Raw genomic sequence first — 58,528 nt, 5'->3', positions numbered from 1 at the left:
GTGGTTGCTGCCCTGAATGAAATTAACCCAGAGAGGAACTCAGACATTCCCCTCAATTTACTGAAAAGCTACCTTCACAAGGTATTTAAATATGAAACAAACTTTACAGAAAGAAGCTTGGCAATGTTAGAGTATGCAACTGGCCAGCAACGGATAAACATGAAAACTTCCAGTTGAACTTAAGACATCCTTTTAAAAGTATACCCTCCCTCCTATCTCCTCACCTCCAGATTCCTGCTTTTTTTTTTTTTTTTTTTTTTTTTTTTTTTTTTTTTTTTTTTTACAATGCAGAGAAATTTAGCCATCCTACCTTTGACTCTGACTCTTCATCCCTCAGGTCTCCTTTCCTAACTCAAGTCATTTATCAATAATAGCATCCTCCTTAAGAAGATTTCTGGCGCCAGCTCTTTTTTTTTTTTTTTGAGACAGAATCTTACTCTGTCGCCCAGGCCGGAGTGCAGTGGCCCAATCTCAGCTCACTGCAACCTCTGCCTCCCAGGTTCAAGCGATTCTCCTGCCTCAGCCTCCAGGGTAGCTGGGACTACAGGCGCCCGCGACCACGCCCAGCTAAATTTTTTTGTATTTTTAGTAGAGACGGGGTTTTGCCATATTGGCCAGGCTGGTTTTGAACTCCTGACCTTGTGATCCACCCACCTCAGCCTCCCAAAGTGCTGGGATTACAGGTGTGAGCCACGACACCCCATCAAGAAGATTCCTGTTGTTGGATCTTGAAGTAATCATTTAATTACCATTACAGACATCATCATTTTATTTTATTTTATTTGTTTATTTATTTTTGAGGCAGAGTTTCACTCTTGTTGCCCAGGCTAGAGTGCAATGGCGCGATCTCGGCTCACTGCAACCTCCACCTACTGGGTTTAAGTGATTCTCCTGCCTCAGCCTCCAGAGTAGCTGGGATTACAGGCATGCATCACACCCGGCTCACTTTGTATTTTTAGTAGAGACGGAGTTTCTCCATGTTGGTCAGGCTGGTCTCGAACTCCTTACCTCAGGTGATCTGCCTGCCTCGGCCTCCCAGAGTGCTGGGATTACAGGAGTGAGCCACTGCGCCTGGCCGTCATTTTATTATAAACAAGAAACAGAAGAGAAATAGAGAGAGAATGAATAGGAAGAAGAGAGATGAAGGAGAAGCTTGGAGCATCCAGAGTTAACTTACAGCAGAACCTGTCTTTGGGTGAGGGGCTGGGTGATGAGGGCTAATTTCATTTCAGTGCAAGGGGAGATTCCTGAGTTTTGATGACATGCTGTGGTCCTTGGGAATCTAGCTCTTCTCTAGACTCCCATGATGGTTTTTTCTGCACACCCCTCCACGAAGCTCTGCAAGCCTTACTCAGCAGCATCCAATGCATTTATTTAATCTGTGCCACTGACCCCAGAGCTTCTGGAGGGCATCGTGTCATCCTTGCCTTTTCCCTGCATACAAAAGGCTTCAATGAACGATGGTTTAACTAAACCTTTTGCTTCTGTACCTCTTTTATAATTACCCAGGATACTTGCAAATCCAGGAACCCCTTAGGTCACCAACTCCATGAAGTCAGCAAGTTCTTCCTATTTTGACACATGGAGAAATTGAGGCCCAGAACGAGAGTGTAGTAAAATAGGACCCTGCTACAAAGTTAGAGGGCAGAGCCTTCATACAAGACCACCCTCGCTTCTGACACCAGCTGCAAATTTGCAGAATCTCCAGAACACCCTCCGGCTGGATCATTTGCTAAAAAGAGTCACAGAGAGAGAACTGAGCAGAGGATTTGAACACGGAAGAAGTGAGAGATGATGAAGCCCCAGATTGCAAAGGGTAGGGAGAAGCTACCAGATAATGTTCCAGTTCCTCTAAGGTCTAGACACACTGTCTGCAGTTGGCTTCCTTTAAATTCCCTTGTGTTCTTCCAGAAAGCAAGTTTAACTTAAGCCAGCTTGACTGAGTTTCCACAACTCACAACTCAACCATCCATTCCTAAGCTACCTATAATAATCGTCAGAATGAATCAACCACAGGGTGGTTCCTGTGACTGAGGCTGAGCAAGAGAATGGGGAGAGACTTGGCTTGCGGGGGATGGGTATTGCCCTTCCGGCCACTTACTGGGGGAGCTCCTGGTCTTGCATGAACCAGCAAACAGAGAAGAGGCAATGGCCTATGATGTGGTCAAAGAACGAGAATAAATGATAGCCCCTGTCAGCTCCCAAATCCTAACAATATCCAGCTCACCCTGAATGGTGCCTCTATGGGGAAAAAAAATCCCTCTTGTAGAATTTAGACGTTAAGAATACAGACCATCCTAACAAGTTGACTGGATTGGAATCTGGACCTCATCTCTTATAAACTCTGTGATCTGGGGAAAATCAATTATTTTTTCTCTTTTTTTTTTTTTTTTTGAGATAGAGTTTCACTCTTGTTGCCCAGGCTGGAGTGTAATGGCACAATCCTGGCTCACTGTAACCTCCACCTCCCAGGTTCAAACAATTCTCCTGCCCCAGCCTCCCGAGTAGCTGGGATTACAGGCGCGCATCAACGCGCCCGGCTAATTTTTGTATTTTTAATAGAGACGGGGTTTCTCCATGTTGACTAGGCTGGTCTCGAACTCCTGACCTCTGGAGTGGGTGATCTGCCACTCTCCCAAAGTGCTGGGATTACAGGCATGAGCCACTGCGCCCAGGCTCAATTACTTTTTCTGTATCAGTAATGGTCCCCTCAAGAAAAAGGCAGCACACTAAAATGATTTCGTTGAAGAGAGCTGGAGACCCAGGAATGCTGGTGGTGCAGTCCCAGTCCTAGTCTGAAGGGCTGAGAACCAGGAGACACAATTGTGTAGTTCCAGTCCAAAGGCTAGCAGGCTTGAGACCCAGAAAGAGCTAATGTTTTTATTTTATGTCCAAAAGCAAGAAAAAAACTCATGTCTCAGCTTAAAGGTTGACAGGCAAGGAGCTCCTTTTATTCATAGGAGGGCCAGCCTTTTTGTTTTGTTCAGGCCTTCAACAGATTGGATGCAGCCCGCCCACAATAGAGAGGGTACCCTGTGTTACTAAGTCTACCGTTTTAAATGTTAATCTTGGGTCGGGCGTGGTGGCTCACATCGGTAACCCCAGCACTTTGGGAGGCTGAGGTGAGCAGATAACCTGAAGTCAGGAGTTCGAGAACAGCCTGGCGAACATGGCAAAACTCTGTCTCTACTGGAAATACAAAAAGTAGCCGGGTGTGGTGGTAGGCACCTGTAGTCCCAGCTACTCGGGAGGCTGAGGCAGGAGAATCACTTGAACCGGGGAGGTGGAGGTTGCAGTGAGCTGAGATTGGGTGACACAGAGACTTTGTCTCAAAAATAATAATAATAATAAAATTAAATAAATAAATGTTAATCTTATTAAGTTTAGCCTAAAGCTGTATTCTTACTTTTTTTTTTTTTTTTTTTTTTGAGACAAGGTCGCGCTCTGTCACCTAGGCTGGAGTGCAGTGGTATGATCATAGCTCACTGCAGCTTCAAACTCCCACCTCATCCTCCCAGGTAGTTAGGACTACAAGTGCATGCCACTATGCCCAACTAATTTATTTATTTATTATTATTTTTTTTTTTTTGCAAAGATGGGATCTCACGATGTTGCCCAGCGTGGATGACAGAGTGAGACCCTGCCTCAAAACAAACAAAAACAAAAAACAAAATTATTGCAATGGTTTGGATACAGAAGATAAGAGAGTTCATCTGTCCTTTATTAAACTAGACATTTTAAAAATTTGCAAACAGGCTGGGCACGGTGGCTCATGCTTCTAATCCCAGCACTTTGGGAGGTTGAGGCAGGTAGGCTACCTGAGGTCAGGAGTTTGAGACCAGCCCGGCCAACATGGTGAAACCTCATCTCTACTAAAAATACAAAAATTAGCTGGGTGTGGTGGTGCATACCTGTAATCCCAGCTACTCAGGAGGCTGAGGCAGGAGAATCACTTAAATTTGGGAGGCAGAGGTTGCAGTGAGCCAAGACTGCACCATTGCACTCCAGCCTGGGCGACAGAGCGAGACTCTAGCTCAAAAAAAAAAAATAAATAAAAACAAAAAATAAAATAAAAACTAGTACTGGATTTTGCAAGAAATAGCAAGTCACCCTGAAGTTACAATTGTATGGCATTTACAATAAAGAGAATTTTAGATTATATTATTATTCTTGGTAAAGTGTGTGGTACATATCCTTTATAATCAGTAAAACTACAAAATTTGTTATAAACGTATGTGTTTATACACAGACATACGTTTTTCCCCTTGGAGAGCCAGTTGTTAAACATTTACCAGCACATCACAGTGTAGAAAGCACATGTATTTTGGATCCCGTGACAGTCATGTTCACATCCCGGCTGTCACTGCTCGTGTGACCTCAGACAAGTCATTTCCCTCTTTGAATGTCAATTTTCTCTTCTTTAACATGGGAGCAGTAGTAGCTACCTGAGGGAATCTTTTGTTGGAGCTCATGAAGATGAGACGAGAAGCACAGAGCTGAGCATCCGTATCACAGCTGGCCAGGCACAGTGGCTCACACCTGTAACCCCAACACTTCAGGCCAAAGCAGGCGGATCATTTGAGCCCAGGAGTTCCAGACCAGCCTGGGCAACATGGCGAAGCCGTGTCTCTACAAAAATAAAAAAATAAAAAAATCAGCCAGGATTGGTGGTGCAAACCTCTAGTCCCAGCTACTCAAGAGGCTAAGGCAGGAGGTTCAAGGCTGGGCCTGGGAGTCGAGGCTGCAGTGAGTCATGATCATGCCAATGAACTCTAGCCTGGGCAGTAAGAGCAAGACCCTGTCTCAAAATAAAATAAAATAAAAACATATATATCATGGCCACCATCAACATTATGACCATTTCCACCTGCTGGAGACAGGGTTGTTTTCTCTGTCCTCTGCAACCAGAGTGACGTGACACTTCCTGTATGACCCGCCCTCTTCCATTCTCATAGTCTTTTTCCCCCTTGCACCTCCCTTTGTCAAGCAACAGAGGTAGGGGTCATTCAGTAGGCATTACTCTGAAGTCCCTGCACCTGGGGTTAGGGGACAGGAAACGCTCCCCTAGTGATCTGCTTTGATCACGTGCACCTTAGAAGAGCATGCATGGTCCCTGTGAGCCTCCCCAGGGCACAGAGAGGAGCTTGTTCATCATACGCTCCACATGTGCCCTGCACTGGGCTGGCATGTTAGTTTGCTAGGGTGCTGTAACTCATTACCACAAACCAAGTGGCTTCAAACCACAGAAATGGATTATCTCACAGTCCTGGAGGCCAGAAGTCTGAAATTAAAGTGTCTGCAGGGTTGGCTCCTTTTGGAGGCTCTGGGGGAAAATCCCTTCCACGCCTCTCTCCTAGCTCCTGGTGGCGGCTGCCATCCTTAGCGTTCCTTGGTGTTAGGGATGTAATTTTGTCCTTTCCACACCCTCCATTCCTACATTGAAGTCCTAACCCCCAGCCCCTCAGAACGTGTCCTTATTTGGATACTGGATCATGGCAGATGTAATTATTTAAGTTAAGGTGAGGTCATACTGGACTAGGGTGGACCCATAATCCAACATGACTGGTGTCCTTACGAAAAAGGGAAATTTGGATGTAGACGCACACACAGGAAGAACACCATGTTGATGAGGAAGGCAGAGGTTACAGTGATGCTTCCACAAGCCAAGGAACACCACAGACTGTCAGCAAATCACCAAAGATTGTCAGTGTCGGGCACCAGAAGCAGCCAAGTGCAGTGGCTCATGCCTGTAATCTCAGCACTTTGGGAGGCTGAAGTAGGAGGATTGCTTGAGCCCAGGAGTTTGAGGCCAACCTGGGCAACATAGAAAGACCCTGTCCTTACAAAATATTAAAAAGTGAGCAGGGTGTGGTGATGCATACCTATGGTCCTAGCTACTTGGGAGGCTGAGGCAGGAGGATCACTTGAGCCCAGAAGTTCCAAGTTGTGGTGAGCTACGATCACACCACTGTACTCCAGCCCAGGTGACAGACCAAGACCCTGTCTAAAAAATAAAAATAGGCAGGGCACTGCGGCTCATGCCTGTAATCCCAGCACTTTGGGACACCGAGACAGGCGGATCAACAGAGGTCAGGAGTTCGAGAACAGACTGGTCAACATGGCGAAATCCCGTCTCTACTAAAAATACAAAAATTAGCCGGGAGTGGTGGTGTGCGCCTGTAATCTCAGCTATTCAGGAGGCTGAGGCAGGAGAACTGCTTGAATCCGGGAGGCGGAGGTTGCAGTGAGCCGAGATCGTGCCACTGTACTCCAGCCTGGGCAACAGAGGGAGACTTCCTCTCAAAAATAAATAAATAAATAAAAATAAAAAACAAGCTAACCAGGTGAGGTGTCTCCCACCTATAGTCCCAGCTACTTGGGAGGCTGATGGGGGAGGATTGCTTGAGCCCAGAAGTTCAAGGCTAGCCTGGCAATGTAATGAGAACTCATCGCTGCAAAAAAATTTTTTTAATTAGCTGAGCATGGTGGTCTGCGCCTGTAGCCCCAGCTATTTGGAAGGCTGAGATGGAAGGTCGGCTAAAGCCTGAGAGGCAGAAGTTGTAAAGAGCTGATTGTGGCTGGGTCAGCTCACTGGCTCAGAGGCTAGTGGGCAGTGAGCTGACTGTACTCCATCTTGGGCAGCAGAGAAAGAGCCTGTCTCAAAGAAAGAAAAAAAAAATCACCAGAATCTAGGCAAGGGGCATAGAATAGATTCTGCCTCACAACCCTCAGAAGAAACCAAGCCTGCTGGAACATCCTGATCCTGGACTTCTAGCTGGCAAAACTTTGAGACAGTAAATTTCTGTTGTTTAATCCCCTGAGTTTGTGTCACAGCTGGCCCTTCATATCTGTGGTTTCTACATGTAAGGATTCAACCAATCACGAATAGAAAATATTTGCAAAAAGTAATTAAAAAATACAAATTTTAAAAATACAGTAGAAAAACTGTCTATCATTTACATTGTATTAGGTATCATAAGTAAGCTAGAGATGGTTTAAAGTATATGGGAGCAATTTGAGGGCCGAGGCAGTCAGATCACTTGAGGTCGGGAGTTCGAGACCAGCCTGGCCAACATGGCAAAACCCCATCTCTATTAAAAATACAAAAAATAGCCAGGCATGTTGGAGGGTGCCTGTAATCCCAGCTTCTCAGGAGACTGAGGCAGGAGAATCGCTTGAACCCAGGGGGCAGAGCTGAGATTGCACCACTGCACTCCAGCCTGGGTGACAGAGCAAGACTCCATCTCAAACAAATAATAATAAATAAATAAATAAAAATAAAGTATACGGGAGGATGTGCATAGGTTATGTGCAAATACTACACCATTTTATGTAAGTGTCTTGAACTCATCTGTGCATTTTAGTATCCACAGGGTCTTGGAAGCAATCTTCAGAGAATACTGAGGGACAGCTGTACTTTTTTATTAAAGAAGTCTTAGAAAACTAGTACACTTGGTTTGTGAAACATCACTCCAATCTCCGCCTATGTCTCTGCATCACTTTCTTTTTCTTTTTGATACAGGGTGTCCCTCTGTCGCCCAGGCTGGAGTGCAGTGGTACAATCATAGCTCACTGCAGCCTCGACCTCCTGGGCTCAAGAGATCCTCCCACCTCAGCCCCTCAAGTAATTGGAACTATAAGCGTATGCCACCACATCCAGCTAATTTTTAAATTTTTTTCAGTGACAAGGTCTCACTGTGTTGCCAGGCTGCTCTTGAACCCCCCCTGGGGCTCCCACCTCAGCTTCCCAAAGTGCTGGGATTACAGGCATTCAGTCTTATTATTTCACTTTGGGAGGCATTTTTTTTTTTTTCCTAATCAGATGGTTCTCAAACTGTATGTAAGAATTACCTGGGGCATTTGTTTAAATCATTTCCATAACCCTGAGCTCACAAAATCTGAATAAATGACAGTGAAGACCAGTAGTCGTCATGTTTAGCAAGTGCACACAGATGATGTGGATGCTTTGGGCTCCACGGACCGGTTTTGCAGAACACTTGAACATACGGTGACAAGAGCTGAGAGCAGAGGCTGTGTCTCATGTGCTTTGGGGCAGCTTCCTTCATCTCTGTTATCTCTTAACATTTGGAAAATGGAAATTACCACAAGGACCAGAAGGGTGTTGGCCAGGATGGTATCAGGGTTGAAAAGCCAGATCTCATCTCAAAATCCTTAACTTCATGACACCTGCAAAAGCTCTTAAAACCCTTTATCCAAATAAGGTCACATCCATAGGTTCTGCGGGTTAGGACTTAGATGGATCTTTTGGGGGCCACCCGTCCCACTACATGTGGAACCAAGGATACCGAGGGCCAGATGTACTTTGTTATTATAGAAGCCTTAGAAAACCAATACACTTGGCTTGTGGGTGCATCACTGCAATCTCTGCCCCCATCTTTACATCACCTTCTTCTCTCTGTTTAGTGTCTACCTCCTGTTGCCTCATTCTTATAAGGACACCTGCCATGGCGTTTGGGGCCAACCTTAAATCTAGATATGCTCATCTTGAAATTCTTAATGTTATGACATTTGCAAAACCCCTCTTTCCAAATAAGGTTGCAGTCAGAGCTTCTGGGGGTTAGGACATCCTCTTAAGTAATCCCCTCATGGGAAACCACGGCAGCGTTACTTCCTCTTCATCTTACAGCATTCACCGGGAATGACAGCATTGTGGTTTTGAGCCTCTGGACTGTGGGTGCCTGCAGCCCAGGTCACAGAAAGGGGCCGCCGGACTTCTGCAGCTCTGTGTCCTCTATCTGGAGCCCACAGGCGTGCCCCTTTGATGCCCTTTGATGACACACTCCTTGTGCTGCACAGTTTGGCTGTTCACCAAACTGTTTGGAGCTTTCTGCTAGGTCCTGGGTAAGAGGGTCTACTCACCCCATGCTTGAGAGACTAGGAACCAAACAGAGTTCCACTCACCTGCGTCGACATGGGGAAGGGTTCTCCTTGTCTGCAGGTGGCTAAGGTGGAGGGGGAGGCTTAGAGCCAGGAGTTGGCTTGCACAAGGCTGCCTGCCTTGGAACCCAGGGATGTCTGATGACAGAGTGTGGGCTCCTCCCAGCTCCAACCTGGCTTACTCCTCAGAGGAGAGGTGGGGTATCCAGGGAGGGTGAAGGGGTGGGGTATCCAGGGAAGCATCCCCCTGTTGCCACCTGAGTTAGTCTTGGAGACCTTCAGCCTCTGCTCTTTCAAGAATGGCTAAATTCACCTCATATTCCAATGTGCCAGACAGACTCTCTCTCTTAATCTTAAGGGCTATCCTAGGAAGGACAAATTGAGACAGTCCCATTTTACAGACGAAAAAAGAGAGGCTCAGAGGAATGAAATGGCTCCATGCCAAGAACAGGCAACTAACGGTGAGGGAATAAGTGTTCGGGTCCCCCTAAACTTCATTGTTGAAATCCTAATCCCCAAGGAGATGATATTAGAAGTGGGCATGTTTAGGAGGGGATGAGATTATGAGGGTGGGGCCCTTATGCATGCAATTGGTGCTTTTGCAAAAGAAGCCCGAGAGAGAAGACCCTGCCCCCACCACCATGTGAGGACACAGCAAGAAGACCCCATTTATGAATCAGAAAATCCACTCTCACCAGACACCAAATCTGTCAGTACCCAGGTCCCGGACTTGCCAGCCTCAGAACTGTGACAAATAAAATTTCTGTTGTTTATAAGCCACCCAGCTTAGGGTATTTTGATAGAGCAGCCAGAAGGGACTAAGACAATAAGAAATACATATCTGGGGCCAGGCGCAGTGGCTCATGCCTTTAATCCCAGCACTTTGGGAGGCTAAGGTGGGCGGATCACTTGAGGCCAGGAGTTCGAGACCAGCCTGGCCAACACGGTGAAACCCCTTCTCTACTAAAAATACAAAAATTAGCTGGGTGTGGTGACACACGCCTGTAGTCCTGTCTACTCAGGAGGCTGAGGCAGGAGAATTGCTTGAACCTGGGAGGTGGAGGTTGCAGTGAGCCGAGATTGAGCCACTGCACTCCAGCCAGGATGATACAGCAAGACTCTGTCTCAAAAAAAAACAAATAAATAAATAAATAAATATATATTTGGGCCAGGTGAGGTGGCTTACACCTGTAATCCCAGTACTTTGGGAGGTCAAGGTGGGAGAATCACTTGGGGCTAGGAGTTTGAGACCAGCCTGGGCAATATAGTGAGCTCCTGTCTCTACAAAAAATAATAAAACTAGCTGGGCACAATGGCACAGCCTTTATTTTCAGCTACTCAGGAGGCTAAGGTGGGAGGATCGCTTGAGCCTGGGAGGTTGAGGCTGCAGTGAACAGTGACTGCACCACTGCATTCTAGCCTGGGCCACAGAGTGAAAACTTGTCTAAAAATAAATAAATATATATTTGTTTTCTGCCCCTAATTTCTAGCACAGAGCTCCTAAAATTCTTGTAACTTCCTGAGTGAGATGAGAAGAGCATATTTTGTTATTCGTAATTAGCCCCTATCAGCCATACCTGAGTTGATGAGTTTATGAGCTAATGAGGAGGATCTGGGCAGATCGGGGATGGTTGCCAGAGAGATGAACCCTGTGATCCCAGTGGAATTTTTAGCCTCATGCCCCAAATTCCAAGAGGGGAGAGGGGCTGGAGATTGACTAATCACCAGTGGCTGATGATTTAATCAATCATGCTGTAAAATAAAAATAAAATCCTAAGGCCCTCCCTCCACCCCGCTCACCACCACCACCACCACCACTGACTCAAAAAGACCCTTTCTTAGCCAAAGGGATCCCAGAGAAACCTAAAAACTGAGTTCCTGGCTGTGACTTCAAGGGAGGTGGGACACGCCTTCTTATGCCCCTTCCCTTTTGGAGTTTAGGAACACAGAAGACAAGCATTATAGTTAAAATAGACGTCATAAGATTGACAAAACAGACTCTTTGTGATGATAAGATACCAAATTACATGCAAGACCTAAGGCAAGTGTTAAGTCACTTCTAAGGGCCATCAATCTTGCTACACCACATCCTTATCTTAAAACATTCTTTTTTGCAGACTCCAGGTTTTGCAGACTCCAGGTTTTAAGCAGACCTTATTCCTTTAACTAACTGCAAATTAAAGAATCCCTGAATCCATCTGTAACCTGTAAGCCCGCCCCTCTTCAAGATATTCTGCCTTTTCAGGCCAAACCAATGTATGTCTTCCATGTATTGATTTACGACTTTGCCTGTAACTCCTTTCTCCCTAAAATGCATCAAATCAATTTTTACTTTAAGTTCTGGGATACATGGGCAGAATGTGCAGGTTTGTTACATAGGTATACGTGTGCCATGGTGGTTTGCTGCACCATCATCTAGGTTTTAAGCCCTGCATGCATTAGGTATTTGTCCTAACGCTCTCCCTCCCTTATCTCCCACCCCACCTCCCTCGACAGGCTCCGGTGGGCGATGTTCCCCTCCCTGTGTCCATGTGTTCTCGTTGTTCAACTCATGATCGCATGAGTGAGAACATGCGGTCTTTGATTTTCTGTTCCTGTGTTACTTTGCTGAAAATGATAGCTTCCAGCTTCATCCATGTCCCTGCAAAGGACATGAACTCATTCTTTTTTACGGCTGCAACATCAAACCAAACTTAATCTGGCCAACCTTGGGCACACCACAGTCACTGAAATTGTCCCAGCATAAACTTCTTTAAAATATTTTACAGAGTCCAGGTGTGGTGGCTCACGCCAAAAATCCCAGCACTTTGGGAAGCTGAGGCGGGAGGATCACTTAAAAATTTAAAAAGTAGCTGGGTGTGGTGGCACACGCCTGTAGCCCCAACTACGCAAGAAACTGAGGTGGGAGGAGCACCTAAGCCCAGAAGGTCGAGGCTGCAGTGAGCCATGATTGTGCCACTGTACTCCAGAGTGAGATCTTGACTCCAAAAATTAATAAATAAATAAAAATAAATAAAATAAGATACTTTATAGAGTTTGGTTTTTCTGTTAACAATGCCCAGGTAAAGGAACATCCACAAAAACCCTAAACAATGGGGTTCGGAGTGGTTCCAGGTTGATGAAGACGTCCACATGGCGCCATTGCAGACAGAAGCTCTCGCACTTAGAACCCTTCTGGACCTCACCTTATGTTCCCCCTCATCTGGCCACTCACCTCTAACCTTTATAATACTCCTTATAATAAACTGGTACATGGAAGTAAAGCACCCCCCTGAGTTCTGTGAGCTGTGATAGCAAATTATGGAATGTCAGGAAGGGGTTGTGGGACCCCTGATTTGTAGCCAAGTCAGAAGTGTGGGTACTCTGCGGTCCCAGTGCCTGTGACTGGTATGTGAAGTAGGGGGCACTCCCGTGGGACTGAGCCCTCAACCTGTGGGGGCTGTGCTAACTCCAGGGAGTTAGTGTTAGAACTGAAGTGAATTGTTACACATGCATTTGCTGTCCAGAGAGCTGGAGAACTGATTGTTGGTGGGAATGCAGCCCCGCCTCTTTGGTTTCAGAAGTGTGGAGTGGAGAAACAGGGCCTTCTTTCATTTATTCATGTTTTTCGAGACACAGTTTCACTCTGTCCCCCAGGCTGGAGTGCAGTGGCGTGATCTTGGCTTGCTCCCACCTCCAGCTCCCGGGTTCAAGCGATTCTCCTGCCTCAGCCTCCCTAGTAGCTGGGATTACAGGCGCCCACCACCACACCCAGCTAATTTTTGTATTTTTGGTAGAGGCGGGATTTCATCATGTTGGCCAGGCTGGCCTCCAACTCCTGACCTCACATGATCCGCCTGCTTCAGCTTCTCAAAGTGCTGAGATTACAGGCATGAGCCACCACACCCAGCCCAGGGTTTTCTTTCAAACCCACTCCTCCCTGGCGGCCCCAGAGGTCCAGGCCACCAGCCCTGGGCCCTGGATCCCCATCTTTGGATCTATTTTCTGAATCTGATTGCTGTGTTTGTCCTACAGAGACTCTTCTGCCCTGACTGTGGTGGAGGCCAATGCAGGAGGCAAGGTGGACAATGGGAACTTGCAGCGAGGAGGGGGTAACCCGCAGAGCTAAACCACATGTGCAAGAGGAACCTGGACTTGGGAAGTTTTCTGTCAGGGCTCAGTGTTGCAGGAAGTCAGGGACCCCAAATGGAGGGACCGGCTGAAGCCATGGCAGAAGAACGTAGATTGTGAAGATTTCATGGACATTTATTAGTTCCCCAAATTAATACTTTGGTAATTTCTTATGCCTGTCTTTACTGCAATCTCTAAACATAAATTGTAAAGATTTCATGGACACTTATCACTTCCCCAATCAATACCCTTGTGATTTCCTATGCCTGTCTTTACTTTAATCTCTTAATCCTGTCAGCTGAGGAGGATGTATATCGCCTCAGGACCATGTGATAATTGCATTAACTGCACAAATTGTAGAGCATGTGTGTTTGAGCAATATGAAATGTGGGCACCTTGAAAAAAGAACAGGATAACAGCAATTGTTCAGGGAATAAGAGAGATAACCTTAAATTCTGACCGCTGGTGAGCTGGGCAGAACAGAGCCATATTTCTCTTCTTTCAAAAGGAAATGGGAGAAATATTGCTGAATTATTTTTCTCAGCATGGAACACCCCTGGGAAAGAGAATACACGCCTGGAGGTGTAGGCTTATAAACAGCCCCCTCAGGTGCGCCTGTCTCTTATGGTCGAGACTGCAGGGGTGAAATAGACTCCAGTCTCCCATAGCACCCCCAGGCTTATTAGGAAGAGGAAATTCCCTCCTAATAAATTTTGGTCAGACCGGTTGATCTCAAAACCCTGTCTCCTGATAAGATGTTATCAATGACAATGGTGCCTGAAACTTCATTAGCAATTTTAATTTCGCCTTGGTCCTGTGGTCCTGTGATCTCCCCCTGCCTCCACTTGCCTTGTGATACTCTATTACCTTGTAAAGTACTTGATGTCTGTGACCCACACCTATTTGCACACTCCCTCCCCTTTTGAAAATCCCTAATAAAAACTTGCTGGTTTTTGTGGCTTGTGGGGCATCACGGAACCTACCAACATGTGATGTCTCCCCCGGATGCCCAGCTTTAACATTTCTCTCTTTTGTACTCTGTCCCTTTATTTCTCAAGCTGGTCGATGCTTAAGGAAAATAGAAAAGAACCTATGTGAATATCGGGGCAGATTCCCCCAAAGCTCAGAACACAGTAGAGCTGAGAATCTAGGGGTCCAGGCCTCATCTTGAACCCACTGGATGCCAGCCCCCCACCCCCTCCTCCCTCAGACCCAGGAGTCCAGGTCCAGCCCCTTCTCCCTCAGACCCCAGAGTCTAGGCCCCCAGCCCCTCCTCCCTCAGACCCAGAAGTCCAGGTCCCAGCCTCTCCTCCCTCAGACCCAGGAGTCCAGGTCCAGCCCCTTCTCCCTCAGACCCCAGAGTCTAGGCCCCCAGCCCCTCCTCCCTCAGACCCAGAAGTCCAGGTCCCAGGCCCTCCTCCCTCAGATCCAGGAGTCCAGGTCCAGCCCCTCCTTCCTCAGACCAGGGAGTTCAGATCCCAGCCGCTCCTCCCTCAGACCCAGGAATCCAGGCTCTCAGATCTTAGTCTAAGCCCCCAGCTCCTCCTTCCTCTGTGACTGGCAGGGTATAGTCTAGTGACTTAATGCCTACCACCTGACTTCTGTTACCCAGCCATGCTACCTGTGTGCTGTATCACTTGTCCCAGGAAACTACTCTTCTTGTGCCTCAGTTTCCCTATCTGGAAAATGGGTCTTCTCCTCTCTTGCTTCCCTGGAAAGGATAAACAGCTTTTGCAAAAGGAAGCCCCTCCCTCCCTCTCCCTCTGTCTGGCTCTTACTGTCTCTGTTTCTCTCCAGGGAAAGCGGCAGGAGAGATGGTGGGTGCTGGGGTAGAAAGTGCCTTCAACTGGATACAGGCAGGGCTCTCCCCCTCCAGGCCTTTCTCTCCCTCCTCCCAGCTCTGGAAGTCCTACAGTTTCTCCCAGAGGCACTGGCTGGAGGCAGAAGGTGGATGTACAGTCATAATTGCTGGCTAGGCTCCCTCCCTCCCTCCCTGGATTTCAGCAGAATCATAGAAGCCTAGGGGTTTCCCAGAATATGTGTGTGGGGGAGAAAAGGTCCCGTCTAACTCCAGCCCATCCAAGGCTCTGAGTTCCTGGAAGTCCAGAGGCAGTCTCTTTACAGACGTAGGGTCTTTGCTGATCCTGGAGTCTTTTTTGTCTAAGGTCCCACCTCCTCAGAGCTCCTTAACCCATAGTCCCAGGACTGGCCACTCTGAGTGGTGTCCATAGAACTATTATGTAGGAGTGGGGTGGGGGTCCCAGCTGCTAGGCCCTCTCTCCCCAACTTCTCTCCTCCCCCTCTTCCCTATCCTTCCCTCTCTCTCTCCTTCCTCCAATCTCCTCCTCCTCTTCTGACCTTCCTCCCCCTCCTTCTCTCTTTCCCTCCTTCCTCCTCTCCTTCCTCCTTCTTCCCTCATCTTTCCTTCCCCGCCTTCCTTCCTCTCCGTTTTTTTTTTTTTCCCCAGATAGAGTTGCTTTGTCACCTAGGCAGAAGTGCAGTGGCGTGATCTCGGCTCATTGCAAACTCCGCCTCCTGGGTTCAAGCGATTCTCCTGCCTCAGCCTCCTGAGTAGCTGGGACTACAGGCGTGCACCACCACGCCCATCTAATTTTTGTATTTTTAGTAGAGACGGGGTTTCACCATGTCATCTAGGCTAGTCTTGAACTCCTGACCTCAAGTGCTCCACCTGCCTTGGCCTCCCAAAGTGCTGGGATTACAGGCGTGAGCCACCACACCCGGCTGCTCTTCTTTTTCTTTCCCCTCTCCATCTACCAATCTGACTTTCTATCCTGACCTCACACATTGGTTCAACACATATTTGTTGAGCACCTACCAGGTACTAGACACAGGCCCAGGCTCTGAGGAATGAGCCATGAACAAGCCAGATAAAGACAGCTGCCTGTCTAGAGCTTGCATTCGAACCAGGAAGACACACATTATACAAAAAAGATACTAAACGTACCATATGCAAGTTATACGTTATATAGGAAGGGGACCAATGCTATGGGGAAAAAGAAAAAGAAAAACCAGAAGAGAGTAAAGGGGGTCAGGAATCCAGGGGTAGGGCAGGTTTCACTGTTGAATAGATGGTAGCGGAAGCCAGCTTCTGTCTTTCATTCCTCTCCCTCCCCCCTTTTCTCCTCTGTCTCTCGGTATCTAGATCCCCACAATGTGCATTTCCCTTCCCAACCCAGGACACCTAGCAAAGAAATCATCTACCTGGATTCAAGCATTTAATAAAACAAGGATCTCTTTGGGTTACTGCCCAGGGGCCCCTTGCCCTCACTGGTTCCCCAGTAGGTACCTGCCTGAGATGGAGCAAAGCAATGAGCAACTGTAGCCAGAACTAGCTGAGGTTAGGGGCTTGGCAAGTTAGCCTGCCGTGTCTGTGTCCACCTCCCAGTCTTCTTGGTCCTGGCTCCTCGGGGTCCTGCACCTCTGCCCAACCTCACTCACACTTCCTCTCTAGCCTGGAAAAGCCCCAGGGATCTCTGATGCAACCCCACCCCCCAGCATGCATTAGGTATTTGTTCTAATGCTCTCCTGGCCCAGAGCCCCCTGCCTCTCCCTCCAGTTTGTCCCTTACTCAGACAAAGAGCTGATCCTGCCCGTCCCTTGCTCACAGCCCTTCCACGGCTCCCCATCGCCACCAGAGCAAAGTCCTAGTGTCTGATTCCTGCATTCAAAACCTGACACGTTGCACATGTTAAATAGCTTGATTTAGCCATTTCACAACGAATACATATATGTATATAGCAAACGTCATGTTGTATACCATAAATATGTATGTTACTTAGTTAAAAAACAATTTTTTTTTTGAGACGGGAGGCTGGAGTGCAGTGGCGAAATCTTCATTCACTGAAACCTCCGCCTCCCATTCAAGTGACTCTCCCACCTCAGTCTCCTGAGTAGCTGGGATTACAGGTACACGCCACCACACCCGGCTAACTTTTGTATTTTTAGTATAGACGGGGTTTCACCATTTTGGACAGGCTGGTCTCAAACTCCTGACCTCAAGTGATCTGCCCGCCTTGGCCTCCCAAAGTGCTGGGATTACAGGCACGAGCCACTGTGCCTGGCCAAAAAATTTTTTTTAAACCCAAATGGGTGGACCTCACTAGGGACCCTGCAACCCCCCAGCCCCTTGTTTCACCCTTCGTGCTCCACAGCATCAATCCGCCCTTACTTTTTTGACTGGCCACACCATTTCTTGTCTCGGATGCCCCTTTCTTGCCCCACCTTCCACCCCCACCCTGACCACGGCTAACGCCTCATCAGCCAGCATCGCCTCCTCCAGGAAGCCCTCCCTGACTCTTGGGCTGGGTTGGTGCATCCTTGCACTATTTTGTGGCCCTCTGTTTACACAGCTGTCTTCTCCACCAGACTGGCATCTCCCCAAGGGCAGGGCCCAGGGCTGAGTCATCTCTGTGTACCCGGCATCGCCCAGCCCAGCCCTGTCCACCAGGGCTCAGGAGATGTCCCCAAAATGAATGAACGTTCTCTCTTCTGCCTTTGCTCCATTTTTGCCTTACCTCTCCCACCCTGCGCTCCTTCTGTCCAGGTATTCTGTAAGCTGTACCCTGAGGTTTCCTGATGATGGCTGAAATGCTGGGAAGGCCACTGTGGACCCAGGGCAGGGACTGGAGAGCAGCCACCACAGGAGTGGGGGTTTCCAGGAGCCATGGGTATTAGCGAGGGGTGCGGGGTCCCTACCTGTCCCTCCACCACCAGCCCCGGCCTCCTGTGGGAGTGTCCAGCTTCACTGCTCCCTGTCTTTCAGCACTTGTCTGGGCTGCTTCCAGCCTTGGTCATCTCTTCCTGCAAGAAATTCTGGGGACTGGACATGTAGGTCTAAGGGATAAGGAAACTGGGAGTTGAGACTCCTGGGTCTGAGGGAGGAGGGGCTGAGGGCCTGCACTCCTGGGTCTGAGGGAGGAGGGGATGGAGCCTGGACTCCTGGGTCTGAGGGAGGAGGGGCTGGGTGTCTGGACTCCTGGGTCTGAGGGAGGAGGGGCTGGGGGCCTGGACTCCTGGGTCTGAGGGAGGAGAGGCTGGGAGTCTGGAACCCTGGATCTGAGGGAGGAGGAACTCTGAACCTGTACTCCTGGGTCTGAAGGAGGAGGGGCTGGGTGTCTGGGCTCCTGGGTCTGAGGGAGGTGGGGCTGGGGGTCTGGACTCCTGGGTCTGAGGGAGGTGGGGCTGGGGGTCTGGGCTCCTGGGTCTGAGGGAGGAGGGGCTGGGGGTCTGGGCTCCTGGGTCTGAGGGAGGTGGGGCTGGGGGTCTGGACTCCTGGGTCTGAGGGAGGAGGGGCTGGGTGTCTGGGCTCCTGGGTCTGAGGGAGGTGGGGCTGGGGGTCTGGACTCCTGGGTCTGAAGGAGGAGGGGCTGGGGGTCTGGGCTCCTGGGTCTGACTTGGAGGGGACTGGGAACTCGGATGTCTGGGTCTGCGGGAGGAGGGCTGGGGTCCTGGGCTCCTGGGTCTCAGGGAGGAGGGGCATGGGAACCTGGACTCCTGGGCCTGAGAGAGGAAGGGCTGGGGTCTGGACTCTCGGGTCTGAAGGAGGAGGGGGCTGGGAACCTGGACTCCTGGGTCTTAGAGGAGGGAACCTTTGAGGATTAAAGTCCTGGTTATCCTTCCTCATCCGCACTCTGGTTTTAGAAACATCTGGTTTTATACAGCTGCTCCACCCGAGCAGGGCGGGGTGGGGGCTGGGCAGCCAAATGCCCCACTTCTGGGGAGGAGCCTGCGCTGCCCCCTCCCACTGGGCGGAGGACTCACCCTCCCCTTCTGCTCTGGGCTGGCCTCAGATCATCTGAGGACCCATCATCCTGACACAGCCAGACACCAGGCGGCCCGGCTCCCGGCAGCAGCGTCAGACACAGCCCGGCCCGCCCTGGTGGGTGGGCGGGGCGTTCGGGCTCCTTGGGAATGCACCTTCTCCCTGACAGGCCCAGGCAGAGGCTTGGCCTGGCGCAGCCTCCTCGGGAAAACCCCAGGGTTTGAGGACTTGGTGTCTGGCAGGGGACAGCTCCGGGACGGGCTGGAAGAGATGGAACTGCAGGGAAAGATGAAGATGTAGAAACAGAGAAATGGAGAGAAACTGAATGAGAGAGAGAGAGAGAAAAACACATACAGAGATAGAGCCTTACAAAGAGATAGGTGCGGTGGCTCATGCCTGTAATCCCAACACTTTGGAAGGCCAAGGCAGATGGATCACTTGAGGTCAGGAGTTGGAGACCAGCCTGGCCAACACAGTGAAACCCCATTTCTACTAAAAATACAAAAAATTAGCCTGGTGTGGTGGTGCGCGCTTGTAGTTCCAGCTACTCGGGAGGCTGAGGCAGGAGAATCGCTTGAACCCGGGAGGTGGAGGTTGCAGTGAGCCGAGATCACACCACTGCACTCCAGCCTGGGTGACAGAGTGAGACTGTGTCTCAAAAAAAAAAAAAAAAAAAAGAGATGGGGATGCAGAGAGACGGAGGGAGGATAGAGACAGAGCTAGAGAGGGAGATAGAGGGAAAAAGAGACAGAGAGAAAGAGACACACACACATGGACACACAGTGAGAAAGTCAGGGAGAGGCACTCAGAAAGAGAGAGAGCCACACAAGAAGAAAGTCAGGGAGAGTTCAGAAATGCAAAGGGACAGACACTCCCGGGTAAAAACAGAGAGAGAATGGTTGTGAGGGGGGATGAGGGGAGAAACAGACAGGAATACACAGAGGCAGAGACCCAGATAGATGGACCGAGAAACAGAGATGGGGAGACAGAAACAAAATGACAGAGACTCAGGGAGACACAGACGAGGAGAGAGAAGGATGGGGGAATTTCTCTCTGCTGCTCCATGTCTTTCAGTCTGTCCTGGAGCTGGCCCGTGCCAGACACCAAAGGTCGTTGGAGTCACAGGCAGGGAGAAAAGAACGAGGCAGCTACCAAGGCAGAAAGTGAGACATCAAGAGTTCACAGTAAGAGGAGCAGAGAGAAGAACAGAATTAGATACAGATAGTTTTTTTTTAAATTCATGGAAAGAAGGGCATGTAAACAGACATTTATCACAGATCTGGTCCTGAGGGGCTGGGGTCCGGGGACCCCAGGTCCCGCATCTCTTTTCCACCCTTCCTCTGACTCAGTTTCCCTGATGGGTGAGAGCACTGGCAGACCCTGGCTGGCTCCCCAGGGGCAGCTGACTGACAACTCTCTGTGTTCATCCCTCAGTCCCTGGGGATACAAATCCCAGTGCCCCAGCTCTCCACCCCAGACCCTGGTGCACACACGCAGACCCACGTCAGTTAGGCGCTGAATGGACAGACGTTCACTCACAGCTCCGGTTCCAGGCGGCCGTGCCTCGGGCCAGCGTACACACAGGCACACCCACAGCACGCACGTGTGTGTGTTTCATTCCATCTACCAGTTGCTGAGACATGTCCCTGGGGGGCCCAACCCAGAGATGGATTCTGGGGACAGGAGAGGCGGCTGTGGGGAGAGGCAGGGAGGGGGTGACTGGGGAAGGTGAGAAGGGGGAGGTGGGGAGAGCTTTAAAGCAAGAAGAGAAAGAAATGAGGGTGAGAGGAGGCAAGAGAAGTGGAGAGGAAGAAAGGGATGGAGAGAAAGACAGAAACTTGGAGAAATGTGGTAATGGGGAGAGAGATGAGGGTACCAAGACAGAGATGAGGAGAAATAGTGGGTTGGGGAGAAAGGAAGGGATGGAGGGAAATACAGGGATAGGGGATGAGGGGGATGAGGGGAATCCCCAAAAGGCAAGCGAGGTGGAAGAGAAAAATCAGGGGAGGCAAGGGACAAGAGGGGGGAGGAAGAGAGAAGAAGACATAGAGGAGAGAGGGAGAGGAGGGGGAGCGATGGCAGAGAGGACTAGAGGAGGGGCGCGCGTAGACATGGGGGCCTGGGAAGGGAGGCCCGTCTGGCTGAGGGGGGTGGGAGTAATAGCGGGAAGCGGGTGGAGCTGCCCGGCTGGGCCGTGACCTCAGAGCCCCTGGCCCAGCTTAGCCTGACTGACGTCAGCGCTTGCTCCCGCCCCCGCCTGTGCTGGTCTTCAAATGAACCCCCTCCAGCTCTCTGGCCACAGAGAGGCTGGGAGAGCGAGCCGGAGAGAAGAGAGAGCCCGGCCAGACCCACTGCGATGAGACAGGTTGTGTGTGTGTGTGTATGTGTGTGTGTGTGTGTACAGCCATGTGGGGAAAACTACTGCCATATGTGTGACCACGTGTGTTGGGGAACTGTGTGTGCATGATTTCATGTGTGTATCCATGTGCGTGACAGTGACCGTTATGTGTGTAGGGGACAGTGAGCATGTGAGGCTGAGTATGCAGGTCTGTGTATACATTGCCCTGTGTGAGCAGCCATCCCAAGTACATGTAGGTGAGATGTGCCATGTCCATATTTCTGTGTCTGCGTATCTTGCTATAAACTTGTGTATGTCTATGTTTCCTGGGAGGCAGAGAGAAAGAGGGAGTGAGACAGTGAGTGAGTGAAAGAGACTGAGTGAGAAAGAGTTGGATTTGCCTGTGGCACGTGGGAATGGATTTCTGTTTCATGCGTTCAACAGCTATTAAGTTGAACCAAATGAAATCGCCGATACTGAGCCACTCTAAACTTGGGAGAGTAGCAATTTCATCTGGTTCAGTATCAGCTTGACAGTCACCTACTATTTCTCTTGAAATCTTCCCTGTGCGTCCCATTGCCCCAGACTCTCATTTGGGGCTCTGTGTGTTTGTGGCCACGTGGGCATCCGTTGCTGGTGTTGCTTTTTCCTGCCGAGGGGCGTGTGTCTGCAGGTTCACCTGTGTGGCCGTCGGTGGGGGTCACGGGATCGCTGTGTTTAGCCTGAGTGGGTGTCTTGGGTCATCCTGTAGAACACGAGTAATTTCATTCTGTGTGTCACTCATCATGTGTGAGTTCACGTGTGCGGGAGTGTGTCTACACGTGTGTTCATCTGTGTTTCTGGAATCAACTCTCTGGATCCCCAGCATGAATTGGGCCACCCTTAGGAACTCAGACAAGGCCAGGTTTGAGGCAAAGGAAGAGAGAAGGGGGATTTGAGAAGAAAGAATAACGTTTAATGTTGAGAGTTTAAAAGCTATACCTCAGCTTTGTCCTCTAGAAATGTAACAAAAACCACAATATCTAATTTAAAATTTTCTTGTGGCCACATTTGAAAAAGTAAAAACAAACAGGTGAAATTAATTTTAATGATATATTTTTATTTAACCCAGTGTCAGGGGCCAGCACATTTTCTTAAATAAAGGGCCCAATATTAAATATTTGAGGCTTTTGGGGGCCATCTGGTCTCTTGAAAGTACTCAACTTCGATGCTGTAAATGTAGAATCAGCCACAGATGATGTATAAACAAATGAATGTGGTTGTGTGCAAATAAAACTTCCTTTAAGGACACTGAAATTTGAATTTCATATTTTTCGTGCTCCACAAACTACTATTCTTCTTTTGGCTTTCAAAAGCCATCTAAAAACACACACAAAAATTCTTAGCCTGCAGGCTGTGGCAGGTCTTAGACTGCTGACCCCTGCTACGTATAAGACACGATCATTTCAATATGTAATCAATACATAAATGTTAATGAGCTATTTTACTTTCTTTTCCCCAGACTTGGGCTTCAAAATCCAGTGTGTTCATAGCACTTCTCACTTAGATGCTACCTTTTCATTGGAAATACCTAATCCGTGTTTAGATTTTATAAAATTTACAGTTATAAAAGGGGCATCGTAGATGCAACTTGTTCCAGACATATTTAAAAGCTTTCCAATAACTGAATCAAGTAAGAGTTTTTAAATTTAAATGAATTAAAATTAAATAAAATGTAAAACTCAGTTCCTCGGTGATACTGGCTGCATTTCAAGTACTCGGTAGATACATGTGGCTGGTGACACCTGTATTGGACACAAAGATCTACATCTTAATGACGCATTTAAATAACCCACAGTAAGCCTATGAGGCAGGAACTGGTGGCATAGGAGGCAGTTTAGCGTAGAGGGGACGCCAGAGCCAGACTGCCTGAGTTTTACTTCGAAACTCTGCTTATTACCTGAGTGACCTTGGGTAAAAGTATTTGCCTCTCAGTGTCTGTTTCCTCATCTGTAACAGAAGACAGTAAAGGTATCTGCCTTATAAGGTTGTTGTAGAGACCGGGTGCAGTAGCTCACGCCTATAATCCCAGCGCTTTAGGAGGCCAAGGCAGGAGGATCGCTCGAGCCTGGGAGTTCAAGACCAGCCTGAGCAACAGAGCAAGACCCTGTCTTAATTATTATTATTATTATTATTATTATTTCGAGATGGAGTCTCGCACTGTCACCCAGGCTGAAGTGTAGTGGTGCCATCTTGGCTCACTGCAACCTCCACCTCAGGGGTTCAAGCAATTCTCCTGCCTTAGCCTTCTGAGGAGCTGAGACTACAGTCGTGCACCACCAAGCCTGTCTAATTTTTGTGTTTTGGTTTCACCATGTTAGCCAGGCTCATCTCGAACTCCTGACCTCAGGTGATCCACCCGCCTCTGCCTCCCAAAGTGCTGGTATTACAGGCGTGAGCCACAGTGTCTGGCTCCCTGTCTCAATTAAAAAAAATTTATATATATATATATAAAGGTTGTTGTACAGTAGTGTCTGGCACACAGAAAGTACTTTTTCCTCTGATTCTCGGCTCTTCCAGCAAGATTTACTGGGGCACCTGGTTCTGCTGGGGAGTTGGGCAGTGGAAAAGGAGAACCAGGCTATGCCTCTGGAAAGTCAGAGAGAAGAGTCCTCCACCGTGGGCTGCTGATCTTGTGCAAGCCACTCCTTCTGGCCAATCAGTCCTCAGTTTGGCCACCTGCATGGTGGCAGCAAGCACTATTTGTCCCCTAGGGCTCTCCTGAGGGCTAAAGGTTGAGGTTTAGCGATTCGATTCCTAGGGTTCAAATCCAGGCTCCTCTGCTTTCCAGGGATGACCTTGGGCAAATTGCTGAACCTCTGTGTGACTCAGTTGCCTCATCTGTAGAATGGGGATAATAATAACAGTACCTACCTTACAGCGCTGTTGTAAAGATTAAAATAAATTCATTCATCTTAAAGGCTTAGAGCAGGGACTGGTACATAGCATTTTGGTTTTTTAGTACGTGTTATTATTATTACTGTCTCAACCCTAAGAAACCTTTGATTGGGAGATAAATCCTCATTGTATGTGCCACTAAGAAAGAGGAGGAAAACGCCCTAGTAATTAAATTGTGACACTCCATCGCATGCAATCATCCTCACGGATTTAAGAGATTTCAAAACGTGGAAAAAAGTTGTATTGGAAGGAACAAAATCAGGCTGGGCTTGGTGGCTCATGCCTGTATTCATAGCACTTTGGGAGACTGGGGTGACATAGTGAGACCTCTCCTCTAATTTTTTTTTTTTTTTTAATTAGCAAGGCATTGTGACTCCAGCCTTGTTGTCCTAGCTACTTAGGAGGCTGAGGTGAGAGGATCGCCAGAGCCTAGGAGTTAGAAGCTACAGTGAACTATGATGGTGCCACTGCACCCCAGCCTGGGCGACAGAGCAAGACCCTGTCTATAAAAATAAATAAATAATAATGAAAAGAAGGAATCTAATCAGCATGAAGCCTAGATAGCTATTTGCTCCAATTATTTTCGTTAATGAAAATAATTTTGGGCCTGGCGAGGTAGCTCATGCCTGTAACCCCAGCACTTAGGGAGGCCGGGGCAGGCATGTCACTGGAGCCTAGGGGTTCCAGACCAGCCTAGGTAATGTAGGGAGACCCCCGGCTCTACCAAAAATTTAAAAATTTGCCAGGAGCTGTGGCACACGCTTTGTAGTCCCAGCTACTCGGGAGGCTGAGGTGGGAGGCTGAGCCTGAGCTCGGGAAGCTGAGGCTGCAGTGAGCCCAGATGGCGACACTAGGCTGGAGTGAGACCCTGTCTCAAAAGTAAAAAAAAACGAAAGGAGAGAGAGAAAGGGAGAGCGAGAGAGAGAGAGAGAGAGAGAGAGTGAGAGACAGACAGCGAGACAGACACAGAAAGAGAGAGATAAAGAAAGAGAAGGAAGGACGGAGGAAGGGAGAAAGGGAGGGAGGGGAGGGGAAGGGAAGGTGGGAAGGAAGGAAGGAAGGAAGGAAGGAAGGAAGGAAGGAAGGAAGGAAGGAAAGAAGGAAGGAAGGAAGGGATTTTGTAATCTTCTGTCGGAGGAGGCTCATGCCCCTGGGACTCATGCCCCTTCCTTTCCCCTCTCGCTCCCAGCAGGACGCGCCCAAGCCCACTCCTGCAGCCCGCCGCTGCTCCGGCCTGGCCCGGAGGGTGCTGACCATCGCCTTCGCCCTGCTCATCCTGGGCCTCATGACCTGGGCCTACGCCGCCGGGGTGCCGCTGGCCTCCGATCGCTACGGCCTCCTGGCCTTCGGCCTCTACGGGGCCTTCCTTTCAGCGCACCTGGTGGCGCAGAGCCTCTTCGCGTACCTGGAGCACCGGCGGGTGGCGGCGGCGGCGCGGCGCGCGGCGGCGCGGGGGCCCCTGGATGCAGCCACCGCGCGCAGCGTGGCGCTGACCATCTCCGCCTACCAGGAGGACCCCGCGTACCTGCGCCAGTGCCTGGCGTCCGCCCGCGCCCTGCTGTACCCGCGTGCGCGGCTGCGCGTCCTCATGGTGGTGGATGGCAACCGCGCCGAGGACCTCTACATGGTCGACATGTTCCGGGAGGTCTTCGCTGACGAGGACCCCGCCACGTACGTGTGGGACGGCAACTACCACCAGCCCTGGGAACCCGCGGCGGCGGGCGCAGTGGGCGCCGGAGCCTACCGGGAGGTGGAGGCGGAGGATCCCGGGCGGCTGGCGGTGGAGGCGCTGGTGAGGACTCGCAGGTGCGTGTGCGTGGCGCAGCGCTGGGGCGGCAAGCGCGAGGTCATGTACACGGCCTTCAAGGCGCTCGGAGACTCGGTGGACTACGTTCAGGTGAGTAGAGGCGCCTTCAGCCGACTCGTGACCCGAACACCCGAATCCCACTTTCCTGGGGTCTTTCCTTCAATGTACAGATTTGAATGACTCTCTCCCTTTCTTTATTCATTCATCCATGCAGTGGAGAGATTCTTTCCTTCACTCATTCTTTCATCCATCCATCTATCCCTTTATCCAATATGGAGATCATTCGTTCATTTATTCATTCATTTATCCATTCAGTGTAGAGGCATTCTTTCCTTTCTTCATTCACCTACGCATTCCAGGAAGAGACAATTTCACTCATTCTTGACTCATCCATTCGTCTATCCATCCATTCAATATAGAGATTCATTTGTTCATTCATCCATTCATCCACTGACTCAGTTATCCATCCATTCAATGTAAAATTAAGCCCTTCCAGCCGGGCACTTTGGGAGGCTGAGGTGGGCGGATCACCTGAGGTCACCAGTTCTAGACTAGCCTGGCCAACATGGTGAAACCCTGTCTCTACTAAAATACAAAAATTACCCGAGCATGGTGGCAAGTGCCTATAATCCCAGCTACTCGAGAAGCTGAGGCAGGAGAATCTTCTGAACCCGGGAGGCGGAGGTTGCGGTGAGCCAAGATCCCACCATTGCAGTCCAGCCTGGGCAACAAGAGCAAAACTCCGTCTCAAATAAATAAATAAATAAATAAAAGTTCTTCCTTACTTCATTCAGTGTAGAAATTCTTTTTCTCACTCACTCATGGATATGCCATCTATCCATCCAATATGGAGATCATTTACTCATTTATTCATTCATTTATCTATTAAATGTGGAGATTTGTTCCCTTTCTTCTTTCCTTCTTCCCTCCTTCCTTTCCCCTCCTTCATTGTTGAGATTCTTTTGTTCATCCATTCAGCCATCTATCTATGTATTCAATATACAGATTAATTTCATTTATTTACTCATTCATCCGTCCCATTTGGTGTAGCAATCTTTTTTTTTTTTTTTTTTTTGAGGTGAAATCTCACTCTTTTGCCCAGGCTGGAGTGCAATGGTTCAATCTCGGCTCACTGCAACCTCCGCCACCTGGGTTCAAGTGATTCTCCCACCTCAACCTCCCCAGTAGCTGGTATTACAGGCACTTGCCAACATGCCCGGCTAATTTTTGTATTTTTGTAGAGACAGGGTTCACCATGTTGGCTAGGCTGGTCTCAAACTCCTGACCTCAGGTGATCTGCCCACTTCAGCCTCCCAAAGTGCTGGGATTACAGGTGTGAGCCACCACACCCGGCCTAGTGTAGCAATTCTAATGCATTATATTAGTTTCCCACTGCTGCATAACAAGTTACCATATGTTTGGCAGCTTGAACAAAACACATTTATTATCTCATAGTTTCTATGAGCCAAGAGTCAGCACAGCTCAACTGGGTCCTTTTTTCAGGATATCACCAGGTTGCAATCAAGGTGTCAGCTGGAGCTGGGTCTTTTTTAAGGCTTGGGGTTATCTTTCAAGCTTATGTATTTGTTGGTTGACAGAATTCACTTTCTTGCAGCCACAGAACTCATGGTAGCAGTAGCTTGCCTCTTCAAGGCCAGCAAGGAGACTCTCTGACTTCTAGATCTGCTTTTAAAGGGTTCTCCTGATTAGGTCAGGCCCACCCAGGATAATCTCCCTTTGATTAACTTATAGTCAAGAGATTTGGGGACTTGATTACACTGCAAAACTTATTCACCATTTCCATATTAGGTAATATAATCATGGCAGTTATATCCCATAACTTCTGCCATATTCTATTGCTTAGTAGCAAGTTAGGGGTCTCACTCACACACCAGAGGAGATGGTATATGTCTTATTGTTCATGTTCATACAAGGATGTGCATCTTGGAGTACATGTTAAACTGCAATTACACATTGAAAATGACTAAAAAAACCTCAAAATGACGTTCAGATCGGTTGCAGAGTGCCCCAGCTGCATTGCACCCCTTGGTGCCCTCCTCTCAAGCATCAGCCTGATGCGGGGGTCTGTGCTGATCCTGGCCCCTTCCACCTCACAGGTCTGTGACTCGGACACAAGGTTGGACCCCATGGCACTGCTGGAGCTCGTGCAGGTACTGGACGAGGACCCCCGGGTAGGGGCTGTTGGTGGGGACGTGCGGATCCTTAACCCTCTGGACTCCTGGGTCAGCTTCCTAAGCAGCCTGCGATATTGGGTAGCCTTCAATGTGGAGCGGGCTTGTCAGAGCTACTTCCACTGTGTGTCCTGCATCAGCGGTCCTCTAGGTAAGCAGGGGCAGGGATTGGGAGGGCCGTGGATGGGCTGGAAAGGGAGAAGGGAAGCCGGATGGGGCTGAGGATGTGACTGGGGTTGGGAACAAAGATGCAGCAGGGCAGGAATTGGGGACGGGATAAAACTGGAAGCTGGCGGTGAGGATGCTGCTTGGGCTCGAGCTGAGTTTGGTGTGGGGAGTGAGGTTGGAGAAAGGATATGGATGACGATTGGGGCTGGGGCTGGGGAAGAAGATGGGATAGGCTTGGAGTCAAAGACAGAGTTGGAGCCAGGTTTGAAGTTGCAGTGGGTTTTGGATGGGGCTGAGAGTGGATATGGGATTGCTGATGAGACCGGGGTGGGCAGATTTGCACTCACAGTGGGTATAGTTCAATGACAGGCAAGTTGGAGTGGGTATGAGGTTGAGGACAGGATTGGGGCTGGAGATGGGATTGGAGATAGTGCTGAGATTGAGATTATGATGACTGAGGATGGGGTTGGAACTGGAGTGGGGTTGGGGCTGGAAACAGCATTGGAGTTGGTGTTGGTGACAGCAGAGGCTGACACTCTTTCACACCTCCCCTCCACCCAGGCCTATATAGGAACAACCTCTTGCAGCAGTTTCTTGAGGCCTGGTACAACCAGAAGTTCCTGGGCACCCACTGTACTTTTGGGGACGACCGGCACCTCACCAACCGCATGCTCAGCATGGGTTATGCTACCAAGTAAGTTGAGGGGACCAGGTGGTCGGGTATGTGTGGAGGCCAGTGAATATCCTAGCGTGTGTGCATGCTGAGAGTTCTCCAAATCCAAAGTAACTCACCAGACAATGGGCTCTATCAAGTGAGACTTTAGAAGACAGAGGAGGATACCATAATGGGCAGAGGGGCCATTTGCATTGAGCCAATGGACTCTACCAAGTGAGATATTAGGGGAGAGGGGAAGATACTATAAGGGACAAGGCTGGCATTTGCATTGAACCATGGAATGCAGTGAACTCTACCAAGACAGGCAAGGTGAGGGTAGAGAATTCCACCTAGAATTGAGATAGGGTGAGTTGGTTCTGCCATGGAGACCAAGGTAGCACAGTGGGGAGTGAAGTAGGAAGGGCAAGAGACAAATGGATAGAGTGGGATCTAACTAGTGAGAGAGCCGTGGAGAAAGAATCAAGTGAGAGAAGAGGAGCACCTGAACTCTAGTAAGTTCTTCAAGAGAAGACAAGTAATTCCATGAGACTCAGGGGAGGATGACCTAGACCAAGTGAAGTTCAGGGGAGAGTGATTTTTGCAAAGTCAGGTCCACTGAAAGACCCAGAGGGAACTTGGGATAATCCAAGGGAATCCATGCATTAATTCACTCAATAAATATTCACTCGGTGCCTAGAATGTTTAAGCTGCGGGGATACAGCAATAGGCAGACAGGGCACCAATTGATTACATCAGTTGGGGAGACACACAAGAAATAAATAAGTAGAACATACAGTATGTTCATGATATGTGTTATGGAGATAAATAATGCCAGGCAGGGGGGTGGATAGGAAGTTTTGGGGTGGGGGCTGAAGTGTTAAGTGGAGTGCCTGCGGTAGGATGGGGCTCAAGGCTGAGAATAGTGTGGCTGGAGCACTGAACTGGGGGAGTATTAGGAGAGTAGGATGGAGAGTTAAGGAGGGGTCCACTCATGAAAGACTTATAGGTCTAAGGACTCTGACTAAGATGAGGGAGCTATGGGAGGGTTTTAAGCAGAGAAGTGACACGTTGTAATGGGGTCCCTCTGGCAGCTGTTTTGAGTACAGACTACAAAAGGCAAGATCGGAAGCAGGGAGGCCACTGAGGATGCCAAATGACACAGGGGAAGGAGACTGGACACTGTCAAGTAATGCCCAGGATTCTAGTCTTGTGTGGGCTTGGCTGGAAACCATGCAGGGATTGATTAATGATGTCTGCCACAAAACAGGAAGGAGGCCTGATGGTTCCCTTGAGAAGTTCTAATACGTAGACTACCCTGGGTAGCAACCACGCCCATCTTGCTCCTCACTATACGGCCTGCCAGTAATAGTAAGCATGGTAGTATTAGTAATATGTTAGTGATAGTACTAGTAATAGTGTCAGTAACCAACATGATATTAGTAACAGCAATAGTAATGGTATTAGTCATAGTAAAAACAGTAGTAGCTAACATTTATTGAGCAAATACTATCCACTGGTCCTAAGCACTTGGCATTTAATCTTCATTCAATCCTTACAGTATCCTTGTCTTATGAGAGCCTTTTTTTTTTTTTTTTTTTTTTTTTTTAGATAGAGTCTTGCTGTGTTGCTCAGGCTCAGGCTGGAGTGCAGAGGCATGATCACGGCTCACTGCAGCCTCAAACTCCTGAGCTCAAGTGATTCTCCCATCTCAGCCTCCCAAATAGCTGGGACTACAGGCCACCACGCCCGGCTAATTTTTTTTTTTTTTTTTTTTAGAGATGCGGTCTCACTATGTTGCCTAGGCTGATCTCGAACTCTTAGCCTCAAGTGATCCCCCTATCTCAGCCTCCTAAAGTGCTGGGATAACAGGCATGAGCCATTGCATCCCGCCCATTGGTGCTTATTTATTTATTTAGTAGAGATGGGGTCTTGCTATGTTGCCCAGGCTGGTCTTGAACTCCTTATCCCTCAGCCTCCCAAAGTGCTGGGATTACAGGAGTGAGCCACCGCGTCCAGGCCTAGGAACCGTTATCCACCCTATTCTACACATGAAAACACTGAGGCCTAGAGAGGTTAAGAAACTCGCCCCCAGTGGCCATCCACAGTGGTCATTTCTGCGTCCAGAATCCTGCCCAGGCCCCAGGCAGCACGCGATGATGCCCTCATTCCTCGCCCCCGTGCAGGTACACCTCCAGGTCCCGCTGCTACTCAGAGACGCCCTCGTCCTTCCTGCGGTGGCTGAGCCAGCAGACACGCTGGTCCAAGTCGTACTTCCGTGAGTGGCTGTACAACGCGCTCTGGTGGCACCGGCACCATGCGTGGATGACCTACGAGGCGGTGGTCTCCGGCCTGTTCCCTTTCTTCGTGGCGGCCACCGTGCTGCGTCTGTTCTACGCGGGCCGCCCGTGGGCGCTGCTGTGGGTGCTGCTATGCGTGCAGGGCGTGGCACTGGCCAAGGCGGCCTTCGCGGCCTGGCTGCGGGGCTGCCTGCGCATGGTGCTGCTGTCGCTCTACGCTCCCCTCTACATGTGTGGCCTCCTGCCTGCCAAGTTCCTGGCGCTAGTCACCATGAACCAGAGTGGCTGGGGCACCTCGGGCCGGCGGAAGCTGGCCGCTAACTACGTCCCTCTGCTGCCCCTGGCGCTCTGGGCGCTGCTGCTGCTTGGGGGCCTGGTCCGCAGCGTGGCGCACGAGGCCAGGGCCGACTGGAGCGGCCCTTCCCGCGCAGCCGAGGCCTACCACTTGGCCGCGGGGGCCGGCGCCTACGTGGGCTACTGGGTAGTCATGTTGACGCTGTACTGGGTGGGCGTGCGGAGGCTTTGCCGGCGGCGGACCGGGGGCTACCGCGTCCAGGTGTGAGTCCAGCCACGGGGATGCCGCCTCAAGGGTCTTCAAGGGAGGCCAGAGGAGACCCGCAGGGCCCCAAGCCACGAACTTGCTGGGTGGTTCTCTGGGCCTCAGTTTCCCTCCTCTGCAAAACGAGGGGGTCAGCCCAAGATTCTTCGGTCTGGACTATATTGGGACTGGGACTTCTGGGTCTCTAGGGAGGGTATTTATTGGTCAGGGTGTGGGATGTGAGGAGTGGAGGGGAAAGGGTCCTGCTTTCTTCTCGTTCTTATTTAATCTCCATTTCTACTGTGTGATCAGGATGTAATAAAGAATTTTATTTATTTTCCCCCAGCCTCCTCCTTTTTGAGAACTAAGGGGACTGGATGATTGAGAATTGGGGACGCTGGGCTCAGTGCTGGGTGCTAGCCGTTTGAACCTGGACGAGACACTCTCCTTCCTTGGAACCTGGGGTTCCCTCTTTTGAAAACAGGGATTATTAATCCCATGGGGCAGGGTTGGCGTAAGGGTTACTCAACTCACTCGCGGGTACTTACGAAGCACCTGCCACCTGCCGCACACTGTCAGGTACTGCAGATGGTGCTTTTATCTCTGGCCCGTCTACTTAGAAAGGTAACACATCCCTTTTCTCCTCAAACCTCCAGCACCTCCTCCCCCAGCCTCTTATCTGGCTTCCTATCTCACTGAGAAAATAGGGGTTAAAAAAGAAAACTTTTGCTGGAGCCCCCATCTCCACGTCTTCCCACTCACTTGCCCCTGTGTCCATACACTCCACCTTCTTCCTGTTGCTGAGGGTGACCTGTCTGTGCTCCAAGCCAATGTCAACCTCTTCCATCAGGGCACCAGACCCTATGTCCTCTTTGTCTGCTCAAAGACTTCACTCCAGCAGTTCTTTCCACCTGATCCTCCGTCAATTCTCCTTTCCCTTCGGAGCCTTTCCCATCAGCATCTGAACATATTGTTACTCTCCCATTTTTAAGACCCCCACTCTTGACCTCAGTTTCCCCGTAAACAACTGTTCCATTTCTATTTCTGTTAATAGCAAATTTCCTTGGGAGAGTTGTCCATATTTGCCTCCAATTTATCTCGCACAGAGTTCACTCATGCAAAGTGTACAATTTGGCTGGACGCGGTGGCTCACACCTGTAATCCCAGCACTTTGGGAGGCCGAGGCTTGGAGAACACTTGAGGTCATGAGTTCGAGACCAGCGTGGCCAACATGGTGAAACCCCATCTCTACTAAAAATACAAAAAAAATTAGTCAGAGATGGTGGCGTGTGCCTGTAATCCCAGCTACTCAGGAGGCTGATGCAGGACAATCGCTTGAACCTGGGAGGCAGAGGTTGCAGTGAGCTGAGACCGTGCCACTGCACTCCAGCCTGGGTGACAGAATGAGACTCCATCTAAAAAAAAGAAGTGTATAAGTCAATGGCTTTTAGTAAGTTTACAGGTTTGCACAGCCACCACCATAATCTAATTTTAGAACATTTTCATCACCCCACAAAAGGAACCCCATATTCATTGGCAGCTCACTTCTCCTTTCTCACCCCTTTATCCCCCTAAGACCTGGGAGGCTGCTCATCTGCTTTCTCTTTATAGATTTACCTATTCTGGCTATTTCATATCAATGCAATCCTGCAGTATGTGCTTTTTTTGTGACTTCTTTCATTTAGCATATCAAGGTTCATCCATGTTGTTGCATGTATCACTGATTCATTCCTTTTTATGGCCAAATGATATTCCACAGTATGGCTATATTGCATTGTGTTTATGTATTTATCAGTTGATGGACATTTGGGATGTCTCCACCCCTTGGCTGTATGAGTGATGCCACTATGAACATTCGTGTGCAAGTTTTGGTGTGGGCCCAGCTTTTTAATTTTCTTGGGTATATACTTAGAAATTGAATTGCTGGGTCCTATGTTAATTCTATGTTTAATTTTTTTGAGGAACTGCTAGACTGTTTTGCACAGGGACTGTACCATTTTACATTCCCACCAGCAATGTATGAGGGTCCTAATTTCTCTACACCCTTGCTACATTTTGTATTACCCGACTTTTTGATTACAGCCTTCCTCGCAGGTGTGAAGTGGCATTTCATTGTGGTTTTGATTTGCCCTTCCCTAATGACTAATGATGTTGACTTCCATTAACTCGTAAACCCAAGCCAATCAGATGGTCATGCTTTCCCCTAGTTCTCCATAGAAACTGCCCTTGTCAAGTTCATCAATGATATCCACGTTGCTAAAACCAATAGCCAATTCTCAGCCCTATTTCATGATTTGGCTGTGTCTGACACAGTTGGTCACTCCTCCTTGAAACGCTTTCTTTACTTGACTTCCTTTTATTGTTTTTTGAGACGGGGTCTTGCTCTGTCGCCCAGGCTGGAGTTCAGTGGTGTGAACTCAGCTCACTGCAACCTCTGCCTCCCAGGTTCAAGCAATTCTCCTGCCTCAGCCTCCCAAGTAGCTGGGATTACAGGCATGTGCCACCACACCCAGCTGATTTTTGCATTTTTAATAGAGACGGGGTTTCACCATGTTGGCCAGGCTGGTCTCCAAATCGTGACCTCAAGTGATCCACCAGCCTCGGCTTCCCAAAGTGCTGGGATTACAGGTGTGAGCCACCAAGCATAGCTACTTGGCTTTCAGAAAGCCACAGTTACCTTGCTTTCCTCCACCTTGTTTTCTTTCCTGGATCCTCTCATCCTCGTCTCTTACCCATCTATACCCATTACCCTTGTGCCTCCGGTGTTATGGCTCTGAATACTTCATTCATGCTCCATGTATGGAGACGGGACTCCCAAACAGATCTTCAGACCAGACCTCGCCCTTAAATTCCAGGCTTGTATATCCAACTGCCTCCAAGACATTTCCACTTGGATGCCTAATAGGCATCTCAAACCAGACTCCTAATATCTTCTCGCCTTCCTCCCTGCTAATCCCCGTGAAACCTGCTCCTCCATCAGTCTATCTCAGTAAACAGAACTTCATCCTCCCAGCTGCTCAGGCCAAAAAATGCTAGAGCTGTAACTGTCCATAACTAGCCACTACCACATGGAAGTCTAAAACATTTTTTTCCCATTCATGCATTCTTTGATTCATCAGTCACCAAAACATTCACCAAGTACCTATTGAATGCCACACACTCTGCCAAGTCTGCAAGTATAGAAACAATTAAGAAGCTTGCCTTCAAGGAGCTCTTAGTCAAGTAAACAAAGAGTTAAGAGTGATCCACAGGTAAGAATACTCACATAGGCCTCTATGATTCTGTTGTCATAGAGCAGAACTATGTAATGTTAAAGTAATTAAAGCTACCTGAGTTGATTTTTTCTTATTTTTATTTTTTTTGACACCGTTTCTTGCCTGAAGAGCTACCTAAGATTATGGATTCAGTTCCTCAGTTGCACAGGTCACCTTTCACGTGCTTCACGGCCACCTGTGGCTGGTGCTGCTCTACTGGACGGTGCAGATCTAGAATATTTCCAACATGGCAGAGGGTTCGACTGGACAGTGCCACTGTAGTTACTCTTGGCCTCTCTCCTCCTCTCATCCAACGTTCTGAACCATCAGCAAATCCCACTGATTCTACCTTCAAGACATATCTAGAGCCACTGCTCCTCACGACCTTGTTCCCCAGGGCTGCATCTCGTCCCTGGATTACTGCAGCACCTCACAGCGATGCCTGCTTCCACCTTGCCCCAGTCTCTTAGCCATACAGTAGCCATGGAAATCAAATCATGACCTGCTCTTGCTTGGCTCAAAAGCCACCCATGACACTCATCTTTTCTTTCTTTTTTCTTTTTCTTTCTTTCTTTTTTCTTTTTTTTTTTGTGACAGGGTCTCGCTCTGTAGCCCAGGCTGGACTGCAGTGGTGCAGTCATGGCTCACGTCATCTCTTTTTTTTTTTTTTCTGAGATGCAGTTTCACTCTTTTTGCCCAGGTTGGAGTGCAATGGGGCGATCTCGGCTCACTGCAACCTCCGCCTCCCGGGTTCAAGCGATTCTCCTGCCTCAGCCTCCAAAGTAGCTGGGATTATAGGCGCCTGCTACCACGCCTGGCTAATTTTTTATTTTTAGGAGAGACAGGGTTTCACCACGTTGGCCAGGCTGGTCTTGAACTCCTGACCTCATGTGATCCGCTTGCCACGGCTTCCCAAAGTGCTGGAATTACAGGCACAAGCCACTGCACCTTGCCCTTTTTTTTTTCTGAGTCAGGGTCTCACTCTGTAGCCCAGGTTGGACTGCAGTGATGTAATCATGGCTCACTGCAGCCTTGACCTCTCAAGCTCAAGCCTTGGTTCCCCCAAAGTGCTGGGATTACAGGTGTGAGCCACCACGCCCAGCCGACCCTCATCTCTTACAGAGGTGAGTCTAGACTTTACAGCAGCCAGCGGCACCATCTGGTCCCCATGGTCTCTGACTTCACTGTGTATTCACTTCCTAAGGCCTTGTTCCAGTTACACTGGCCTCCTGGATGTCCTCCTGGCTGTCCTCCCACGTGCCTGGCACTCCTGCCTCAGGGCTTTTCCCTTTTTAAATTTTTGCCTGGAACAGTCTTTTTTTCCTTTTTTAGACAGAGTCTCACTCTGTTGCCCAGGCCGGAGTGCAATGGCACAATCTCAGCTCACTGCAACTTCCACCTCCCGGGTTCAAGCAATTCTCGTGCTTCAGCCTCCTGAGTAGCTGGGATTACAGGCATGTGCTACCATGCCAGGCTAATTTTTGTATTTTTGGTAGAGACAGGGTTTCACCATGTTGGCCAGGCTGGTCTCGAACTCCTGACCTCAGGTAATCCACCCGTCTCGGCCTCCCAAAGTGTTGGGATTACAGGCATGAGTCATCTCGCCTGGCCACCTGGAACACTCTTCACACAAATATCCATAATGGCTCATGCCGTCATCCCCTTCAAGTTTTTATTCAAACGTCACTTTCTCAGTGAGGGTTTCTCCAAAGATCCTACTGCTACTTCCCCTGGCCCCATATTCCATTTCTCTGCTTATCTTCTCCATCACACATATTACCATATTTCGTATTTTACTTTGTTTTCTTATTGTCTGTGACATAGTAAGAAATACACACTTGGCGTCTGTCCCTGGTTTCTGACAGTCTTAAACCCTTGTACTTTCTGGAATGATGTGGGCAACAGAAGCGTCTTACATAGAGCTCCTAATCCCTTGAATTTCCTGGGTGATAACAGCATCGTTTGTTCTACTCAAGTGACTCTTGGTGGTCTCCTGGCTGAGCGCTGGTCACCAGCAAGACTAGGCTATGATTAGGAGCTTGGAGCTTTCGGCCTCACCCGCCCCCGCTCCAGTCCTTGGGGAGGGAAAAAGGGGTGGAGACTGAGTTAATAAGTGATCACGGCTACATGATGCAGCCTCCAGAACAATCCCTGAACTATGGGGTTTGCAGAGCTTCCAGGCTGGTGAATGCATCCACACACTGATAGGCTGCTGCATCCCAACTCACATGGAGACAGAAACTTCTGCACTTGGGACCCTTCTGGAGCTCACCCTATCTACCTCTTCATCTGGCTATTAACCTATTTCCTTCACACTCTCCTTTATAATAAACCAGTAAATATGTTTCCTTGAGTTATTCAAGCTATTCTAGCAAATTACTGAGCTGGGGGCTGCAGGTTGCAGGAGTCCCCGACTTGCGACTGGTATCTGAAGTGGGGGCAGTCTTGTGGGCCTGAGCTCTTAAAACCTGTGTAGTGCGACGCTAACTCTGGGTTGTTGATTTTAGAACTGAATGAATTATAGGACACTCAACTGGCGTCCCAGAGAGTTGGAGAACTGGTTGGTATGGGGGCAGTAGGTAGAATCCCATACATGTAGTGTCAGAAATGTTGGGAGTAGAGAAACAGTTTTCTGGCCGGGCACAGTGGCTCACGCCTATAATCTCAGCACTCTGGGAGGCTGAGGCAGGCAATCACTTGAGGTCAGGAGTTTGAGACCAGCCTGGCCAACATGGCGAAACCCCATCTCTACTAAAAATACAAAAATTAGCCGGGCATGGTGGCACACACCTTTGTAGTCCCAGCTACTTGGGACGCTGAGGCACGAGAATTGCTTGAACCTAGGAGGCGAAGGCTGCAGTAAACCAAGATTTTGCCACTGCACTCCAGGACTCCATCTCAAACAAAAAAAAAAGAGAGAGAGAGAGAGAGAAACGGTTTTCTTTTACTGTCCACTAGAATGTAAATTCCATGTGAGTACTATACAAACTTTTTGTCTCTTCTGATTTCTTCATTGGGATCTCTACAGTGCCTTGAAAATACATGACAAAATAGTAAGCACTCAATAAATATTTGCTGAATGAACAAATCAACAAAGGGAAATAGACCAGTGAACAAGAATGAGTACGTGCTCAAAAGGAGCTTCCCTTTCAGGTAGGAAAGGCAAAACCAAATGAAAAAATGAGTTCATGGCTGGGCGCGGTGGCTCACGCCTGTAATCCTAGCACTTTGGGAGGCTGAGGCAGGTGGATCACCTGAGGTCAGGAGCTTGAGATCAGCCTGGCCAAAATGGCGAAACCCTGTCTCTTCTAAAAATACAAAATGAGCCAGGTGTGGTGGCGCATGCCTGTGATCCCAGCTACTCAGGAGGCTGAGGCAGCAGAATCGCTTGAACCCGGGAGGTGGAGGTTGCAGTTAGCCGACATCGCGCCATTGCACTCCAGCCTGGGCAACAAGAGCGAAACTCAAAAAAAAAAAAAAAAAAAAAAGAGTTAACATTAGGTCCAGATTAGCTCAGTGAACAAGGTGAAATTGGGCAATGTCAAACAGGGAGAGAGGGGTAGTTAAAGAAGGAGACATTTGATCTGGGATCTGTGCAATGAGAGAGAGGTGGGTTTGTGATGTTCAGAGGAAAGTCATTTCAAGTATGAAGCACAGCAAAGGCCTGGAAATGGGACTGAGACTTGCATGTTTCAGGGACCAAATAAGGAGGCCACTGGGGCTGGAAAGCAGCAAGGGGCCTGAGGGAGAGGTAGAGTCAGTAAAGTCAATACAGTGCCAGCCTTGCAGACTTGTCAAGGGGATTAACGGGGTTAATAGATGTAATGGCTACTCAGGGGAAATCATAATACAGTTAACTAGACAAAAAAAAGGAGAAAATATTATTCTAGGCAGGAAACAATGTGAATCAAGACCCTAGAGAGGGCAAGAACTATCATGATGAATGCGAGGAAGGCGGAAAGGCCTCAGAAAAACCGCAGGGTGGCAAGATCAAGGAGGAAAGGGGTACGGGACAAGGCTGCTGGTGAGATCAGCAAAGGCCAGACCTGTGGAACCTCTGAGGCTTTGACAAGGAATTGGATTTTGTCTCAATGGCAACAGGGAGCCACTAAAGGATTCTGGGCAGAGGAGTAACCCAATCTGACACACTTTAAAACCTAAGTCCTTGGCCAGGCTCGGTGGCTCACGCCTGTAACCCCAGCACTTTGGGAGGCCGAGGCGGGTGGATCACTTGAGGTCAGGAGTTCGAGAACAGCCTGGCCACCTGGTGAAACCCTGTCTATACTAAAAATACAAAAATTAGCTGGGTGTGGTGGTGCATGCCTGTAATCCCAGCTACTTGGGAGGCTGAGGCAGAAGAATCGCTTGAACCAGGGAGGCAGAGGTTGCACTGAGCTGACACCATACCACTGCACTGCAGCCTGGGCCTTGGAGTGAGATCCTGTCCCGAAAAAAATAAAATAAAATAAAACAAGTCCTGCTAGTATGTAGAGAATGGGCTACAGTGGAGAGAGGCCAAGGAGAGGCGGGGGGCTGCTCCAGTGATCCAGACATGAGGTGGGGGTGACTGGGACCACAGAGAAGGCGTCTTCACGAGATATTTAGGAGTTAAAAAGTCTGAGAGCTGGAAATGAAAATGAATTGGAAGTGGAGGAGAAGTTAGATTCCAAGTTAGATTGAACTGCTAGGTGGATGGTGGATGGCTTCCTGGTAGGAGGAAAGCCTTGGGGAGGAACAGCCTCTGAGGGCAACAAGGAGGACTCTATTTGAGGGTGCCTTCTGCAGGTGGGAATGTCAAGGAGACAGTCAGTAACCTGAGGGGGGTATCTGGGTTCCCACCTAACTTGCACTGGGATAGCTCTGCCTATCACTGTCATTATGCGGGCCATATTCATGTGGGCACGTGTGGGCTTGCTGCACCTCCTCCTATCTGAGTTAGTAGTGACCACCTTCAGAGACGAAACAATCTAGAGTTGAAATATATTCTTTATTTTCAGGATGGAAATAGGATACGGAAGTAGGAAAGAGATACCTTTGTTAGTTGCCACTGCAGTACCATCGAAAGAACATCCTGGGGAAACAAAGAGGTATGTGTGTTACAGGAGGGGTTGGTGACTAGAAACCTAGGTCCCGGAGGCCTGGACACCAGGGTCGAAAAGGTGGACAGGGCCTGGACTCCTGGTTCTGAGGGAGGGGGGGTGGGAGCCCAGACTCCTAGGTCTGAGGGAGGAGGGGGCAGGGGGCCTAGACTCTTGGGTCTGAGGGAGGAGGGGCTGGAGCCTGGGCTTCTGGGTCTGAAGGAAGAGAAACTTGGGGGTCTGGACTCTTGGATCTGAGGGAGGAGGGGCTGGGGACCTGGACTCCTGGGTCTGAGGGAGGAGGGGGCCTGGGGGCCTGAACTCTGGGGTCTGAGGGAGGAGGGGCCAGGGGCCTGGATGGAAACCTGGGTCTGAGGAAGGAGAGGGCTGGGGGCCTGGACTCCTGGGTCTGAGGGAGGAGGGGCTGGGGGCCTGGATGGAAACCTGGGTCTGAGGGAGGAGGGGACTGGGGGCCTGGACTCCTGGGTCTTAGGGAGGAGGGTCTGGGGGCCTGGATGGAAACCTGGGTCTGAGGGAGGAGGGGACTGGGGGCCTGGACTCCTGGGTCTTAGGGAGGAGGGGCTGGGGGCTTGGATTTCTGGGTCTGCGGGTGGAAGGACTGGGGACCTGGACTCCTGGGTCTGAGGGAGGAGGGGCCAGGGGCCTGGATGGAAATCTGGGTCTGAGGGAAGAAGGGGCTGGGGTCCTGGACCCCTGGGTCTGAGGGATGAGGGGCTAGCGGCATGGATTTCTGGGTCTGCGGGTAGAAGGACTGGGGGCCTGGACTCCTGGAACTGAGGGAGGAAGGGCTGGTGTCCTGGACTCTTGGGTCTGAAGGAGCAGGGGCTGGGGCCTGGGCTTCTGGGTCTCAGGGAGGAGGAACCTGGGGGCCTAGACTCTTGGATCTGAGGGAAGCGGGGCTGAGGCCGTGGACTCCTGGGTCTGCAGGAGGAGGGGCTGGGGGCCTGGACTCTTGGATCTTCGGGAGGAGCGGACTGGGGACTTGGACTCCTGGGTCTGAAGGAGGGTCTGAGGGAGAAGGGGCTGGGGGCCTGGACTTTTAGATCTAAGGGAGGAGGGGGCTGGGGACTTGGATTTCTGGGCTGAGTAAAGAGGGGCTGGGACCTGGACTCGTGCGTCTGAGAGAGCAGGGATTGAAAGCCTGACCTCCTGGGTTGGAGGTTGCTGGGAACCCAGACTTCTCGGTGGGATCTGAGACAGCGGGGAGCTAGATGCTGGGGCTCCGGGGTCCCGAGGACTCACCACGCCAACACTGTCGCACTCGCTGATGCGAGGGCCCCGAGGGCTGCAAGCAGGAACAGGTTGCTGGGCGTCAGAGCCTCGGGCCTGGCCAGCAGCTCGCCCAGGCTGGGCCTCCAGGGCTCGATCAGCTCGGCGTCCCGCGGCGCCCAGCGCAGCACTTCCCGGAACGAGGTCTGCAACTCTGTCTCCGCCCGCGGGGGCGGGCCCGTCACTGCGGGGGCGCGCACGTCAGCCAGGCACGCGCCCCACCCCTCTCCCCGCCCCGCTAACTCGCGCCGCCGCGCCCCGCCCCACCGTTAAGAAAGAAGTAGAGCCGGGCCAGGGGGCGCTGATCTTGCTTGATCACGCAGGAGAACGTCCCGCGGTGCGTGAGCTGCGCCGGCCGGATCCGCGCCAGGTATCCTTCGGCCTGCGGCATATCTCGGAAATAGGACAAGTCCTGGGTCCGGAGCTGCGGGACACGCGGGCTTAAACTCCTCAACTCCGGCTTGCCACTGAGTAACCTACAAGCCCCGCCCCCGAGCCAGACCACGCCTCCTGGAGTCCTGGCCCTGAGCCTTGAGCCCGCCCCCGAGCCTTCTCGCTCCCCTGCCCTAAACGCACCCCTTCCCCTCACTCCTTAAACCCTTACGCATAACCTACCCCTAGAATCTGTTTTTATTTATGTATGTGATTATTTTTTTTTTCTTCCAGACAGGGTCTCGTTCTGGCGCCCAGGCTGCAGTGCAGTGGCGCGATCATAGCTCACTGCAGCCTCGAACTCCTGGACTTAGGCAGTCTTCCCGCTCAGCCTCCCCAGTGGCTGGGACTATAGGCGTGCACCATCACGCCCGGCTATTTTTAAAATTTTTTGGTAGAGGAGGGGTCTTAGTATGTTGCCGCGGCCGGTCTCAAACTCCTGGGCTCAAGCCATCCTCCCGCCTTGGTCTCCAAAAGCGCTGGGATTACAGGCGTGAGCCATCGCCCCAGGTCCTTGGTCCTGCATTCTGATCTTCGAGCTCTCCCCTAAATCCCGCGACCCTCCTCTTGCTGATGCTTGTGTCTGGACGGAGCTTCCCGGAGTCCCGTCCCCGCAAGCTGACTCCCCAGCCTCTAGTGAAGGCTAACTCGCCCGTCTAAACCCTGCGCGCCGGCCCCGCCCCGACTCACACCTCCTCCTGCGAACTTCCAGGAATAGGTGATCTCCTCCTTTGGCAGCTGGAAGTTCACGATGCAAGAAAACATAGCCTGGTCGCCCCGAGTCACTGTCACATCCTTAACTGGAGACGGAGCAGGGTTCACTCGCTGGGCCCCGCCCACGTCTGGCCTCGCCACCAGCTCATGACCCTCGGTGCTCTGGTCCCGTTTCTCAGGTTGGTCTCCTGCACCCCGAGGCCCCGCCCCCTCACCTGGGCAGTCCAGCGGGAGGTCGCAGACCCTGGAGTAGCACCCGCTGCAGAGGAAACGCCGGGCGAACTCCTGGAGACCTGTGGAGCGGGAACGCTGGGTCCAGGCGCCACCTGCCCTCCCAAGCCCGGGGCCCGTTTGAGATGCATGCAGCTTCCCGGGGTCCATCGGCCAGGTGGCATCTTGACCCCGCCCTCCCTGCTGTCCTAGGCCGACTCTCACTCCTCTCCGCCCTCTGGGATTCCTATTGGTTTGCTTCGGCTCTCACACCCACCTCCTGAGGATTGAGTGCAATACCTGGTTTACTTCCTTTTCTCCAGGGCTCTTACAGGCCTCCTAAGGATTTGAAGCCCACCCGATTTCCCCCACTTGATGTCGTAGGTTTCGGCCACGACCGCCTCCCTTACCCCGCAATTCCAAATTTTAAATGAAGTCCTTACCGCAGGGAGGGATGCAAGCCTGGGCTGTAGAGGAAAAGGAAACATCACTACCTTAAAGTCGTAGGAAGAACCCTGCCTGATGCTCCCCTACCTGATGTTACAAGGCCCGACGCACTGCTCCGGGGGGGGGCGGGGCCAAGCTTCGTCATAACATGGGGGCGGGGTCAAGCCGGCTGGGTTCCACCTTGGGGCGGGGCCAAGCCTGAGCATTCCACTAGGAGGTCAGGCCAAGGCCTGCTGCCAGCCTTCTACTTGGGGTTTAGAGGGAAACACACTGGTTTGCTGTAGGCCCTGATGGGGATGGGCAATCCAGGTGTATTCCACCGAGGCGGGGCTAGATCCTGAGCGATCCTTGCAGGAGACCGGGGCTAAGGTGGTGGCCCAGTTAGAGAAGTGGCCAGGCTAGTAGTAGTCCCTGAAAGGGGCTCAGTTGGAGACGAAACCTTTCATCGAAGGGGCGTGGCCCGATCAAAAATGGTCCACGCGGGGAAAGAGTCGTTCCTCAAGGTCTGAGGCTCAGAGATGGGGCCAGAGGATTTTAAGGGGAGTGGATGGGGGTCTCAGAAGTGGGTTTTGTTTTGAGACAGAGTCTTGCTCTGTCACCCAGGCTGGAGTGCAGTGGCAGGATCTCCGGTCACTGCAACCCCGCCTCCAGGGTTCAAGCAATTTTCCTGCCTTAGCCTTCTGAGTAGATGAGATTACAGGCATGCGTTACCATGCCCAGCTAATTTTAGTATCTTCAGTAGATATGGGTATCACCATGTTGGTCAGACTGGTTTTGAACTCCTGACCTCAAGTGATCTGCCCGCCTCAGCCTTCCAAAGTGCTGGGATTACAGGCGTGAGCCACCGTCCCCGGCCAAAAGTGGGGTTTTCTAATTGTGTGTGTGTGTCAGGGGAAGGAGAGATGGAGTGTATTTTACCTTCTTTAAGCTGTGTAATGACCTTCTTCATTTTCTCCGCAGCATCAGGGAAGGCAACCTCAAAGGATCCTGGAGAGTGGAGGGGAGGACGGCCTGTGTAGTAAAGCCCTTCCCCCTAGGGCTTGGTCCTTGGTCCTGCATTCTGATCTAGCCTGGCTAGGGCTAAGCTGGCCCTAGCTCACAGGACGTGCTGTCATGGTATCTGCCCTTCCCTGGCCCCTCTTCACCCCTCTCTGATTATCATATTCTCTGCTCCTCTTCTCATCTCCCGCCCTCTGTAGTTGAAGGCTAACAAGTCCCTAAGTCTCCTTTCTCCTGCCTCCTGAATCTCTCCAGGATGGAAGCCCTCCTGGACATCACCTGCATGTAGCTTGTTGTGGGGAGAAGGGGAGGATAAAGATCAAATTCCTCACCAAGGCCTATTAGGTCTTAACATGGTTTGGCCTAGTTCCCCCTCCCTCCCTGTCCCATCCCTACTGCCCACCTTTCATTTCCTTTATTTTATTTTATTGAGACAGTGTCTCACTGTCACCCAGGCTGGAGTGCAGTGGTGCGATCTCAGCTCACCGCAACCTCTGCCTCCTGGGTTCAAGTGATTCTCCTGCCCTAGCCTCCCGAGTAGCAGGGACTGCAGGTGTGCACCACCACACCTGGCTAATTTTTGTGTTTTTAGTAGACACGGGGTTTCACCATGTTGACCAGGCTGGTCTCGAACTCCTGACCTCAAACGATCCACCCACCTCAGCCTCCCAAAGTGCTGGGGTCACAGGCATGAGCCACTGTGCCTGGCCTCATTTTCTTTAATATGAAAACAACCACATTCCCTAGCACCTCAGGGCCTTTGCACATGCTGGCTTGTTTTTAGCACATTTTTCCTTCTCCTAATCATCCTTCCACCACCACAAATCTAACCAAGTTCCCTGTTTTTGTCTCTCATCGCAATCATTTCATTCCTAGCTCTCATCCGTCTGCAATTACATATATTTATATATAGATGATGACCATTTATGTCTGTCTCATAAGTAAATAAACAAGTTCTTCTGTGGCGCTGTCTCCTCTGAATCCTGGAGGGCCCTCAGTCTTAGAAGTGCTCAGTAAGTATTTGTACAATGAATTCCAGGATCCAACTTGAACTGGAGACCCCAACTGGTGGCCTGTGACCCAAATCCATCCCTGGGATGTGTTATATTTGGCCTGGAAAGTGTTTAAAAGAAAATGAACCAGTTGCCAACATATAAAATTTGGAATGTCACATAAAATGTTTGGCATCTCTTTTTTACGAAGTTGGAAGAGCTGTAACACAGAGATCACATTTCCATAAGGCAGCGATTAACTGGAGATGTGTAGCAGTCACTTCCTTGAAATGGGGCACACACCGGCCACTTCTCCGTAGTCCTCAGCCTCTATTCACTTCTATATTTACCCATCTTTTACTCTTTTATGTTCTTTGTCTTTGTAGGTGTTTTTGTTTTGTTTTGAGATAGAGTTTCGCTCTGTTGCCCAGGCTGGGGTACAGTGGTGTGATCTTGGCTCACTGCAACTTCCACCTCCCAGGTTCAAGCGATTCTCCTGCCCCAGCCTCCCCAGTAGCGAGGATTACAGGCACCCACCACCATGCCTGGCTAATTTTTGTATTTTTAGTAGAGATGGGGTTTCACCATGTTGGCCAGGCTGGTCTCAAACTCCTCACCTCAGGTGATCCGCCTGCTACGGCCTCCCAAAGTGCTGGGATTACAGTGTGGGCCACCATGCCTGGCCTTGTGTTTTGACCACTGCAATGGCCTCCAAACTATGGGTTTGTGGCTTGTTCCAGTGGAATAAGAATAGACAGCTGACTTGATCTCGTGGTGGTTTGTGGAAATCAGAAATGTGGCAGGGTTTTATGGGCTAAATCGTGCCTGCCCCCCACCGCAACCAAATTCGTATGTTGAAGTCCTAACTCCCAGTACCTCAGAATGTGACTGTACTTGGTTTTTAAAGAGGTGATTAAGTTAAAATGAGGTCATTAGGGTGGGCTGTAATGCAGTATGATTGGTGTCCTTATGAGAAGAGGAAATTAGGACACAGAGTTGCACACAGGGACATATGAAGAAAGCATCTACAAGCCAAAGAGAGAGGCGTGAGAAGAAACTAACCCTGCTGACACCAAAACCTTGATCTCAGACTTCTGGAAGGCAGAAACTTCTGTTGTTCGAGTCACCCAGTCTACAGTACTTTGTTACAGTGGTCCTAGCAAACCAATACACAGGAATTGTCCACTGCCTCCAAATACCTATATATCTATAATCTATATCCACAGAACACAGGTAAAAGGCTTCATCTCACAGCCTTCCTTGCAGTTGTGGTCACATGACCAAGTTGTAGCCATAGGATGTAAATGGATGTGTTGTGTGAGTCACAGGAGGTGGCCTTAAAAGGGAGGTGGTACCCGCACCTGGAATCACAGCTACTCGGGAGGCTGAGGTGACAGGATCACTTGAGGCCAGGAGTTCGAGACAAGCCTGGGCAACATATCAAGACACCATCTCTAAACACATTTTTCTAAATCAGCCAGGTGTGATGGCGTGCCTGTAGTCTTAGCTACTCACGAAGCTGAAGTGGGAGGATGGTTGAGCCCAGGAGTTCGAGGCTGTAGTGAGCTATGATTGCACCACTACCCTCCACCCAGCCTGGGCAATAGAGCAAGACTCTGTCTCTAAAAAAACAAAGACAGAGAAGATGGTGCCATCTTATTGTTTCCCTCATCCATCCCGCTGCCTGAAAATTTGTTTTGATGGTTGGAGCTCTAGCAGCCACACAGGACCATGAGGACAAGGGCTACTCCCTGGGATACTAAGTCTTGAAGGAGCTTGGATCCCCAAGAAATGGAGGTGCCATACTAGCCTTAAGTGCCTACCTCAAGACTTACTTTATATAGGAGAAATAAACTTCCTACGGGCTTAAGCCATTGCAGGGATAGGGGAAAGTGTCCTCTGTGATTAAAGCCATACAAAAAAAGGGAGGGAACTGAGGATACTGGCAAGACAGTGGCTGAAACGACGATCATTGGATATACACTTGGAGAGAGGAAGCACTGATGCCGAGAAGTGGGTTCCAAATGAGGACCTAGTGGTCTCTCCTTGGCCACAGAGCAGGAGTGTGGTCTCAAGATGGCAGGATGATCAGGAGCATGTGGTCAGACTGGGGTGCACAAATGAGAGGCCGGGATGTTGGAAGAGTCATCCAAAGAATTTCTATGGCCAAATCAAATGACTCATGGGCAGGGTGAGCATGGGATATACCAAGTAAGCCATGGTGGCGGGGGTGGGGCTTATAACCCACCGGGGGAGTATAAGTGGGGTGAAATGTTCCCAACAGACCAAGCGGCCTGGGTTATAGCAAGCAGGCCATAAAGCAGCATGGGTAGGTGTTGTAAAGTCTCCCCTAGAGGAGTTGCATATCGTCAGGAGCTCTGACCCTGGTTCAGATCATCTGGGTCTGAGCCCTGGTGCTTCTGTCTTTAGCACTCCTGTCTCAGATCTGAGTATCAGTCACAAGCCCTCCTCCCCATGCGACCTTGGCCAAGTGACTTCACCTTCCTGATCCTCAGTTTCCTCATTCATCAAATGAGGATGATAGCAGTGTCTGTATCACAGGATTAGCAGGAGGATGAGACGCCATACGACCATGAAAGCATCCTCAACCCCACTCTTTCATGGCATCGTTTAATGATTGTATGAGATGGTGTCACTAAGTGTGTAGAATGGCTCCTAGCATCTAGTGAGTGTTAGAGAAGGCTGGCAAACTTAGGATTGCCATCTCGAAGTTTGAGATGGGGAAACGGAGGCATGGGGAGATTACAGAAGTGGTCCAAAGTCACAGGGCTACATTTGACCCTGGTGGTCAGGCTCCAGAGCCTCCACACCTAATTGCTGCATACGTAATCTCCACACCTAATACTGCAACCAGTCTGTACCAGGTCATCTACTCCATGGTTTATATATACATATATACAAATAAGATCACCTGGGATCACCAAGAGGCAGTCAGCCTGCGTCACCTCCTCCATCTCTCTGCTGCTCCCTCTGGAGGAGATGCAAAAGTCATCCTTGATTCTTCCCGTTGCCCTCACCCACCTACATCTGGTCCAGTCTATCTCCAAATATATCCTGGCCCTACTGTTCTTGTCCAGAAGAGCCCCAGCGTTCCCATCTGATAAGCGGGGCTATAAAACCCAGCCTCACAGGGCCGGTAGAGGATATCCTTTAGGAAGATACTTAATATGAATGACTCTGTGTATGGCAAACACAGCCTTTCACATGCATGGGCAGGCCTGGCACACGGTCAAATCCTTATGCCCACCTCACTCTGCTCAGACCTCATCTGGGCCCCCCGGACCACTCTGACTGGTCCAAGCCACTATGGGCCGGCTTCTCACTGGAAGTTTTCCTGCCTTTGTCCAGGCCCCATACAGCTGCCAGAGAGATCTTGTTAAATCCCAGGTCAGATCCTGTCTCTCTGTGTAAAGTCCTCCAATAGCTCCCCCATTTCAAGAGCGAAAAACAAAAGTCATTCCAAGGGCCTACAACAGTGATTCTCAAAGAGTGTTCCCGGAGCAGCAGCAGCAGCATTCCCTGGGATCTTGACAGAAACGTCCATTTCTGGGCCCTACCTTGGACCTTCTGGTGAGAGGCGGTGAAGCCCGGAAATCTGCATTTTAAATAAGCACCCAGGGGATTCTGATGTATGCTGGGGCTTGAGAACCCCCTGTCTATGAGGATCTACAGGAGGTGGCCCCTTGCTATCTCTCTGATTTCACCTTCACTCCAGCCCCACGGGCCCCAGGGTCTTGCACTGGCTATTCCCTGTGGCCTGAAAATCTCTTTCCTCAGATTATCTGCATGGCTGTCGCTGTCGCTGTCACCTTGTTCAGGTCTTTGCTCAACTGGACCCTGTCATTTCCACCTGCCCTGACCAACCTATTTAAAATTATCACCCAGCCAGGCACGGTAGTTCATGCCTGTAATCCCAGCACTTTGGGAGGCTGAGGTGGGAAGATCACTTGAGCCCAGGAGTTCAAGACCAACCCATGCAACATAGCAAGACACCATCGTTACAAACTATTTAAAAAATTAGCCAAAGATGGTGGCGCACACCTATAGTCCCAGCTACTTGGGAGGCTGAGGCAGGAAGATCGCTTGAGCCCAGGAGTTTGAAGCTGTAGTGAGCTATAATCATGCCACTGCACTCCAGCTTGGGTGACAAAGTGAGACCCTATCTCAAAAAAACAAAAAAAAAACAAAAAAAAAAACCAAAAAAAACTATCACCCCTTTCTCTTCCCCTTCTGTTTTCCTCCACAGCAGGGATCACCAACTGACATGCTAAGATACTAAGATATTTTATCGATTATGTTTATTGCCTGTCTCCCCAGACTCCACCCCAATATAAGCAACCCCAGGGCAGGTGGTTCGCAGTTTTGGTCACAGCTGTGTTCCCAGGGTTGTTCCCGGCACATTCAGTAAATATCATTGAACGTATTGCACCAGCTTCTCCCGGCCTCCAGACTCTCCCTCTGGTCCATCTTTGACACGACAACTCTGTACCTGGGTATTTAGCTGCCTCCTAAACGTCGCTGGGACCCCTCAAAGTCACTACATTCTAACCCAGCTCATCATCTGCCCCTGGCTCTTTCTCTCAGGCTCCTTCTTTCAGTGATGACCCACCGCTCAACAGGCACGGGGCAGGACCTGTCTCCGATGCTGTTCTCTACGCTTCCCGAAACAGCCCAGCAGACCGAACTCTCTGGCCCTGGCCCTTCTTCTCCACCTTCACAGCCCCAGCCCCCACTCGGGCCTCCGCTCTGGCCTGGACCCTCACCCAGCCCCTTCTCTCTCCCCTCCAAGTTTGTCCCACATGCGGCCCCACAGAAGGCTTCCACTCCCAGATCCAAAGGTTCCTGATCTTTTCAAAAGCTTCTGTGACAAGGCCACCTACGTGGGGGAGAAAGGGCATTTCTTGGAATCCTGCACCGCCCCCTTCCGCCGCCATGGAGAGCTTTAGGGCCTCAGGTTTCCCTTTAGGGTGGAGAGTGGGGGAACCACAGCTGAGGCCTTCTCCAGGCTGGCCCTGGATGCCCCCTGGGTGGATGGGAACCTTCTCTCTTCTGGGATCGTTGACAAGACGCTTGGAGGGCAAAACAGGAAGCAAAAGGAGCGACTGTGGGTGTGGGAATAAGCCCTGAGCTCCTGGACCTAAGAGGAAGCCGGTTTATTCTACAGCACAGGGCTCTGTAACTCCTGCAACTCCGAGCCTCCACAGTTCCAGGTGCCCCATGGCACCTCATGGGGATCATGGCCATGGTGACCAGGCATGATTACTGCCCATGCTGCCCATCGGCCACGCGTGGCCCCCAGCCCTCAGGTCTCTTCACATGGCCACACACCTCAAGGCTGTCACATGTGCCTGTCTCACCAGGACAGTCACACCTCGTCTCTCTTCACTGCTGTCACCTGAGCGATCCACTCTGCTGTTCCTGTTTTCCTGCCCTCTAATTGCCTCACACCTCAAAAATGTGGATTCACTTTATAAGGAATCTGTGTGTGAGTGTGTGTCTCTGAGTGTGTCTGTGTGCGAGTGTGTGTGTGTATGTGTTCTATCCTAGAGGAAGTTGCCTTCCCTAAGATCAGGCTCATCAGGCAGCCCCAACACCTGCACTGAGCTCTGTGGCCATCCTAGGAGGCAAGAAGATTGTCCCACTTTACAGATGGGTAAGTTGAGGTCAGGAGAGGGGCAGTGACCCACCCAGAACTTCATAGCCAGTAGAGTGTGAGCCACGCAGCCATGGCAGAACCTATGCCTACCCGACCCCATCTGGACTTCCAGCTCTAGGCAATTTCTGCAGTGTCCCTTCCCCCTCACCAGCTTCAGCCCCTGGCTCTTAGAGCTGCCTTTGACCTTCGTTTGGACAAGCAGCTGAGCTCAATGGCTTCCCAGCTTTCACCTCCCAAATCACTGCCCAACTTTAGGGGCCTCCTTCCTCTGCCCCGGGCCCTCCCACATACCCATCTCTTGGGGGCTCCAAGTCCACATCTCCCATCTCCCCCTCCCCACACACTCACCCTGTGCAGCAGCCAGCTCCTGCAGGGCGTGGGTCATCTGGGTGAAGGTGTCATGCAGGTGGCTTCTCTCATCATAGTCTGGCGGTGAGGGAGGGAGCAGGGGCTGGGGGAGGCAGCTCCCCGCAACACCATGTCCCTAATGGGAACATTCTGTCTCTCAGTCTCTGCCCTCTCAAGTCTGTACCCTCCCCTCTCTGACTCTCAGCCCCACAGTCACTATTTTTCCTGAGTCCCTCCCAAGTCTCTATCCTCACCTCCCTGTGAGTCTCCATCCTCCCTGAGTCTCTGTCCCCGACCAGTCTCTATCCTGCTTCCCCTAGTCTCTGCCTCATCTCTATCCTCCCCTCTCTGGGTTTCCATCCTCTTTGAGTCTCCATCTTCCCCCCTCTGAGTCACCATCCTCCCTCTCTGAGTCTCCTCCCCTCTCTGAGTCTCCATCCTCCCCTCTCTGGGTCTCTATTCCCTCTCCAGTCTCCATCCTCTCCTGACTCTCCACCCTCCCCTCTCTATGAGTCTCCATCCTACTGACTCTCCATCCTCCCCTGAGTGTCCATCCTCCCCTCTCTGGGTCTCTGTTCCCTCTCCAGTCTCTATCCTCTCCTGTCTGACTCTCCATCCTCCCCTCTCTGAATATCCATCCTCCCCTCTCTCTGAGTCTCCATCCTCCTGACTCTCCATCCTCCCGAGTGGCCATCTTCCCCTGAGTCTCCATCCTCCCCTGAGTCGCCATCCTCCCCTCACTCTGAGTCTCCATCTTCCCCTCTCTCTGAGTCTCCATCCTCCCCTCACTCTGAGTCTCCATCTTCCCCTCTCTGACTCTCCATCCTGCCCTCTCTGAGTCTTTGCCCTGCTGTCTTCCCCTGCCTGTGTCTCTCTGTCCCTAAGTCTCTGTTGTTCTCATGGTCTTTGAGCCTTTCTCCTCTGACTATTTCTCTCTGTCTGTCCCTCAGCCTGACCCTCTGGGCCTCTCCGGCCCTCCCTCTGCACCTTCCCCAGGACACTGATGAAGTGTGGATGGTCTCACTGATTTCGGTGTCAGAGAGGCCCTGGAAGGCGGCCGTGAAGGCCTCCTCACACTCTTCGAGCTTGGGGCTCCGCATCCCAACAAACATCTGGCAGATGCGGAGGCGCTCAGAGTAGGTTGTGAAGCAGAGGAGACAGGCCCAGGCGGGCACCCTGAAGACAGCTAGGGCCAGCAGGGCAGACGGGACGGCACTGGCCAGGGCCAGCAGGGCCATCGTGTGGGTCTCAAAGCTAGTAACCTTTATGAAGTCACCACAGGGCGGGGGAAGGGCCAGTGGTCTGGGGTCAGAGGTCAGGTTTCAGTTGGTGGTCAAATGTCATGCTCTGGAGGAAGGGTAGGAGGAGTCAGGGGTCAGAGGTCAGGCCAGCAATTCCCCAGGTGTGTGGTTGTGCCAGACGCCAGGCTCCCAAGAACCTCACCTGTGACCCTGGATGTCCTCACAGGTTAAAGGGTCTCAGGGACCTAGAGACTGGCAACATGGTGTGCGGTGGCCCGGTAGGCCCTGGGGTGGGGGTCAGAGATGGAGATGGGCACAGAGACATTCTATTCTGAGAGCCAGAGACAGAAAGACCAAAAACGACAGAAATAGAGACACAGAGAGATATCGGAGGGGCAGAGACCTAGAAAGCCAGAATAAGAGGGAGTCAGAGGATCCACTGTGAAAGAGACACAGAAGCCACAGAGACACAGCAGAGATGGAGAGACAGACAGGGAAGTAAAACAGACTTCAGGGGAAGGAGGGGATGCAGGGACAAGGATAGAAAAGAGCCCAGCTCCTCCTCCCAGGGTCCCTGGGGCAGCCCAGTGGGGCTAAGGGTCCCCGAGTGGGGCTGGGGGTCCCCGCCGGGCCCCGTCCCGTGCAGGGCGCAGCCTGGGGAAAGCTAGGAGGCCGTATAGTGATCTCCTTGGGTGTCTTCCTCAACTATACAACCTCCTACCTCAGCCCGGGGGGCGCGGCAGGTGGACAGACCCGACAGACAGACAGACAGGGACCAGGAGGACCAGGGATGGGGGGGAGGGCCGGGGAGGCCCCAGCCGCGATGGTGAGCCCCCGACACGGACCCACAGACACGAGCTTGTGTGCGGCGAAGGCCCCGCAAGGTCGGTTCTACGGGTGGGTGCCAGGACCCAGGAGTCCGGGCCCCCGGCCCCTCCTCCCCAAGGAACCCAGGAGTCCAGGCCCTCAGTCCCTTCCTCATCAGGGACCCTGGAGTCAAGGCCCTCATCCCCCTCCTCCCTAAAGAACCCAGAAGTCTAGGCCCTTCCTCACCAGAGACCCAGGAATCCAGGCCCCTGGCCCTTTTCTCCGCAAATGTTCCTGGAATCCAAGGACTCAGCCCCTTCCTCCCTCAGACTCATGAGTCCAGATCCAAAGCCCCCTTCTCCCCAGAGACCCAGGAGTCCCCGCCCCCAGCCCCTCCTCCCTCAGGCCAGGCATGCCTCCTGGGGAAGGCATGGCCTGATAGAAAACCTGGCTTCCTGGGTGCCGGCTGGGAGGGAAACTCAACTGTCTTGGAATTTGGCCCTTTGAGCACACCTGCTTCCTACCTACCCTCCTGTCAGTCTGCAGAGACTCCATGCCCAGGGCTAAGGAGGCCAGGAGCTAGCCAACCATCAAAGCCTCCCTAGGTGCTTTCTTTCCTCTCTCCTCCCTTCTTTGGGTCATTTACAACTGTGACAGCCACAATCCCTCAGCGCTGACGCCCATACCAGGCCCTGAGCACCAGTCCTCTCCCTGACACCTCCCAGTCCAGAGAGCGAGGTGCCCTCAGCATTCCCATTTGGCAGGTGAGGGAGCTGAGCCTCAGAGAGGGGAAGAGGCTCCCAAAGTCTGCCCAGCCCCCATCTCTGTCCTCCCTCTTGAATCAAGGAGGTGTCCCTAGCCTTGTCCAGCTTCTGGACCCCGGGACCCAGCACCCACCCTCCCCACCCCTGGGCTCAGAGCCCCTCCAGCTGGGGTCTCTCCCGTGCCCAGCCCCTCCTCCTGGACTGTCTGGTTCTCGCTGCCCCTGCTTCAGGCGCACCTTCCCGTTCCTTTCTCGCAGTCCAGGTCTCTCTGGCCCTGCCTTTATCTCTTTCTCCCTCTTTCTTTCCACCTTCCCTGGTTCCCAGCCTCCTCCCGCATCAGGACATCCCTCCCTGGCTCTGCGCTGGCCTCTCTCTCTCTCTCCTCTCCCTGCTCCCGTTTTCTTCCCTCTCTCCCCCTCTTTCTCCTTCTTTTCCTCTACCTTCTGTCTCTCACCCTCTCTTTCTCCCCCTTCCCCCTCTTTGTCTCTCTCATTCTCTCTGGCCCTCTCTGTCTCTCTCTCCTCTCTTTCTCACCCTTCTCCACCCCCTTTTTTCGGATGTCTTTCCTCACTTCCTCTCCCTCCGCCCCTTCCCTCTCTCCATCCCTCACCTCCGTCTCCTGCTCTCTCTCAGTCTCTGTCTCCCTTTCTCTCCCTCTCTCTCTCCTTCCCTCCCTCTTAGGTCTCTCTCTTTCCTCCCCTCCCCCTTCTCTCTTTGGGTATCCCTCCCTTCTCTCTCTCTCTTTTCTCCTTCCCTCTCTCCCTCCCCCTCGCAGCTCGAGCCAGGTCTGGAGCTGGGGGTGGGGTGGGGGTGGTTTGAGAAGGGGCCCAGGGCTGGGGTAGCGACCTGCTGAGGAGGGGGAGGAGAGGCGGGAAAGGGGCGGAGAAGGAAAGGGGGAGGCGGGGGCCGGAGACAGGTCTACGGTCCCAGCTCTCTTCCCCCTTCCCTCCTTCCCAACCTCCCAGACCCTCAGGCGGGGGCGAGAGTCAGGCCAAGGTGGGGAGGAAGGGGAAGGGAGGAGGCTGCCCCCGCCCCCACCGCCCCCCCACACCAACCTGGCCCGGAGCCCAGGCCTGGGTTCCCAGCATGCCCCGGGGCTGCCTGGGGCCTGAGGAGGAGGGTGAGGGGAGAGGGGAAGCCGAGAATCTCAAAGATTCCCGGGACCTAAGCATCTCCCCCACCCGCCAACCAGTGTCTCCTTGGGGAAACTGAGGCGGAGAGAGAAGGGTCAGGACTTGTTCAAGGTCACTGGACAAGGCGTTGGTGGAAACGCGAACTCCCTGGGCCCATAGGCCGGCTTTGGGGAAGGGGTAGGCTCTGGACTTCCCCCAGGCCTAGGTCCCCCTCCCCCTCTCTGCGGACCCTGGGGAGCCCCCAAGGGTCAGAGAGCAGACCCAAACAGTCTGGCACCATGGCAACCAGCTGGTCCCGCCCCCTTAACCTCTGTAGGGCTGGACTCCAGCTGGGGCTAAAGAGGAGGTGGGGACTCCTGGGTTCCGGAGGAGGAGGGGCCTGGGGATCCCCAGAACTGCAGGCTTCCAAGGGAGAAAGATGCCAGAGCCTGGACGCTTGGGTTCTAGAGGAACAGAGGGTTGGGGGCCGCGCTCCTTGGGAAGAGGGGCTGAGGTTCTGAACTCTGGGGTTTTTAAGGGGTTAGGGGCTGGAGTGTGGATTCCCTGATCTGAGAGAACAGACTGGGGGCTGAGACTCCTGGATTCTGGAAAAAAGGGGGCTGGGGGCTCGGATTTTGGAATGGGTGGGGGACTGGGTGGTGTACTCCCAGGTCTGAGGGAGGAGGAGGCTGAGACCTGGAATCCCGGGTCCCCGAGGGAGCAAGGATGCTGGGCCTCTCCTCCTCCAGACATCCCCTGCCCCCGCCGCTGACCCTGGCCTGTCTGGCAGCCCAGACAACCTCCCCCTCCTCCTTGGCCCCCTCCCACTGGCACGGCTCACCCTTGACCCCTCAAAGCCCCGCAGCCCCATCCCTGCCCCTCCCCCTCCCCTCCAGCCAGACGTTAACCCTTCCGCTGCCGCAGCCCCTCCAAAGCGTCTTCCTCCACCTCCTCCGAGGGTTCGGGCAGCTCGCCCCTAGTCTCCTCCAGCCACGATCCTACCAGCCCCAGCCCCCATCTCTGTCCTCCCTCTTGAATCCAGGAGGTGTCTCCAACCTTCCCCAGCTTCTGGACCCCGGGATCCAGGTCCCAGCCCCCTCCTTCAAGGATTCAGGAGTCTGGGCTCCCAGCCACCCCCCCTAACTCCTCCTCCAAGAACCCAGAAATCTAGGCCCCCGGGTGCTCCTCCCTCAGGGACCCAGGATCCGGGCTCCAGCCCCCCAACCTCCCTTTTCGCAGACTCACGGCTCCCGCGGCTCCCGCGTCGCAGGGAAGGGGTCTCCTCCGCCGCCCCGGGCCCGCAGGCCGGGCCCCACCGCCGCCGAGCGCTCTCCATCCTCTCCCCGCCTTCGCCGCACAGCGGCCTCTCCCCTTCCTCCCGCCGTCCCCGCCATCCTCCTTCCCTTCTCCCCGACTCCCTCCGGCCGGCGCCTCCTCCCCGGCTCTGCGGCCCGGGGCTCCCCCTCCCCGGACCCCGCCGGCGGCGCGGCCGTCGGACCAGCCCCCTCCCCAGGAGGCCCCCCGCCTCGGCCCCTCCCCACCACCCAGCCCAGTCCGGCCTGGCTTCCCCCCTGCCCCGGAGCTGGCCCCGGTCCAGGGGAAAAAATTCCATCCAGCCCCAGGGAGGAGGAGCGGGGCGGAGGAGGGAGCGGGAGGGGGAGGCCGGGCCAGGGGAGCCTGACGCAGAGGAGGGAAGGGACAAAAGAGGCCGGGAGGCGGCGGCGGCCGGCGCTCCCGCCTCGCCCGCCCTCCTCCCTCGGCCAGTCTCGCTCCTCCCCGGCTTTCCCTAGCTCCCCTCCGCCTCTCCGCCCTGTCCTGTCCCTCGCTGGCCTCCCTCCCTCTTCTCTCCTGCGCCTCCTCCTCGCTCTGTGCGTGCTCTCTCGCTCCCTCTCTCCCTCCCTTCTCTCTCTCTCTCTCTCTCTCTCTCTTTCCCTCCTCCTCTCTGCTCCTGTCATTCTTGGTTGCTTTTGCTGCCTCTCTCTGTCTATTTCCGTCTGTCCTCCCTTCTGTCTCTGCACATCTGTCCTTCCTTTCGCCCTCTCCCTGTCTCCATCCTCTTTCTCTGCCTGTGGGGCTTCTGTGTCTCCCCTTTATTCTTCCCTTATCTCTGTTTCTCTCCCTCCCTCCCTGTCTCTGTGTCTCTGTTCTTCCTCTCTCTCGCTTTCTCCTCCCCTCTCTCCCCGAACCAGTCAGGGTCTGCCGGTCTCTCTCTCCCCCTTCCTGCTCTCCCAGCTTCGCCCCCACCAGCTTTGGTATCTCCATCCCCCCACCCCCACCCACTGGGGACTCAAAGGTGAATCAGACCCGAATCTGCCCTTGCAGATGGAGCTCACAGTCTGATGGAAGAGACAGAGCCAGCCGCAGACAGTCCCAATCCCGGGTGATCTGGGTATGACATAGGGAGAGGCCAGAGACTGTGAGAGCCCAGGGCGGGAGGAATCCTGGCAGCTGGAGACGGCAGAGAGGACCTCCAGAGAAGGCGTGGTTGTGGCATGACCTCCACTAAGGCCCTTCCAGGCAGAGGGCACAGCTGAAGCGAAGGCCCAAGGCAGGAAACCAAGGAGGTGCTGGGAGGACAACAAAGCCCTTAAGACTGACTAGAGCCTCCGAAGCCAGGAGCCAAGGAGCACAGGAGACGAGGCTGGGGCGAGCGGGCGGGGTCGGATTCTTAGGGAGTTTCAGGCCAGGCTGGGAACTTAGCCTTCTGAGGGTGACAGGGAGCCCTGGAAGGTTGTGAGCAAGGGGCGGAGACAGGGTTATAGCTGAATGTCAGACCCCGCTGAGGCTGTGTGGACTGGAGGGGCAGAGACTGGTGGAGGCTGGGGAGGAGGCCCCCTCCCTGCAGTTTGCGGTCTAGGACCTGGGGAGAGAGGAAGGGGTGGGGCAGGAATGTGAGGAGCTGGAGATGGCTGGAGACTGCTGGGCACTGGGGGAAGAGAACAGGAACCTGTGGGCGGGAAACAGGTAGGAAAGCTACAACTCCCTGAGTCTGGCCCAGGAACGGATGGGGCAGGAGTTGCTTCCAATGGGGAACCAGGAGGAAGAAGAGGGAAGAGGAGAGAGATGCTGTGGGCATCTGAGAACTAAGTGGACATTAAGAGCCAGGGACATTTAGGGAAAACGTTCAGGATGCGTGGTGCTGGGCTTTCAACAGTGCATCTCCCTCCCTCCCTCTCCTCCAGCCACCCAGTTCTCCTCTCTGGGGACAGCATATATTCACTAATTTCTTATGTATCTTTCCAGAGGAATTTTATACATCTATGCACTATATACCACCCTCCTCTTTTCTGTCCCCTGATAGGATCACATTATTCTGCACCTTGCTTTTTTTTTTTTACATGATATCCAAAGATCTTCCCATATCTAGGCTTATAGAACCTCCTCATTCATTTTAATAGCGATATAATATTCCATTGTATTCATCTATTTATTCCTAGTGTA

At 51.7% G+C, this 58,528-nt stretch overlaps 2 protein-coding genes across 7 annotated transcripts; one reads left to right on the top strand and one right to left on the bottom strand.

Annotated features, from left to right (window-relative positions):
• The first annotated feature begins 21,093 nt into the window (after positions 1-21,093).
• HAS1 (hyaluronan synthase 1) lies at positions 21,094-32,062 on the top strand. Of its 3 annotated transcripts, none has more exons than XM_030821179.1 (5): positions 21,094-21,155; positions 25,258-25,962; positions 27,990-28,215; positions 28,794-28,926; positions 31,071-32,062. In XM_030821179.1, the coding sequence occupies exons 1-5, from the start codon at positions 21,147-21,149 to the stop codon at positions 31,744-31,746; spliced, it is 1,749 nt and encodes a 582-aa protein (XP_030677039.1). In that variant the 5' UTR covers positions 21,094-21,146; the 3' UTR covers positions 31,747-32,062. The 3 variants fall into 3 exon arrangements, with proteins under 3 accessions (XP_030677039.1, XP_030677038.1, XP_030677036.1); XM_030821178.1 differs by having other exon boundaries at positions 21,095-21,155; positions 25,255-25,962; XM_030821176.1 differs by lacking the exon at positions 21,094-21,155 and having other exon boundaries at positions 25,218-25,962.
• Positions 32,063-39,944: 7,882 nt separating this feature from the next.
• Positions 39,945-56,527, bottom strand: SPACA6 (sperm acrosome associated 6). 4 transcript variants are annotated; one of them, XM_030821194.1, is made up of 9 exons: positions 56,333-56,527; positions 51,164-51,241; positions 44,066-44,134; positions 43,144-43,167; positions 42,706-42,783; positions 42,467-42,576; positions 41,612-41,768; positions 41,318-41,528; positions 39,945-40,047 (listed from the first exon to the last, which is right to left on the bottom strand). In XM_030821194.1, exons 1-9 carry the CDS (start codon positions 56,421-56,423, stop codon positions 40,014-40,016), a joined length of 852 nt encoding a protein of 283 aa, XP_030677054.1. In that variant the 5' UTR covers positions 56,424-56,527; the 3' UTR covers positions 39,945-40,013. The 4 variants fall into 4 exon arrangements, with proteins under 4 accessions (XP_030677054.1, XP_004089435.2, XP_030677051.1 ...); XM_004089387.3 differs by lacking the exon at positions 56,333-56,527 and adding an exon at positions 52,188-52,401; XM_030821191.1 differs by having other exon boundaries at positions 42,467-42,783; positions 56,333-56,509.
• Between the last annotated feature and the right edge of the window lie 2,001 nt (positions 56,528-58,528).

The sequence above is a fragment of the Nomascus leucogenys genome, chromosome 10, assembly GCF_006542625.1.
Source record: "Nomascus leucogenys isolate Asia chromosome 10, Asia_NLE_v1, whole genome shotgun sequence".
Taxonomy (NCBI): domain Eukaryota; kingdom Metazoa; phylum Chordata; class Mammalia; order Primates; family Hylobatidae; genus Nomascus; species Nomascus leucogenys.
Note: the sequence above shows the minus strand (reverse complement) of the source record. Positions and strands in the feature narration are given on the sequence as shown.

Excerpts from the sequence above, each read along its gene's own strand:
- HAS1 (XM_030821176.1), top strand. The coding sequence starts at position 25,225 with ATGCCCCTTCCTTTCCCCTCTCGCTCCCAGCAGGACGCGCCCAAGCCC. Across the intron at positions 25,963-27,989 it reads ACTCGGTGGACTACGTTCAG|GTCTGTGACTCGGACACAAG; the intron begins GTGAGTAGAGGC and ends TCCACCTCACAG. Across the intron at positions 28,927-31,070 it reads AGCATGGGTTATGCTACCAA|GTACACCTCCAGGTCCCGCT; the intron begins GTAAGTTGAGGG and ends GCCCCCGTGCAG.
- SPACA6 (XM_030821191.1), bottom strand. The coding sequence starts at position 56,423 with ATGGAGAGCGCTCGGCGGCGGTGGGGCCCGGCCTGCGGGCCCGGGGCG. Across the intron at positions 44,135-51,163 it reads GGAGCTGGCTGCTGCACAGG|GATCCTTTGAGGTTGCCTTC; the intron begins GTGAGTGTGTGG and ends TCCACTCTCCAG. Across the intron at positions 41,769-42,466 it reads GGAAGTTCGCAGGAGGAGGT|CTCCGGACCCAGGACTTGTC; the intron begins GTGAGTCGGGGC and ends CGTGTCCCGCAG.